This window comes from Bubalus kerabau, chromosome 1 (genome assembly GCF_029407905.1).
Source record: "Bubalus kerabau isolate K-KA32 ecotype Philippines breed swamp buffalo chromosome 1, PCC_UOA_SB_1v2, whole genome shotgun sequence".
In the NCBI taxonomy this organism is placed as follows: Eukaryota; Metazoa; Chordata; class Mammalia; order Artiodactyla; family Bovidae; genus Bubalus; species Bubalus kerabau.
The window spans coordinates 76,407,678-76,479,766 of record NC_073624.1 but is presented as its reverse complement, the minus strand read 5'-3'; the positions used below and the strand labels follow the sequence as shown (position 1 = coordinate 76,479,766).

The window sequence follows — 72,089 nt, the reverse complement described above, 5'->3', positions numbered from 1 at the left end:
TTCATTTAAAAGCGTCCATGGGGTCGCGAAGAGTCAGACATGACTGAGCGACTTCACTTTCACTTTTCACTTTCATGCATTGGAGAAGGAAATGGCAACCCCCTCCAGTGTTCTTGCCTGGAGAATCCCAGGGACGGGGGAGCCTGTTGGGCTGCCATCTATGGGGTCGCACAGAGTCGGACATGACTGAAGTGACTTAGCAGCAGCAATGGTATGATTATGCACTGGATCCAACTTATTACATGAACGGGGATGATCCTAAAGGGACATCTCTTCAGTAGTAATTCAGTGGATCCCCTGGAATTTGGCTCAACTATGAAACAATTTATCCCAGAGAATATATATCTATAGGAAAAAAGAGTTCTAGAAAAACATGGTGATGATTCCACATTCAAAACAAATATAGGAGACCTTGTATGACTTGGATACAGACTGTAATGTATTAGCAGTTCCAGGAAAGGCAGAAGACAGATTTGTAACTGAGCGATGCAAAAATGAAGTCGTGCTATGCCAGGGAAGAAGGGATTGAGTTAATCAACTGCCAAGTGCTTTTCCATTTGGGACAGATAAGGTTTATAGCATGCAGCAGGAACAGCCAAAGACTTGATATACACGAATCTCATAAAATTATCTGAATATATTCTGTGCTGTAATGGGCATCTGCCACTTTTTTGGTTTGTCTGGCATCCTTTACTGCAGAGAACTGCCCCTCTCCAATCCCATATGATTCTTGAGTCTGTCAATCAAGGGGCCCTGCTACCTACACCACAGGGATGGATTGTGACCCACGGTATTTAATAAGAATATTCCATTCCCTCGTGGCTCTGTGGTGAAGAATCCACCTGCTAATCAGGAGATGCATGTTTCATTCCTGGAGAAGAAAATGGCAACCCACTCCAGTATTCCTTGCCTGGGAAATCCCATGGATAGAGGAGCCCAGCGGGCTATAGTCCATGGGGTCACAGAAGAGTTGGACACAACTTAGCAACTAAAAAAAAAAAAAAAATTCCCTACACCACATTGATTGGTCCAGAAGAAGACACGTGTCCTAAGCATCACCAATCAGGGTTTTCTGGAGGGACTGATAAGGATGCTGAGAGTTAAGATTCTCTCCTTTTGGGATTTCTGACAGCCAATACCTCATAAGCCTGGAGCTCTCCTAGAGTCCTGTGTTACCATGTGGAACAATACTAGCAAGCCCAAACCTAGACAAGAATCCTTTTCTCCTTGTCCAGGGAGAGAAACACAGAAACAAAGATTCCTGTTGATACTATTTGATTGTCTGCACCCCTTGATTCAGTCATGCCTGAACCTGCCACTTCTTGGGAGTTTCCAATTATGTGGGCTGGTAGATTACTTTTTTTTTTTTTTTTGCTACTTTTGCTACTTTCAGTTTGAATTGGAATTTACAACCAAAAGAGTCAATTAATAAAAATTTGAAAGAAACTGAATCTAACCAAAAGATAAAAGCAATTTGTGGCAAACTAAATAGAAATACATAATTGAGTCTACCAAAAAAATATAAGTTTAAAGATGTTATGAAAGATCCAGGTAAAGATGTAATTTGGGGTTAAAGTGGCCATAGGACACCATATGCCAAATCAATCCCAGAAAAAGGACAGGAGATAAAACAATGCTCAGTAAGTATATCTGTCTGTAGTTGGAGCAGAATCCTTCTAGAAGTTTGTAACCCTATGACCCATGTCCTGGTCTTGAACATTTGATAAATAAGTAACTATATCACAGCCTCAAGTCTATTAACCCAGTAGCCTTGGTGTACCTGAGATTAAAAAAAAACACCACTCCTCTTCATTGGGAAATGATTTTACAACTATAGGAGGCTTAGAATTAAATATAGATCATGAAATAAATTGGATCTATAAAACTAATACTATTTATTAATAGGCTTAGGAATAGAATTTATAATTTGTGTGTTTAAAATGTTAGTAATGTTTAAGAAAATCTGACATATTAGAGAATCTAAAAATTTAGCTTCATGATTTCAATTTGAATTTATACTTAATTTTATTCTCATTATCTTAAGTTGCAAAGTTCTGATAATTTGATGTTTACAGTCTTTGAATGTTTTGACTCATTCTGTTTTTAAGGGCCAGTTTTTAGATTTACAAGTACTTGTGCTTTGTTGAGGTTTAAATCAGCCTTGTCAGGCATCTGAGTTGCTTGATATATTAAACTGTGCATATTGTTAAAACCTTAGGGGAATTTAATTGAGGGTTTATTAATATGACTAATTGTATAGGGGATTTTAATCTGCTAAAATTGAATGAAATAAATGGAAAGATAGTTTTAAATTTTATAAAACTTACTCAGTTTATAAGTAAAAATCAGAATTGCAAAGTGATCTTAAAGGCCTAAGAATATTATAGTTTCAAATTTGTAGCTTAAATTAATTAAATACTATTCCAATATTCAAATATCTATTTTTCTGTGCACAAAAGCCCTCGCTTCCCTCAAACTAAAAAAAAAAAAAAAAATACCTCAACAAGCATGATAAGGAATATCATTCTAGATGCAAAAGCCATAGATGAAACAGAATTTTCTGTAGAGAATGAAAAATGCAAGGCTTGTATGGGGCTTGAAATAAGGCAAATGATAGAATAATATTTGGAATAAACAATGATGAACCAACTGGATCCATTACCAGGAACTAAAAGAAGATCAAATATCAACAACTCAGGTGGTAGTAATCAAAACGGATTCATTTGTTTGCTTTCGCTCAACAAATATTTAGTGAATGTACACTACACGTCAGGTCGTATTCTAGCAGTTCTAGGATAGCGAGAAAGACAGGAAAATGTGGATTACAAATTGGATGTGAAAAAGACAAAAACAGAGTAAGTGAAGTAATTAGAAATGAAGGAGAGATGCCAGTAGAAGTTTGCCTGGATAAAGGAAAGAGCAGGTTGTCTTGTCTCAGATTTCTTTCTTCGCCTGATGTCAGTAAGCATAGCAAATAAGGAGCAAGAGCATCTCAAGACATCCACAGAAGACAAAAAACAGCAACAGAAAAGAAAATGAGGATAACACATTCTCTAATAATAGACTCCAGACACAAAAGAGAAAAGGCTGGAGGGGAAAGTAATCGAGCCTGAGACAAGTAGAGGAAGCAGCTGGCACAGTCATCAATGAGAAGAATGGGGGAGGTTCAAACCAAGGCTTATGGGACTAATTAAAATGACACAAATATGGTTAAAGCACAGCATAAGGTAGGGACAGGCAGTACAGATAACAGGAAGGAAAAAAACACTCTGAAGGGGTAAGTCTGTGTGATTCTGAGAAGAAAATCTGGAGATGAGCTGAGACACAAGAAACAAGCCTGAACATCAGAATGGCTTGTTCCAAAGGACTGGGGTTGGGTGCTGTACGGGGATCTGGAGAGGAAGAAAGGACACATGGTATAAGAACAGCTCAAGAAGAGAGGGGTGTGACCATGCTGCAAAGCAAGGAGGATGAGCTGGTTCCTGGGCCCCACAGCTCGCGAAAGTGCAAGCCCCTGGAGGGCCAGCTGATGACATCTTGGCCATGCCTTCTAATGACCCAGAGGCAGACAGCCAGAAAAATGGAATAAGTAATATAAATGATGATTTGGGGAGGGGTGTAATTTTGTTCTGATTATTATGAAATATCCCCTAAACATTAGTTAAATATAACCATTTTAGAAAAATGAGAAAATACAGATAACCAAACAATGAGAAAAGAAAAATCACCACCCTAAACAGAAGAGTGATACTTCTGAGGAAGAAAGGGCCACTGACTTTCCTACCGAGTTATTCAAAGTTCTTGCAGGACTTGCCAGTGCATCCTGATCCCATCCTGAAAGTTGATAGTGATGGTTTGTACCCAAGAAAGGTAGTAAACAAGACTACCAAGCCCCAATTGAGAAGAAAGCTTTTATTTAGCTCATCTAAAATGTCCCCTTTAGGTTCCTGCAAAAATATGGTGACAAGATCTATAAATGTTTCCTTCAAGTGTTCATCAGACCAGTGGTTCATACACAATGAGGTAACAATGCAAGACCAGGGAAAGAAACAACCAGAGGATTAGAGAGCACAAATCAAGTGCTCACACATGGTGGGGCATGATGCCTTTTCCCACAAGCCAGACTGGAAAATTTTATATTTCAAGTCCTTGAGAGCTCAGAAAAGCCTTGCCTTAGTAGTGCAGTAAAGTTAGTCCACTTGCTCCTTGGAAGTAAAGCTTTGACAAACCTATACAGCATATTAAAAAGCAGACATTACTTTGCTGACAAAGATCTGTCTAGTCAAAGCTATGGTTTTTCCAGTAGTCATGTATGGATGTGAGAGTTGGACCATAAAGAAAGCTGAGCACCAAAGAATTGATGCTTTTGAACTGCGGTATTGGAGAAGACTGTTGAGAGTCCCTTGGACTGCAAGGAGATTAAACCAGTCAATCCTAAAGGAAATCAGTCCTGAATATTCATTGGAAGGACTGATGCTGACGCTGAAGCTCCAATATTGTGGCCACCTGATGTGAAGAATGGACTCATTGATTTGGGGATACCCTGATGCTTGGAAAGACTGAAAGCAGGAGGAGAAGGGTATGACAGAGGATGAGATGGTTGGATGGAATCACTGACTCAATGGACATGAGTTTGAGCAAGCTCTGGGAGTTGGTGATGGACAGGGAAGCCTGGCGTGCAGCAATCCATGGGGTCACAAAGAGTTGGACACGACTGAGCGACTGAACTGAACTGAAAGTTAGTCCTAACCTCAGTATTGCTGAGGTCCTGCCTAAAAAATCTTAAACGTATGACCTGAAAGAATCAAACTATTTTCAAGTAACTTAACTGCATCCCCAAACAAAGCTTAAGAAGATTTATAGGAATAATAATTTTTTTAAAAACACTGAACAGGGAAAAATACCCAATATGTCAAAATACATATACAGTAAAAACATTACAAGGAAATTAATATAGCAGAAAAATATAACATGAGGAAAAATTGTCAAATGAAACCAAACCAAAACTGAGGCAGATGTTAGAATTAACAGACAAGGATATTAAAACAGCTGTTATAGCTGCATATTGTATGCTTTAAAAGTTAAGACATGGAAGATATTAAAAAGATACCAGTCAAACTTCTAGAAATGCAAAAATATGTTTGAGGTGAAAAATTACATGAGTAGGATTAATGGCAGAATAAACATTTCAGAAGAAAAGATTAGTGAACCTGAAAACTCAGCAATACAAACTATCCAAAATGAAATTTAGAAAAATATTATATGGGGAGTAAAATAACATCTATTGAAGGTAGATGGGTGTGGGTGTGTGTGTGTGTGTGCTCGTATGTGTATGTGCTTAGTCGCACAGTTGTGTCCAACTCTTGGCAACCCCATGGACTGCAGCTCACCAGGCTCCTCTGTCCACGGGGATTTCCTAGGCAATCCTAGGGTATTTCCTAGGCAAAGCCCTAGGAGGGCTGCCATGCCCTCCTCCAAGGGATCTTCCCAACCCAGGGATCAAACCCAGGTCTCCCACACTGCAGGCAGATTCTTTACCATCTGAGCCACCAGGGAAGCCCGTGTACACGTACATATATACACATTTATATAACTTTAAATAAGTTATAGCTTATAAAATAGAATCATAAAAGAATTTAGTCAATCACAAAAGAGGTAGAAAATAGGAAAATTTTAAAAAATGATAGGGGAATAAATAAAACAGCAAGGTGCTAAATGTAAACCTTAGCATATCAATAATCATATTAAATATTATTTAGATATCCTAATTGAGATTGTCAGGGTTGGGTAAAAAAATAAAATCCAACTATGTTCTTTCTATAAGAAATGTACTTTATATACAGAGAAACAAATAGTTAAACATAAATGGTAGAAAAGATACAATGTGCTATTACAAAATGAATTGTGTATCCCCCCAAAACACACACACACACAAATTCCTATGTGAAAACACTGACTCTCAATGTGAATATGCTTGGAAACGGGGCCTTTAAAGAGGTGGTTGATGTTAAATGAGGCCATCAGCGTAGGGCCCTAATCCCAAAGGACTTACAAGAAGAGGAAGAGATACTAGAGATATGTCATCTTCCTGTCTTTTCTGCCCTCAGCACACAGAGCAAAGACCACGCAAGAGCACAGTGAAAAGGCAGCCATCTACACTCCAGAGAAAGTAGTCTCACCAGCCCAACCCTGTTGGTACCTTGATCTTGGACTTCCAGTCTCCAGAACTTGAAAAACTTCTGTCGTGTGAGCCACCAACCAGGCTGTCTTATTTTATTATGGTAAACTGAACAGACATGCTAAGATGAATCAAAATGAAGCTCAAGTGACTATGTTAACGTCAGACAAAGTAAATATTAGAGCAAAGAATAGCACTAGGGGCAAAGGTCATTTCATAATGACTAAGAAGTCAAATCATCAAGAGTACATAACAATCTTAAAATGTTTGTGTACCCGACCAAAGCAACTCAAAATACATGAAGCAAAAACTCATTGAACAGCCAAGAGAAATAAATCTACAACCAAAACAAAAATATCACTACCCCTCTCTTAATAATCGATAGGACAATGGAGAGAAAATCAGAAAAGAGCTAGACGACCTGAACAAAACTATCCACTAATATGACCTAATTGATATTTATAGAATACCTCACCAAACAGCTGTATATACACTCTTCAAGTGCACACATAATATTAACCAAGACAGACCATGCCTCAATAAATGCAAATGAATTCAAGTTCAACTAAGTATAATAGAATTGAATCAAAAACCAATAACAAAAAGATTTCTGGAAAACTCCCACATTTTTGCAAACAAAACAACATACTTCTAAATAACCCATGGATGAAAGGAGAGGGCAGAGGGGAAACAGAAAGTATTTGAGCTAATTGAAAATGAAAAAAAAAGAAAAGAAGAAGAACATAAAGAAGTTGGGAGGATGTCATTAAAGAAGTATTTGTGTGGGGTGGGAGGGATTTGTAACACTAAATGCCTTTATTAAAAGAGAAGAAATATCTCAAATAAGTGATCTCAACATTCCCTTAAGAAGCCAGAAAAAGAATAAATAAACCCAAAATAAGCAGAAGAAAGCAAACAGTAAAGATCAGAGTGGAATTCAATAAAATTGAAGTCAGAAAGATAATTGAGAAAATCACTGAAACTTAAAGGAGATATTAAAGATCAATAAAAATTATAAGCCTCTAGCCAGATTGGTCAGGATAAAAAGAGGGAAGACACAAATTACAAATATCAGGACTGAAAAAGGTGACATCACTACAGATTCTAGATATTAATGGGATAATAAGGGTATATAAACAACTTCATGCCAAAATTATATACAGCTTAGATGAAATAGAACATTTTTTTGAAAGACAGAAACTACCAAAGCTAATCCTAAAATTCACATAGTACAGCAAAAGGCTTCAAAAATTAAAAGCAATCCTAAGAAAGAAGAACAAAGCTGGAAGCACCACAATTTCTGCTTTTAAAACATATTATAATACAGAATACAATATATTACAAAGTTATTACAACAGTATGGTACAGGAATAAAAGCAGACCATTGGAACAGAATAGAGAGCCCAGAAATAAACCAATGCCTATGCAGTCAAAGGTGCTAAGAATATACAATGGGGAAAAGATAGTCTCTTCAACAAAACTGGATATTCACATGTAAAAGAATGAAATTGAGCCCTTATCCTACACCATAGGTGAAAATTAACTTAACATGGATTAAAGACTTAAAGTATAAAACCCGAAACTTAAAAAACTCCTAAAGAAAAACGGGAAAAATCTTCATGACATTGCTGTAGGCAATGATACCCTGGATATGACACTAAAACATAAGCAACAAATCAAAAGGAGACAAGTGGGACCACATCAAACTAAAAAGCTTCTGTGCAGTAAAGGAAACAGTCAGTTGCCTTTCATGCAGTCAACAGAGTGAAAAGGCAATTTACAGAATGGGAGAAAATATTTTCAAACCATGTATTTGATAAGGGGTTAATATCCAAAGTATATAAGGAATTCCTGCAAACCAACAGCAAAAAAAAAAAAAAAAAAAAAAAACCTCTGATTTTAAAATGGGCAAAAGACTTGAGTAGATATTTTCTCAAAGAAGAAATGGGCAAAAGATATGTGAAAAGATGCTCAATATCATTAATCAACATGGTTGCGTGAGTGCTCAGTCACTCAGTTGCGTCCAGCTCTTTGCAACCCCATGGACTGTAGCCCACCAGGCTCCTCTGTCCATGGGATTCTCCAGGCAAGAATACTGGAGTGGGCTGCCATGCCTTCCTCCAGGGGATCTTCCCAAACCAGAGATTGAACTGGTGTCTCTGATGTCTCCTGCATTGGAAGGCAGGTTCTTACCCCTACTGCCTCCTGGGAAGCCCCTAATCAACGTGGAAATGTATATAAATCAAATCCACAATGAAATATTTCACACCTGTCAGAATGGCTATTATCATAAAAATGAAAGCCAACTAGTGAGGATGTGGAGAAACTGGGGTATTTGTGTGTTGGTAGCGATGTAAGCATGTAAAGTGATGCCGCCACCACGTCAGTAGTGCGGAGGTTTCGCAAAAATTAAAACCTGAACTACCATATGATTCAGCAATCCATCTTCTGGGAATACATTCAAGAGAATCCAAACTGAAATATATTCAAACTTGAAATGTACTCAAGAGAGCTGAAATATATTCAAGAAAATCTCAAAGAAATCACTGCATTTCCAAGTTCATCGCAGTATTACTCATAATAGCCAAGGTATGGCAACAGACTACATGTACTGATGGACAAATGGGTAAAGAGAATGTGGTGTTACATACAGTGGAATGTTACTCAGGAAATCCTGCCACACGCAACGATGTGGATGAACCTGGAGGACGTTATGCTAAGGGAAACAAGCCAGTCACAAAAGAAGTACTTCAGGAATCCACTTATATATGTAAAATAGTTATAGAAACAGAGAGTAGAAGGTGATTGTCAGGGGTTTGGTGTTGGTGGAAATAAGGTGTTGCTCTGTTCAATAGTACAGGTTCAGTTATGCAAGATAAATAAGCTCTAGAGATCTACTGCACCACATTATGCCTATATTAATTATACTGTATTGTGCATGTAGAAATTTGTTAGGAGGGTAGATATGATGTTAAGTGTTGTTGCCAAAATAATTTGAAGAAAGATATAACCTGAAAGTCTTATATCTATTAAAGAAAGAATTCTATCAAATTCATACAGATTCTTCCAAAAAAAATGGAAGAGGAGAAAACACCTTCCAACTCATTCTATATAGCCAGCATTATCCTGATAACAAAACTAGACAACGAGATTAAAATAAAACTATAATTTCTCTCATGACAGATGTAAAAATTCAAAACAATGTTTTGAAAAATCAAATACTGTATATGTGAGGCTAAGTCTCTTTGCTGTCCACCTGATTGTTAATCAGCTATACTCTAATACAAAACAAAAAGTTAAAAAAAAATAGAGAGAGGGAAGATGAAGGAGGGAGCTTATAGACCAAAAGCAATTAAAAAAACAATAAAATCAAATCTGACTATAAATAAGAGGGTGCTACTGCTAAGTCGCTTCAGTCGTGTCTGACTCAGTGTGACCCTATAGACGGCAGCCCACCAGGCTCCCCGTCCCTGGGATTCTCCAGGCAAGAACACTGGAGTGAGTTGCCATTTCCTTCTCCAATGCATGAAAGTGAAAAGTGAAAATGAAGTCGCTCAGTCATGTCCGACTCTTTGCGACCATGGACCGCAGCCTACCAGGCTCCTCCATCCATGAGAGTGGGGTACCATCGCCTTCTCCAAAATAAGAGGGTAATACATAGCAATTAAGAAAGGTTTATCCCAAGAATGAAAGATGGGCTTAACATTAAAAAATCAATGTAAGTTATCATATTAACATTTTTAAAACATATGATTATATCAGTAGATTCATATATGAATGCAGTAGCTCTATTTGTAAATGATCAAAAACTGAAGGGAAAAAACAAATTTCTACCAACAGGTGAGTTTGTTCATTGTGGTTTATCCACACAAGGGATGCACTATTGATACCCTCTGTAACTTGGATGAATCTCAAAATAAGTATGCTGAATGAAAGAAGTCATATAAAGAGTACATAGTGTATGATTTCATCTACCTAAGATTTTAGAAAATGCAAACCAAACTGTTCTCACAGAAAATAGAACAGTTGTTGCCTGAGGATGAGGAGTGGAGAGAAGTAGGAAAAAGGAATTGCAAGGATCTGAAGACAGGGAAGCCTGGCGTGCTGCAATTCATTGGGTCACAAAGAGTTGGACATTACTGAGCAACTGAACTGAACTGAAGACACTTCGGGGCACAATGAGTGTGTTCATTATCTTGATTATAGTGATAGTCTCAGAGGTGTGCACTTATGCCCCAAACTTAACCTCTCTACCCTTCTCTTTAAACCTCCATTCCAGAATACTATTAGTTTTACATTTGTTCTGTAATGCTAATTACTTTTGGATCCATTGTCTATAAATTCTTTTTATTTTCATTGAAAACTAAAAAACAGTATCCACAATACTGTCTATAGAAATGTTGTTCACTGCAGAACTGAGAAGTACCGTTAAGGCTGTAGAAGTACCGTTAAGCCTGTAACTCTTGTCAGTAAGACTTTACTGTTGGAAGTAGAAAATAACTTGAAAGTTTGGAGAGGATTAGGATGGCACAGGTTTATAATGATGTAACATGCCTTTGCCTCGTCACCAGATCACCCAACTTCTTAATCACTGTAGAAGAAACCCATATTCTACCAAAAGAGATTCTTCACAGAGCCTCTGACTTCTGGTTCTAATTTGAACTAAAGGCTCTCTAGGTCTGCTTCTAAGTTCTCATTTTGGAATTGCTTTTCACTACAATCCTGGGTTAGATCCACTGCTCCTTGGAATCTATGACTTCCTCTTACTTGGATTCTCTTTGTTTTGCTTGAGTAATTCTTTCAGAAATAGTCTGTGGGTGGTAAATGGTCTGAGCTCTTGCATGTGTGAAAATGTCTCATTCTCGACTGATAGTTTGGCTAGGTACAGAATTCTAGATTCAAAACATTTTTCCCCTCAACATTTACAGACATGCTGTTTGTTTATTGTTTTGTTTTTTCCCTGCCATATAGAGTTGCTGATGATCTATCCACTGTCACCTGGATCTCCATTTCTTTTTGAGTGACCTATTTCATTAGCTTTCAGAACATTCCCTCTGTTCCTAGTGTCTAAAATGTTACGACAATGTGTCTTAGGGTGAGTTTATTCATCCATCATCTGCATTTTCTAAGCCCTTACAATCTGAAGTCCTATGTGTTCATACTTAGAAATTCTTTACTGTGCTTCTCTGTCTCGTGAGTTTTCTCATGCCAAACATCCTTTTGGATATTAGAAGTTTTAGACTGTTCTCTAATCTCTTCATTTTTTCTCCCATATTTTCCATCCTTTAATTTTTTGTCCTACATGCAGAGATAGTTCTTCCATTCTTTCATCTACTGAATTTTTAACTTTGACAATTATTTTTATCATTTTAAGGACACTTTTCAGGTTAAATTGCTCTTTTCCTTAGTAGCCCATTTTGCTTCATAAATGCTTTTTTTTTTTTTTTTTAATTTTCTTCTCTGAGGAAATAGAATTATTTTAAAGATATCTTTCTGAATTATCTATTTCCTCCAGGGTCAGTTTATTGCTACCTGCCTTTCTGTCCTCATTTTTTCTCAGGTGTTTATGATCCTTTGGTTATCAATTAATAGTTGTAACTGAGGCAGGCCAGCTTATTTAATACAGATAGCTCTGCTTGCCTCAGTTGGTCTCACCTTCTGTCCATGTGCTTTAGACCTTGAGGGGAGACAGGAGGTGGAAGATGCCCCTCCCTTTCACCTCCCAGCCTGAAAGAGAATTTTATTCAGAGTGGGCATCACCCCTTCTAGGGCTACATCCTAAGCAGACACTTCTCAACTATTTCAAAGATTAATCCTCTGGTTTTAGCCTAAGCATGTGACGCAGGGAAGGGGAATGCAGGCTATGACTCACAGTTATTCCACAGTTGACTTCTGTCCAACTTTCTCTCATGCTCCAAGTTTTGAGCCTCTCTGTAAGTCTGCTGCCAGGAAAAAATAACTCTGGCCCGGACTGCAGCCCTCTCCTGTAAATGCGATTGAATCTGTTAATAGAGTTCCAAGTAGTTTTTACTTCTGAGCAATGTGTCTCTATCTCTAGTTTCCCAATGCCCCTTCTCCTGTGCCCAGGACTATCTTTCATGTATTATTTTCTGTTCCTCTTGACTGACATCACTATGGGGTTTGAGAGCCAAAAAGAGATGCATGTATGTGCTCTGTCTGCCATCTTGAACAAGAATTCCCATTGTCTCTTTGGATACCTTTGTGATTCCTTCATTTTTGTTGTTCAATTGCTAAGTCAAGTCTGACTCTTTGAGACCCCATGGACTGCAATGCACCAGTCTTCCCTGTCCTTCATAAGATTTCTTTCTTATTTTTGGGCAAAAAACTGCTTATAGCTTCCACTGAGGGTCAGCCATAGGATCACGCAAACAAGGCTGAATTTCTACTTAGGCTCTCCAAACATCTGAAACTAGTTTTATATCCTCCTATCTTCCCCAGGTCAAATATTTTCAGTTTTACTAACTATGCCTCTTTGACTTTTTAGTCTTCCTATCATTCTGCTCATTTTCTTCAGGTCCTCCTCCATCTCTCTAAAGGAATTCAGTGTAGTGCCTAAGGGAATGAGACTGGAAGCTGGTTTGCAGTGTCCCAGCCCTCCCTCCCACAGTATGCATCCACCCTGTCCAGCTGTTTCCCTGCCCGAGACACACACCACCAGCACCTGCTGGAGAGACTCTCTGTAATGGTGCTATATTTAAAAGCCACAACATTATGGGAAGATAGCATGAAGAATTTTCATCCAAGAATTTCCAGGCTCTCTAGTCCAGCTTCTAACTTATACACAATTATTTTATCACTTAAATAAAGGTCATTTTAAAACACAATTTTGGTTATTTTGTTTTTTTTTTAATTTTATTTTATTTTTAAACTTTACATAATTGTATTAGTTTTGCCAAATATCAAAATGAATCCACCACAGAATGGTACTATGGGGTGAAGAAGACATTTGGGGATAAATTGTTCCAAGTTTGACTGAATCATGCAACTGAATACACTATATATATTTTTAAGTATTTCAAAGTGTTAGTCACTCCATTGTGTCCAAATTTTTGCAACCCCATGGACTGTAGCCTGCCAGGCTCCTCTGTCCATGAAATTCTCCAAGCAAGAATACTGGAGTGGGTTGCCATTCCCTTCTCCAGGGGATCATTTCAACTTAGGAAATGACCCGAATCTGGGTCCCTGGGTCTCCTGTATTGCAGGTAGATTCTTTACGACAGACCTGAGCCACCTGGGAAGCCTTAAGTATTTGAAATGTAACTTTAAACCCCAACGTATTTCTCATTAGAAAAAATGAACCCTTTTCTAAGAGCCTCAGATCATTATAAAATTATTACTAGTTAAAATATATATAAAACTTAAAGATCAATAAAAAGAAGATAAAGAAAAGCATTATGCTAAAACATCACAGTTATAGTGACATCCCAATATAGCAGACAGTTTTAAAAGTCAAACAAACTATTGCCATGTTAATGGCAATTGACAAAATGACCTGGTACAGTTATCAGCTAATACAAATATTTTTGTGATATGTATACCTTCCTTGGAATATCCCCTGCCTTTACTTCCTTGAAGAGCACATTTTAAAACTACTGTACAAGAAAAGGTTTCTGAGTATATTAATATATATGGAAAAATTTATAAATCTGATGAAAGACCAAAACATTTTATAGCAATTTTGTAGGAGTTTTCAAATTCTGTTTGTTAAAGAGAGTTGTTTAGGAAACTACTATGTGCTGGGTATTAGTGGTTCAATAATACACTAGCAAGATCTGCAGTCTATTTTCATGGGGTCTATTTATTCAAATTCATTAAATTATTTTCATAGTCAATTTTATCAGATTTATTAAAGTGCCTTTCTTCTACAACTTTGGTTAAGGAAGATGGATTCAGATGTACATGAAATGATGCCACCAGCCTCTAGAAGGCAAGAATCTTTTCCATTCTTTAGCGTCTTTTCCATTCTCTGGGCCAAGTGGACTATGTCAGTAACATTTGTGGAATGTTGACTATGAGGAATCAGAGCTGAAAAGTTGGCAAGAAGCTAAGAAGTCATCTCAGGAAAAATTTGTTATCCCACCCTTGCTTTCTCTGATAAATCAACAGGTACTTTCTTTGGTCACTGGTAATTTGGGGAGAAGTCATTTCAGTTCCTACAGGTGTGTGGCAGCACCTGGCATCACCTGGCATTGGTGGTCCTGTGGGATCCCCTACCTTCACGGCTGGCTCTCCTACAAGCCTCATAAGCACACACTGTGTTCTAGGCCTGGGCAGCTATTTTTAGTTCTCTGTGGCTGTCATACTCTCCCATACCTCCTTTCTTTTGCCTGAAATGCCCTTCCTCTCCTCATTCAACTGGAGTCCCCTTACTCAGGTTCTGGAGGACAGCTCCAACATGACTTCCTCTGAGAAGCCCTCACCTGGCTGGCTCGTCAGCTCAGTGGCAGTGTAGAACAGTGGTGAGAAAGGATAGACCAGGAAATGGATCTGGGGCTCTAGCTTTTACCAGGTGCAGAACTGTGTAAACTTTCTAAACATTAGTTTTTCCCACTGATAAAATACAGAGGCCTTTCAGGGCTGTTTTGAGGTGACAGTAAAGCATCCCAAGCAGAGAGCCTGGCACACAGGCAGCACTCAGTAAATACTGCTTTCCACACCCTCCTCTCTGTCACACCTGGAAATGGCATGAACTTGGCATTTATGCTAGATCAATCATAGTCCTTATTTTGACAACCACTAGGATTATGATAATCTAAAGTATTAAAAACAGTGTTATAAATCAAAGCTCATTAAAGAGTTTCCAATTACTCACAAAGATCCTTTGCGTGAAGAATAAAATAATTAGGGTGATCTTTTACTTGAAGTGTATGCATGCAATACTTTCAAAGATCTTGATCAAAAGCCTCCACACAGTGTGTTCCAGGCCTATAAATTTTACATAGAGGTCATCGCTATATTCTTAGCAATCACGTCTGCTCTTGCACCCATTTTACAAACTCAGAGCTACTCCAAGAACATCAGTACATCGATAGCAAAGGTTTCTAAAAGACAGTAACATTATAAAAGCAATCATTTTGCATGTAATAAGAATTTGCATTTTTTCCCAAGTTTCCACTCATGCCTTAAACACATTACAAAGACTTATAAAGTCTTAAATAGTCTTCTTCATGGCATCTTCTGTGGGAGGTCAGTGGTGCTGGGGGGACTCAGTTGTCCCAATCTCCAGAGTTGTGTGCAGAAGTCCTTCCATATCAGTGTAGCCAAGCAATGCTGGGTGTGTTTTTTGAATAGGAAGAACCCAATGAGGAATATGGAATCCTCCCAAACCAGCCAGAAAGTTTCATTTTCCAGTATAGTTTTCATTCCATTTGAAGATATTTGGGAATCTTTAATACCTTACTTAGCTATTCACTTAGCAACTAGTGGGTAGAAACACAGAATCTGGGTTCAAATTCTAGCTGTACCACTTGTAGCTATGAGGCCTTGGGCGAGTTACTTCCTCTGTGGTTTAGTTTCCCATCTATAAAACTGGGAGAACTACACCACCTACATCCTAAGACTATGGGGAGCAATGCCCAGGACATAATTAATATTCCTGATTACTGGGAACTATTAGCATTAACTTTTATTCCTGTCCTGGGACCTGAGATGCAATGGTAAACAAAGGCACTCAGTAAATATTTACTTGATGAATAATGTAAAACCATAATAGAATGAAGCTTATAAATACACTTTTGGATACTTAGTGGCTTCCACAAATGGTTGATGTCAGAGAACAAAGATTTAATTTAACAGTCATATGATTAAGTCTCAGCAACATGCTCATTTGCCCAAGAGCAGAAATAGAAAGATATAATGAAACTATTCACCTGACATCACAAAAAACAGACCAATGAGAATAAGCCAGGTAGCTCTGTGCACAAGTATTCCTTCTTAACTTGGCTGTATTATGAATTTTTTAATAAGCTTATAAATCTGGTTTAATTTTTAGCCAAATACAGTGACTCTCCAATGAGGTCATGTTTGGAAAAATATGTATCAATATTTAAACAACTCAAAACCATAAGAAAATCTTAAATACTTCAACCAAATTCTGTCTCAATATTGAAATAAGTAAAGTGTGAAAATTAAAGGAAGGCATACTCTTAGGATCATTGTTTTTTGTTACCTTTTATATATGAGTGCTGAGTAAAGGCATTTCAGGATATTATCATTAAAACCGTTTGCAGTTATAAACCAGTTCTAATCATGGCCAAACTTCCAGCACTCTTTAAAAATACTCAAGAGAGCAGAACCACAATATTTTTGTCTGCCTACAAGCACATAATCATCTTCAGTCTCAATTTTAAATACAGATATCTTCTTTTAAAGTTCTTCAAAAGGTATGTTCTGTGGAAAGAATTCTAAAAGCATTACCTAAGGCCGCAGAAGAGCTAGAGGTCTTAAGAAAGGTGTGCAAAGAGTCAGTGCAGGCAACTGATACAAATCAAAAGTGGCGCAGCAGGTCAAAGAACAGAGGGGAATGGAATAAGACAGTCACTTTCTTCCAGCTACTGACAGGAGAATGCATGGCCACCTGACTAGGAGTGCTAGATTTTTATATTTCCCCAGAGATGATGAAATATTAGGAACCAGGCATACCTAGAAAGTTGACCTTTTAGAAGTCAGGACAGATAGAAGGGTTGTTGTTTTTAAACAACTAATGAAAACAGATCACTGACAAGAGGGAATAGAAAACCAGAAAGAAGGGGGAAGCTGTCCTGACCTTCAAAATACAGTCATGGGATGCTGCCTTCAGGAACTGTGCACCCTGAAAATCAGACACACATTCAAAAGTAATGATTGATAAAGGACAGAATTAACTGGCACTCAGAAATACTTCTGCAGGAATTCCCTGGTAGTCCAGTGGTTAAGAATCCACCTGCCAGTACAGGAGACATAGGTTTGATCCCTGGTCTGGGAAGATTCCATACGCTGAGGCGCAAAGAAGCCTGTGCACCACAACTATTAACACTTAACAACAGTTCTGACATCAAAAGTGTGGGGTTTTTCCTGATCTCAAAAAACCAGGTCTTCGATTCTCCAGACACCAAACAGTTGTCCTACCACTGAATTCAATTCCAACACTAACCACTGGAGTCAGTGCAGACTGCGTAGGACTGCACTACGCGGTGCGGTCCCACAAGGACTCAGTCCCACAAGACTTCTCCCGCTCCAGACACCGTCGTAAGTCCCTGGTTGTCACCTGGACTTCTGACCAACCCGCTATAAATTGGGGGTTCCCACTACTCCCTCCCAGGTTCAATTTGCTATAAAGGCTCACAGAATTCAAGGAAACACTTTACCTAAGTTTACCAGTTTATTATAAAGGATAGAATAAAAGCTGAAAAGGCACATAAGGGTGAGATGTAGGAGAGTCCCGAGCACAGAAGCTTCTATTCTTGTGGAGTTAGGAACCAATCTTCCTGCTTATAGATATGAACCACCAACCCAGAACCTCTCCAAACCCTCCAGTTGAGAGATTTTTATGAAGGCTTTGTTACAGACAGGCATGATAGGTTACTAACTCACTCTCCAACCCCTTCCCTCCCCTGAGATCAGAGGGTAGGACTTGGTTTTGCCAGTGACCAACCCTATGCTGACACCACCTAGGGGCCCCCGGTCACCGGTCATCTCATTAGGTTACAAAAAGACATTCTTATCACTATGGAGATTCCAAGGGTCTTAGAAGCTCTTGTGTCAGAAACTAGGGACTCAGATCAAGTACACATTTCTTATTCTACCACAATATCATAGGTTTCAACATATGAATTTGGGAGGGGCAAGCACAGTTCAGTCCATAATATCATGTCATCTAACATATTCAGAGCCTCTGGGAATTAGGACATGGACATGTTTGGTAGAGCCATTGTTCTGCCTGCCACAGGGCAGTCCTTTGAGCAGCAGCCCCACCATAATATGCTCCTGAGGGCAAATGAAGGCACAATGGTGGGCTGATCACAGACAGGACTAGAGGAATGACACTGTATGAGACAATGGTTCTTTGGTTGTCATGGATGCTTGGGCCACTTCCAAACAGAGAGCTGGCTTCCCTTCCTCTCTGGCACCGGTTTAGGGTAAGATCAACTTGAGCATGTGCTCAGAGTAAAAGGAGAATGCGGCACTGGTATAGGGCCCTCCAGACCTTGGGGCTGGGATGGTTACAACACTGAGGTGACTGTTAATCTGAACATGGTTAAATGGTGTGTGCTGAGCAGACCCTGGGGAAGGGCCTGGGGGTCAAACAGTCTGCACTGGGTTTTAAAATCCACATTTCAAGAGTGCATGATGCATGAAAAAGACAAGAAATGAGTGCAGTGCACCGTGTGTCAGAAAGATGTTGCCTCTGTAAAGTCCAAGGGGAAGAAGCTCCTGATTCCCGAAGAAGGCAAACCTCCCATGTGGATATTCCCCTTTTATCATTTATGAAGGTCACTGGGTTAATCAGGCCCATTATTCATCATTTGTGTGTCAGGACACACAGGGATGCGGCCATCTTGATAAAAGGCCTTACTGTTCTCAAGAGGAAGTAATTAGCTCGGGGAGTAAGAAATTTGCAGATTCCAAGGCTCAAAGGAGACAGCAAGTATCTGAAGAATGAAAATCTGCAGTTTCCTCTCTGTCATCTCTACTAGTCCACCTCTTACTGCTGGCCAGATGCTTGGTAATAAACTTTTACCCAGAATTAGCTACCATTCTGATATCACCTGAAAGATCTAACAGTGATAGGAAATACTTTTTTGTCCTCCCATCCCACTGAACACACACACACAAGCCGTACTGATATAAAAAGCATTTATGCCCTTCACGTTCTGTTGATTCCTCAAGAAAAAGAGAAAACCAAACACATATACATTAACTAAGGTCTAGTCTCTGCCATGTCCTGAATACAATGTCCACACATAAAGACAGGACTTGAGGCAACGCTTAGCGGAATATAGAAAAGTCTGTTCGACCACTAAACCTTTCCTATGCCCATGGCAGGCATTGCTAATCAATCATAGCATTAATTTCTATGAACCCAGAGGAAACTTTAAAGTCCCAAGGCAAGATTCTAGGTAGCCACTATTCAGGGCTGACATTAAATATGGTACCTTTCCCTGCCTTCCTGGTATACAATATCTTTAATTTCTCCTTTGCTACTGTCTTTTTCCTCACTTCCTCCAAATATACAATAGACTTTACTCTCAACAGCAAATATTTGTGGAGGACTTATTGTGTGTTGGGCTTCCCAGGTGGTGCCAGTGGTAAAAACCCACCTGCCAATGGAGGAGCCATCAAGAGACATGGATTCTTTTCCTAGGTAGGGAAGATCCCCTGGAGGAGGGCATAGGAACCCACTCAGTATTCTTGCCTGGAGAATCCCATGGACAGAGGAGCCTGGCAGACTACAGTCCATAGGGCAGCAAAGAGCTGGACATGACTGAAGTGACTGAGCACACACACACATATTGTGTGCCAAGCACCATTTGCTGCTGCTGCTGCTGCTAAGTCGCGTCAGTCATGTCCGACTCTGTGTGACCCCATAGATGGCAGCCCACCAGGCTCCCCCATCCCTGGGATTCTCCAGGCAAGAACACTGGAGTGGCTTGCCATTTCCTTTTCCAAAGCATGAAAGTGAAAAGTGAAAGTGAAGTTGCTCAGTCGTGTCTGACTCTTAGTGATCCCATGGACTGCAGCCTACCAGGCTCCTCCATCCATGGGATTTTCCAGGCAAGAGTACTGGAGGGGGGTGTCATTGCCTTCTCCAAGCACCATTTAAGGCAATGGAAATACAGAGATAGCAAGAATTAGCACGATCTCTTGTATGGAGATCAAACCAGTCAATCCTAAAAGAAGTCAACCCTGAATATTCATTGGAAGGATTGATGCTGAAGCTGAAGCTCCAATACCTTGGCCACCTGATGCGAAGAGCCAACTCGTTGGAAAAGACCCTGATGCTGGAAAAGATTGAGGGCAAGAGCAGAAGGGGGTGACAGAGGATGAGAGGGTGGATGGCATCATTGACTAAATGGACATGAGTCTGAATAAACTCCAGGAGATAGTGAAGGACAGGGAAGCCTGGCATGCTGCAGTCCATGGGGTAACAAAGAGTCAGACATGACTGAGCAACTGAACAACTAGTCTAATGTAAGTTACACTTAATGAGGGAGACAGACAATAAACAATCATTAAACTTACAAATAAGATAATTCCAGATACTAATAAATGTTTTTAAAAAAATAAAACAGGGCAGTATGATGGAGAAGGATGGGGGGGGATGGGCATTGGTAGGGTAGTCAGGGAAGTGCTATCTGAGTAGGTGGAATCAGATCTAATGAATGATGAGTCAAGCAGCACACAAGGAGGTGAGGAGTGTCTCAGTGGAGGGAGCAGGAAGTACAAAGGTCCTGAGGCAGAATGAGGCAGACATCCAGGGGACACACAGAAGACATGTATGGCTAGAGCATACTGAGCCGGGGAGAATGAAGTCAAATAAGGTTGGAAAGAGATGGGAAACAGATGGTGGAGGGTTTTGAAGGAATGTCAAGGAAATGGCCCATTTTATCAGTGTGATGAGAGGGCACTGGAGAATTTAAGTAGAAGGCTCAACAGCCTGATTTACTTTCACTACTCGGAAAAACATCTTCACTTGACCCACCTTTGCTGGTCATCTTTCTCTGCATCTATCCACTGTTGGGACTGGATCTGCACCCACTACACCATTTCCTCACACAGCCCTCCTCCTTCACCACTTGAGGAAACACTCCATTTCCTTCACTCTCCTGAAACCTTTTGCATGCATCTCTCTTTGACCCTCCCCAAGCACTTTTACTTACTCAAGAGTTTTTACTGAGGCACCATTTTGTCCCAAACTCTATACTAGTCTCTGGGGATTCCATGGTAAGCAGTCCTGGCCCTCATGAAACTTAAAGGCCAACAGTCAAGCCAGTCCTAACAATGAAGCTGAAGGTCTCTGAAGGCAGGGCTTGTGGGTCATTAATGGGAAAGCACAGTGGAGCAGCTCAGACAGCCTGGGGAGGCCTGAGTGGTGTGGGGGGACAGGGAGGGCAGGGAAAGCATGGCCACCTGCAGCTTAAGGACAGCAAGCATTAGCCAGGCTGCAGAGAACTGGAGAACCACATCCAGGTGGTAGAAACTGGAGGTGAGAAGAGCACAGCAAACATTAGGAGCCGAAATGGTCCAGAAATGTGCCCGAGAGCCGGAGGAGACAGGAAATGAACTGTTTACTCATTACTAAAGTGCTCTGCTCATAGGATCTATAGCACTCTACTTCTCTTTTGTCTTCCTTTACAAATACTTTTTTCTTAAAGTATATTAGATTTAAAAAAATATTAAGATGTGAATGCTTGTTGTGAAAATTGATGGAAACTATCTAAAGAAAATTAAAATTAAAATCAAATCCCTGCTACAACACTGGTCTATTTCTCTTTGTTTTTCCTTTGCCATCTCTCTGCCTCCGCCTCCTTTGGAGGAGAGGGCATTCAGTTTTGAATCTTATTTTTGAAGGGGAAAGTTTTTGGCTTAATATTTTGATGTGAATATTTTCCCCATGAAAATGCATAAATTTCTTATACTTTAAGCAATTCTCTGATGGATACAAGGTTTCTCCTTAGTTTGAAGGCAGGAGGAGAAGGGGACAACAGAGGATGAGATGATTGGATGGCATCACTGACTTGATGGACATGAGTTTGAGCAAGCTCCAGGAGTTGGTGATGGACAGGGAAGCCTGGCATGCTGCAGTCCATGGGGTCACAAAGAGTCTGACACAACTGAGCGACTGAACTGATATATAATTATGATTATGCTTGTACACAAATCTTTGTTTATATCATGGATTATTCTGAGAGATATTTCTGGAAGTAGAATTGCCAGGTAAAAGGATGTGAGATTTTCTGAAGTTGTCATGCAGGTCATCAAGTTACTCTCCAGAAAGGTTCTGCAAATTGTACCCCAGCAGCATCAAATGAATGTTTTGAGCCACCCCACACCCTTACTAGTAGGGAAGATTTTTGTTTTATTAATTGTTGATGTTTTATTTATTATTTTTTTATTTATTTTTATGGGTTAAAATTTTTTCATTGTTCTAATTTACATTAGTTTGGATCATAATTTTAATTTTTTTTGGTCAATTTATATTTCTTATATAAAATTTTCAAACATGTCATTTGTCATGTTTGTGGTTTATTAATGTGTTTTTCTTAGTGATTTAAAAAGTCCTTAATAGATTAATTAAATTGAATTGGTGCACCTTGAGATTTTATAGGAAAGTAGTCCTCTCTCAGATTTGTCAGATAGAAATCTTTTACTTTTCTGTAATTTTTATATAGTCACATTTTATAAAACACACTTTCACCCCAGTCTACACAACTCTAGTTATAACAATAATAACACAAATGGTACCTTTGGCATGGTCTTTTAACCCCCACCTCACCTCACTTCCTAAAGAGAACCTGTGGTGTGGGGCCTTTATTAATCCTATCAGACACTTTGTCCCTAAGTTCTCTCAGGCGGTTAGGGCTCCACTGTCTCACCAAGTCTCACCATTTCCACTTGGCTCCCTTCCAGTGTTTCTCCATAGGAAATCTGAATGACTGTTTAAAAATCTGCTTGAAATGCTTCAATGGCTTCCTGGGGCATTCAGAACTAATTCCCAACTCCTCAACGTCGTCTAAACAGCCTTTTCTGTGGTCTGGCCTCCCTTTTTCCTCCTCCTCATCTTGTGTCATCTTTCCCTTTGACTCCAGTCAGCATTCTTGCCTGGAAAATTCCATGGACAGAGGAGCCTGGTGGGCTACAGTCCATGGGGATCACAAAGAGTCAGATATGATTGAACACACACACATACACACACACACGCACACACACACACACACACACACACACAGTTGATTAACAATGCTGTGATAGTTGGTCACCAAATCCCAAATTCCAGGCTCACAGGCCTTCTGCCATGCCCTGGGATTTCCTTTTTCTCTTTTAACTGATTTTATTTAATTTTTTTAATAATTTTTTTAACTTTTTTATTTTACATTGGAATATAGGTAATTAGAGCTTCCTGGGGTGGGGTGCAGTGGTAAAGTAGCCACCTGCCAATGCAGGAGACACAAGAAACACAGGTTCGATCCCTGGGTCTGGAAGATCCCCTGGCGAAGGGAATGGCAACCCACTCCAGTCAGTATCTTGCCTGGAAAATTTCATAGACAGAGAAGCCCGGTGGGCTACAGTCCATGGGGGTCAGATAAAGTCAGATATGACTGAACACACACACACACACACAGCTGATAACAATGTTTTGACAGTTTCTGGCGTACAGCAAAGTGATTCAGTTATATAAATTCATGTATCTATTCTTTTTCAAATTCTTTCCCCATTTATGTTGTTACATAATATTAAAAAGAGTTTTCTGTGCTACCCAGCAGACCCTTATTGGTTATGTATTTTAAATACAGCAATGTGTACATGTCCTGGGCTTCTGAGCTGCCCTCACCCTTCAGAATACCACACTAACACCGTCATACCAGAGGGGGCTTTGCTGACTGCCCAGTCCACTTTTCTTTCTCACAATATCTAGCTCCTTTTCCCTCATGACACTTCTCATGATTTATACCTGATGTTTTCAGTATTATCTGTTACACATCTGGCCCCCCTCCTCTATTAAAATGGTATCTCCAGACCCCTCTCTGCTCCTGCTCTGTTGGCAGTGAATGCCCAGAGGGTAAGACGGAGGGAAGCAGGGCAAAGGATCTCACATCATTTCCACTCACCTTCTACTCAGCAAAATTTCCTCCCAGGTGCTAAGACTGCCAATGTTAGCTTTTGGAAAGGGCCACCTTGCCCAAGCTCAGGTAAAGGAGGGCTTTGGAGAGGAAGTGATGATATCTGGCCTGAACTGAGGCCCACCAAGAAGCAGAGTTTGGGAAAGGCATTCTTCACAGAGCATGCATTTGTACAGTTGTTGTGACTTGAGAATGTGCCACATTTGAGGAAACCACAAGACAAAAAGGCTTCACCCTTCAAAACAAAGGAATTATCCTTTACTTTCTTATTCTGCAAAAAGCAAACAAACAAAAAAAGCTCAGTCTCTGCCTAGCCCTTACATTAGGCCAAGGAAAAAAATCATATACACAAAGTCCTTAATAAATATTGGATGACCAGAAGAATGTTTTCTACATGCCAGGCCCAGTTGTAGTAAGTCTCTTCTAGAATGCTCTTTTTCTCTCTACCAGTTGGATCACCAAGACCTGGCTGGAGACCCACTCCCTGAAGCTTTCCTTATCTAGCAGCAGCACAAATAACCTTTCCTTGCTCAGAATTTCATCTTTTATTAATGTTTTCTATCTAATCTTATCTTCTCAGTTAACATAAAGTTAACTGGAATCTATCTCCTTCACCTTCTCTTTTTTCTTGGGGTGGGGGTGGTCATTTTGTTTTGTTATATTCAAATGTCTGTACACTAAAAATATGACTTCTATGGAAGGAAGGAGGGAGGGAGGAAGAGACGATGGAAACCTAAAGAAGAGGATAGCTGTTGGGGGGAGATTTGGCTTAGCCGACCTCCACAAGCCCCCTTTTCCATCTTTTTTCTTTCTTTTTTACAAATTCTTTTAAACATACAATTCCTGAAAAAATTTTTAATTCAATTAATAAATGAGATTTGACTCAAAGTCCTCAAATTTCAGCATGAGATAAATAGCTTACTAGTACTTTATAATAACTCTGTATCCAAAGGCATTAATCTTCACCCTTCTCTTTTCTCCAGCAAACCAGAAACTGTATCCCCTTTTGATGCAATGTAGCAAATTAGACACTAAAATAGCAACAGCTACTTTTCAGGCACAAAGAAACACCACTATTATTTCTACCTTAATAATTCTGCATCTTAAAAAGCCCTCCAATCCATCCTCTTTGAAAATCTCCATTCCTGCCCTAGGCTCTCAACTTACATCTTCTGAGAACACTTTGCATTGGTTTTCTTTCCTCTACTCTGACCCCTCTCAGCACATTCTGCTAAAGACAGCCGGGGACAGTCCATCTGCTCAGGGTATTTTCCTCCTTAAAATCCCATGGTTGCTTGCACATAGGATAAAGACCAAAATCTTTGACAGCACTTACAAGGCTTGGCATGGCCTAGGGCCCAGTTAGCTCCCCAGCTTCATGTCACACCAGATTCTCTCATTCTTGTGGTTCTTGCAACTTTGAGCTGCAAGGACCTTCCTTTAATCGCTCACACTCTGAGCACACAAGCTCAGTGCTTCTGTCCATGCCCTCCTTCCTCTGTTCACTAGTGAAGCCATTCTTGATCCATAGAACGCAACCTCCCCACTTTATCCTCCCTACACACCACCACTGTACTTTTTCTTTACAGCTTTTCTTACACTTACGACTATGTATTTATTCATATATTTGCTTGTCTAATAGCTTATTTCCCAGTCTAAACACCTAAAGATAGGAACTGTCTGTTTTGTTCACCAACATATATCATTAGTGCCTAAATAATACCTGACATGTAGTAGGCATTCAATAAATATTTGACAGATGAATGCCATCTACAATAGATATTAATAAGATGGATATCTGGGGGTGGTGGTTTTTGTGTTCTTTTTTAAAATATAAGGCTACTCAAGCCAAAAATTGAAATAAATTGAACTCTAGATAAAAGGTAAATTAGGTTAGGTATCCCTCTTCAGAAAAAAAGGATAAAAATATCAGCCCAAACTTACCCATACACCTTTTCCTGAAAATCTTTATAAACTGCTTGTACGCTAATCGTATTTCCCCCTAAACAACAGAAAACTATTCAATAAGCTCTTAAATAACGCAAGCCTGTTCATGGGTTTTTGTTTTGTAAATAACACACTTCGTTTCTATAAGGGAAGAAATAGTTTAGATACTTAAAACTCCTCAAACTTAGGAGGGGAAATAATTTGGAGGAAAAAGCAAGGAAAGACACAATATTTCTGTTTGTAAAACTGGTTTATTTACAACTTGGTATTTTAAAATTATATTTGGAATTTTAATTTTTATATATTTCTTTGGCAGGCATTCTGTTTCTTAAATAGGGAGGCGAAGGAGAGGAGGAAACCTGAGTAAGTTTGAATTTTAGAGATTTACCTGCTGCTAGTCAGTCAAATTTAACTTTTAATCCCTGAGATTTAGTGAAGAGTCAAAAATATCTTCATACATTCATATGTAAAAGCATATGTTAAGAACAATAAAGAATAAAGCCATTCTAATTAATCTCCCCCCATACGGCAGTATGCGAAGTCCCTCTCTCTTAAAGTAACTAAAGGGTGCGCTGCCAGTGCCTTTAGCTATTAGATACACCAAGGGACTAAGCTACCCTAGGCCTCAGTTCCATTTTGCTTTTTCTTTGTAGTTTCTCCCCTTTTAAAAAATATTCTTGGAAACTGATACACAATTTATTCAAATAATAGAAATGCCCACTGCTAGCTCAAATTTTCTCCCCTTTCTAAATTTTTGGTTGTGATGTACAATTAGGGATTTTCCTTTATTGTCCAAGAGCAAAGTTCTTTATCTGATTGCAACCTGAGGCCGTTTTTTTGCAGTCACTTTGGAGCAAGTCACTTCTATCAAATTAGGGTCATTACAGTTCAGAGGGATGAACAAGGCTGAAGTGATGTTCCTACACCACCATGCAATCTGGGAGGCTTTCTTCATAAACAGCATACAAGAAGCTCTGGAACACATGGGAGTTGTTATATATCTTGTTGCTCCCTTCTATAGATGGCTAGTTAATACTCCTAAAATGTCAGCTTTCCTCAGAGGAATGAATTATTAATTTAGTTTGTTCATTAAATGTCCTTGAGATGCAAAGGAATGGCAATTATGTTTCTTCTTCCCATATATACAATATGTAGCAGATATTAAGGCTGTGACCACAGCAAAACACTAAGTCAAAGACAAACCAAATAAACCAAATCCTTTGCAGTAAGATGCAATTTTCTTATGTATGTGTAATGCGCTGGCAAGTCATTTTTCATTTTGGAAGGTGTTAACCATCACTCATGACAAGTGTTTTTGCCTAATCGCCCAAAGGAAATGCAGCGTAATTCAAACTTTTTTAAAACAGCAATGAAACAAAGTCACAAATACCCTTTTTTCAAATCTCTCTCAACAGTTCTTTTTCCAAAACAGAAAATAAACTAATTTCTCTTGCTCTAAAAGATCAATACCAATGCCAGCTAGGAACACCCTCCAGTGCTAGTTTGAAGACAACTTTGAGGTTCCAAGAATATTTATGTATTTATTCCAAAAGATTACAGAAATTCAAATAAAAAGTAGCATATATCAATTTAAGAAAGAACTTTGAGAAGATCTGATGATAGAGAATGAACAAGAGCTATCATCTGCTCTGTCAAATCTGGACAATATTTTAAACTGTAGCTTTAGCATCAACTTTCATTTTCATACATAATGCACATCTCTTAAAAATTTGTATCAAATATACTGGGTTTCTTGGTTGGTTGGTATTTTTTCACTGGGTAAGAACTCTGAGAAACAAGAGAAGCAATTACGGAAGTCCATGGCCTAGGCTGTGATAAGACCAAGTCTGGGGCTGAGAACTCCTCGCGCATGCCCTTGTTTTCGGCATAGCCCCCTTCTGCTGCAGCAAGCCGCACTAAGTAGTTCCTCTGCTGTTGCTGGCAGGACGGGTGTAAATAAAAACGTGAGGTAGTTCTTTCCACAAGAGGGAAATATTTGTCTACATAATAACCCTGCAATGTCTGACAAATTACCACAGCATCTGCTCACTGTCATCTGTGAGTAAACTCTCCGCTTGGTATTAACTGAACTTGACAAATCACGAGCTAGCTGCAGTTCACAGGCCTTATTTTCTGATCCAGCCATGACTAGAGGAGCCACTAAAAACTCCCAAAAATGTGAACCAAAGAGACCACGAGTACCAGAACTGCAAAAGCATAAGCATTAAAAAAAATATGGAGGAGCTGGTGAGAGCACATTAAGAATAATTTACCAGGACTTTAAGTACAGGGGAGAATGACAACCAGTGGGAAATAATTTCGACTCTGCTCCCAAGGCCCTGAAAATTAAAAAGAAATTAAAACACACACACAAAAGATCTGAAGTTCTACAAGATACTAAATATAAGATAGAGAATATAGCAGAGGCTCACAAAAATACTAAAGGTAAAAGAACAGAATACATTGAGAAAAAGCAAGAGTGATCTAACTAAAACTCTAGCCTTTCTGACTTGGAATTTGTACATTTATATGGAACTAATAAAAAAATAATCGGTGATTGCTGAAAAATATTTGTATTCTAAACTCTCTCCAGGCTACTAGACCAAGACTAACACCAGAAATGGATCAGGAGTAAAATTACAGTTAGAAAAGGGGAGAAAAGTAAGGTAGGACATTAAAATTTTATTCTGAAATTATCTCTGGCCACGACAATAAAATTTAACAAATATTCACTGAACAGTCTTACTCCTGTCATCAGCTGTACAATACATACAGTATCATAGAACTGGCCACTAGGATTAAAATCCACTAGAACATATTTCATGTTAAGTGGCGACAGCAGCATCTCACAGAAATTTTTACATACATATATACACAGTCCACATTCAACCATTTTCACATATTTTCAGTACACACAGTTGCAGCATATTACAGTCACGTGTCTAAGTTGTTGCTCGATAGAAACCCAAGCCACTGCCTAGACATAACTGTAGCAGTTGAGCTGAGTATAATTACAATTAATTTCATCTATGTCCATAGCAGAGATGTACAAGCCCCTAAGAAACAGAGTTCACAAATACTTTTTTTTTAATGCTACCACAGCATTATGTTGGGCAATATTAAAACCTTTACCAACCAAATCAGTTTGTTTTTAAGTCTTCTGCTTACCAGAATATTCTTGATGAAAAAAATTACAAAAATGAATGCTCTCTTGAAAATAATTCACACTTTGAAGATTCCAATATGGCCCAATGCTACTGATGCCTAAAGTGTTTCCTAACATTCTGATGGAGTCCTTCCACATGACTCCAAACCACCTAGTAAGTTTAAAAGTGGCTTAAGTGCCTTGCACCCAAATTGTAAAAATCCCTGGCCATCCTTACTAGAGCCAGGCATATATAAAAGGAATGCACTTTGGTTCATACCAAATGCCCTGGGATTAATCACACTATAAAATTAAATGGTTTGAGGTAAATTTTTACAAATACAGTCGATTTTTGTCTAGTGTTAGCATAACAAAAAAAAAATATCATTTAAAAAATCAGTCTGATGTTAAGATAACAACAAAGACCATCTTTAACCCCTTAAACATAGGAATTCCATGTGTAACTAACCAGTGGTGACCTTTTTTGGTGCTTGACAATGATTTACGCCTTATGGTTTCTATTAAGGCCAGTAAGTATCTGGATGTTTAAGACAGATGTCTCTTTGCAGAGGTGGGTTCCATTCTTACTGCCTAGTATTCAAAGAGTTAAAGAGGCCAAAAAATGCATGCCCTACAACATGGCATTCAGAACAAAAGGCACATTGTTAGCACTAAGGGCACAATTTCTCCTCTACTGTTAAATCTACAGTCTTGCATCACTGTTGTAGCAACACACGTAAGTGGTAATGCACGCTCTGGGGGTGCAAGAAACGGAGCCAGATGAGACCACAACCAAAGACCAGACCACACTGTGCTCTTAAATCTGAAAACAGCTCAGACATCCCTAGACAATGGTAACCTGTGAGACCAAGGACTGTTTCCAAGCCAACTCCTAGTAGCCTATCAGAGCCCTTCACTGATTTATGTTTTAAAATCACAACGATGCAACATTTGTCTTTTTCTTTGACATTATAATTAAGCTAGACTTAAAAAGCAGCTCTATCACTAAACACTGAACGTGGTGGCTCTTTGTGAATGAGGGTAGTTTCACTGTATTTAGGAGGTGCAGTGGGGGGAGCCCCACAGTGCCGCACATTTTAGTTTGGCTTAAAAGCTTCCGGTTACATTTGCGAATAAACAGTCACAAATGCACTGTTGGCATCTGAAGAACCAGTTCTGTGTGGTGGGGGAGGAGGCAAGCAGTATTAGTCTGTTTATAAACTTTTACATGGATAATCATTCTATAGGGAAATTCATATTAATGGCAGGCTCAGGTTCATTTATTTCAGTGAAAATCTTGAGAGTGGATACGGCGGAAGAGGAGCATTGCAAGGGGAAAACAGCCTTTCTGTTTCTGTTTGTTTTAATGACCTAAAGACGCTAACCATCGTTTAGAGGCTTATGGTTTTCTAAAGCCATCACAAGTCTTACACTTCTTATGCCTTTAAGCCAAAATTTTAATAATACACAATCTTTAAATTCTATAAGCCACTGACTGATCACATGAGCATCATTTAAAATGCAACTAACATTATTGCACTTCCACAGATTACACAGAAATGTGTACAACAGGCTAAAGAATTTGACTAGGGGAAAGAAGCTATAATTTCTAAATACAGAAGTATAAATTAATTTACCAGTGACACCCTTAAATAGTAAAGCAAATATCAACACCACTACCTTATTAATAAGCTAATCTTATTACTGATTTTTTGGCAAATATCTGTAATATTTCCTGAGCATTTTTCTCCACCATCAACTGACAAAGCCTCAAGTTAAGTAAAGTGTTTTGTTCAAAACTACTCTTTTTCTTTTTTAAAGCAAGAGAAACTGTAGGATTAATATTAAAAGAACTTAACCGGAAACTTTCTTGGCCTCACTGGGGACCATGCTTTAAGTACTTGTAAATCAATTTACAGGCAATCCATACAATAATATCTGTGCATATAAAAGAGTATTTATCCTATTTTATACTACCCAAACCTATTGTCCAAACAGGCAGAAATCTTTCTATATTAAATTGCACATAACTAAATTTTTTTCCACGTGCCTTGAAATTGATATGTATCACTGCTCATACATTAGTGATAAAATACTGAAACTTTCACTGTGAAAATAATTATTATTCAGAGGAGAAAATATTCTTTTACCTAACTCTCAAGAGTTACTTTTACAGGTAAAGTGTCATTCCCATGAAAACAATCAAGTGCAATCCAAACAAAAGTAAAACAAAACAGAGGAATGCAATGTCTATGGTTCTTCTAATGATGCATAGAGTAAGTCAAACCATTTAACTTGAGGCTGAAATTTTCCTCCTTAGAATTTGTTAAAATTGGCCTTGCTGGACAAGGACAATTGACGTCTGTTGAAGAAGAGGATTTTCAACCCTCTTTCTTTTTAAAGAGGTGATGCTTTCCCAGGCTAAAAGAACCTTACTGTGGCACCTGAAGTGTGAACTCACTCGAGTCTGCTAAACTGTCTTTGGAACTATGGAAATCCCCACTTTAAGTAGCTAGGCTGTTCTTTTTTAAATTGGAATATGAAAAAGATGGTCATAATCACAGCTAAAAAATGTCTCTTTTCTGTATTAACAGTCTGGGATATGTATTTGAAGGAAGGAAAAGAAATTAGATGCAAGCAACAGATGTGTGGTGAAAGAGGAACAGCGGGGAGAAAAGCAAAGAGAAGGGAAGAACAGTTAGTTCACGGAATACATTTCTAACTTTAGGCGCAAAACCAAATTCTGTTAAACGAGACTTCTTTGCAAAACGGCTCGCTGATCACATTGGAGAATTTGGAGGGACACACGCGTTTCCATTCATCCACCAGGTTTGCTTGGCTGGCCTTTAGAACGTCAAAATGCTAACTGGGCATTTCAACTGTGGGGATTTTGTCTCTGAGCACTATTTCAGGGGAAAAAACCTCTAAGGTGCAGTTTTTCTTACAATACCATTTTCGTCCTGACCATCCTCCTCCCACCATCACTACCACCCAGGTAACTTATGGAAAACAAAGCAGGACATGCTGCACCTGTGCATGACCCTGGAGTGTGGAGAGAGAAGGGCTTGGGGGGGGGTGGGGGCCTTCAGAGGCAATCACCTTGGGGAGAATACACTATGAACCATGAAGACATAGTGAATGTCTCTGACACCAATCTGTAGATGCGCGGCAGTCATGACGTGATCAATGGCCTGCCACTGATGTTTATTACTCTGCCACACTAATTACAGTAAGGCTCATCGTACTTTTAGAACACAAAAACAGTTTCAGAAAGTATAAAAACTTAAAGCATTGTCCCCATGTATTTTATAAAACAAAACAAACTTTCTTACATTAAAACAAGTGCCGAAAAGATACAAATGAGTCGAGTTATTGAGCAAATAAAAACAGGTCTGAGCTACTCTTTTTCAACCCAATAAGGCTCAGCAATGTCGTATCTTTCAGAATTACCAGCATCGGGGGGCTCAGCTCAGCTAACCAGTTTTGGCAATACTGTCCTCTGCTGAATATTCCCATTGGCATCTGTCATCTGTGCCAGATTAGTCCTCAGTTTGGAAGCTGAGCTGGAAGGTGGAGGTAACTTGGAAATGGATGTGATAGCACCAGTGCTCTCAGTGATCCTCTTCACAGACGTCTTCTCCCCCGTCGGAGGCTTTGGCAGCCGCCTCCTCAGCCAGGGGTGCCGTAAAGCCTGGCCAGGGGTCATGCGAACTGCAGGATCCCATTCTAAACACTGTTTTAAGAAGTCAAGGAAGAGGGGATCGTCACACCCCTTCAGTGCATTCCCCCACTCTCTGCTCTCTGGTGGGCCCCTCAGTTTCCCCCTCCGGGAACGGCCACCATTGAGGACCACGGAGCCGTCTGAGAGAGTCGTGACAGTGCAGTAACGAGGATAACCCTTGGAGCTCACAAAATTTTTGGCTCGTTTGGATGCATCCAGCAGTTTCTGGGAGGGCATGCCCAGCAGTTCAATCATACAGGCCAGCTGGTCCCCTTCATCCTCCCCAGGCAAGAGGGGGTAACCGGTCAGGAGCTCTGCGAGGATGCAGCCCAGGCTCCACATGTCGATAGGCATGCCATACCTGGCGCCAAGGATCACTTCCGGGGCCCGGTAGAAACGGGACTGGATGTATGTGTAGACCCGCTGGTGCTCATAACAACTGGAGCCAAAATCAATCACTTTAATCCCGCTTCTACCCTGCTGCTTCAATAAAATGTTCTCGGGCTTCAAGTCACAGTGAATTATCCTGTTTTTGTGCAAAGCGTCCAGGCACTGCAGGATGGAGTGGGCGAACTTGCGAACCAGAGGCAGACTAAAGCCCTGGAACTTGTTCTTCTTGATGAGCTCATAGAGGTTCATGCTGAGCAGCTCGAATGTCATGCAGATGTGGTTGCGGAAGGTGAAGTTCTCCAGCATGTGGATGACGTTCATGGTGTTGTCCTTGTCCTGCTTGCGCAGATGCTCCAGGATGCGGATCTCCTCGGCCGCCTGCCGGTGGAAGCGCTTCTCGTTCCGCACCATCTTCAGGGCCACGTGCTGGTGGACTTTGTGGTCGTAGGCCTTGACCACCTGCCCAAAGCTCCCCTTCCCAATGACCTTGAGGACCTCGTACCTGTAAGCCACGTGATCGTGGGGCACCTGCACATAGGATCCCTGGTCGTCATCGTAGCCACCGTTGTTGGGCCCGCCTGTCATGCCCTGGCGCTTCTTTGCATTTGGACCCAAGAAGTATATTTCAGGGTAGCTGAAAATCTCATGGTGTTCAAAGCTGGTTAGTTTTTGCATGTATTGCTTCATCGCTTGCTCGGGAGTCATGGGGGTGGCTTTCACCTTCCCCATGCCTTCCAGAGACTTCAGAGAGGTGGAACTCCCCTGCCGTCTGTGGATGCTCTCCAACTGCCGCTCCGGCACCACTGGCAACCCCGTTTTGCCCACCGTGGTAAGCCCATTTGGTTGTGTCGTGAGCACTGTCCGCTTGTTACTGTTATCCTCAAACAGCTGCTGAACCTGGATCTGTCCGTGGCTGCTGACGTGTAGGTGGTCATTCATTGTGTGCTTACTGCCGCCAATCTGGAATTCAGAGAGGGAACATCAATGGAACAGAAGCGGTTCGTTCAAAAGGGCTATTTTATAAGTTGGCTCCCACCCCCACCTTTACGAAATCCAACTTGGTTTGAATGTACAGTCGGTATCAGGTTTCTTCAAAGGAAAGAGCTGTGCACGCAGCAGGGACCTCACCAACACTGCCACAGGGAGAGTGGACGTCGTGATGCAGATAGCCTCAGACAAAGGCAGAAGAGGCTGAGGGGCTGGGGATGGCTATGAAACTAGGGATCTGGAAAAAAAGAAAAGACCCCAGAACTGCTGCACCTAACAAAGAGTTTGCTGTACATGTTTGCAGGGTCCTTAGAGTAAGTTCTCAGTGGAGGCAGAGATCAGGTTTCTTGGTCATCATTCTCTACCTAACATTTAGCACAGGCACTGTGGTATCATAGACATTCCATTCAACCCATACTTGATATCACGATGAAAGGATACAGAAAGAGCATGAACACATGGGCACTCTACTGGCTCTCCCGCCCCTGGATTACAACATTTTTCAAACTTCACTCAGTAGCTTCTTTATTACCACGAGGGCAGGGACCAGGTCGGTCTTGGTTACTACTCCGTCTCTGGCATTTAGCTCTATTCTGAGAGCTGCTGTCTTCATTCTTGGTCTTCTCCACTACTCACAAATCAAACTAATTACACCTAGGAAAGTACTTGATCCAGAAGCAGAGAATTGTACTTTTAGGCTGGAAAAGATTCCCATGTAGATATGCACCGTAGTATCTTGTAAACCCCAAACCTATTTTTAAGTCTCTGGGCTGTACTAACTATGATGACCATTTAAGGCCATCCAGCACAACAGTCCAACCGCCTCACTCGGCGGGCCTTCCTTTGGTCAATGGCTTGGCTCTCTCAAAACATGTATTTCTCCCTGCTGCTGGGATACTCAGCTTTCCAACAAGGAATACAATGTAGCGATTTCTATTTCAGGCACACAAGCCATCTCTGAACATTCCTGCATGAACAAAAGTGAAGGCATAAGCCAGGGGGCCCCAGCCTTCTTACAGAGAATCTACTTGGTATTTCTCTCAAGCATTATTATGGCCAAGAGGTGAGGGGTGGAAGACAACTAACAGCCAGGATCCTCTCCCAGTTAGGAATTCTTGCCAGCCTCAGACAATAACTCACAAGTCTTAAAAGCATCCCAGCAGGTGATTTTTTTTATATGAAAGCTTAAAGATGAACTTGCTGTTTGCGATCCATCTCATTCATTCAGTGTTCTCTGAGGTCTGGCCACATAGCCCTTCAGGAGTATACAGTCAATTAGCTGAAGTCCTAAACTTTCAGTATTTTTCCCATCATCTCCTAAACCCTATCTCTTGGGCTTTACATATCACTAAATGCATAGAAGTGTCTATGTAATATTATAATTCAAGAAATGGTTTGGGACTACCTAGATTATAAAATGAAATTCCAAGTCCATCTTACTAGGAGTCCAAGACCTTCAAATTTTCTTTAACTGATGCACTATCTGAGGCATGTGCTTTCTCTCTGCAATCTTCTAAAACAAAGGAGAATACAGTTCAGTACTTGGGCCTGTCTGAAGTGTGATTTCATTGACTGAGGGATTTTACTTCTTAGATTTCTGCAAGACTTCTAGTTGAACCCTTCTACTAAACTCACAGATGGTATTCTATGCTAAATGAACTTATCTTCTGTCAGTGTAGCCAGACAAGTTATTTTATCCTCATTCTTTGCCAAAAGCAAAGCAGTTCATAAAAATGAATTAGGGAAGTCCTAGATGTATATATAAAAGTAGTACAATCTTGTCCAATGCTTTTTGTCCAAGGCTCACTCTCTGTACCTCTCCTCCTCCCCACTGTGGTCTTTCAAGTACCAGGAATGAAAGGACCTGAAATTAGAAATCTATGAATCCTAGAGAACCGTTCTCTTCAGGGCAGCCTGGAGAGATTTCAGAAGAAAAACCAACATTACCAGTATACACAGTACAAAAGCATGAGGCTTCACTGGGGACAAAATTGACCTTGGAGCCATAGGAAGTTCTAAAAAGAGGGCAAAGTAAAACATTCTGAGCTTCAGAAACCAACTTCAATTTTTATAATAGCAATTTTAATGTTATGCATAATTTAAATTACCATCACAAAAGCTGAGTGACTAGAACTAGTTTGCCAATTAACTGGATGACCTTCTGTCTCTCCCAACTACCTACTCTTGGTCTCTTCCACAGCAGCAATCAAGGAGGGTTCCAGGGTTCCCCCAGGGTTCAAGCCTCAAGTTGCTCATGGCTTTTACTTCCAGAACACCTCCAGCTTAGACAAGCCACTCCATGACTCCTGAACTCAAGACTCGCTGTGTCCAACTACAGATCAGCTGCCTTCCTCGTGGGCAACTCAAACTCAACTCGCACTTTTCCCACTCAAACCACTTCTTCCTCCCATAACCCTGAATTTCTGACCAAGAAAATGCTGTGCTGCTGTGCTCAGTTGTGGCCAACTCTTTGTGACCCCATGGACTGTAGCCCAACAGGCATCAATGTCCATGGGATTTTTCAGGCAAGAATACTGGAGTGGGTGGCCATTCCCTTCTCCAGGGAATCTTCCCCACCCAGGGATCAAACCTGGGTTTCCTACATTGCAGGCAGATTCTTTACCGTATGAGCCACCCTCCCGAATAGTCACTCAGTCCATCTCCATATCTCGTGTACCTTTCCAAGTCACCATGGAGCCCCACCATCATTTCTAACCGACACACTCCCCTCCAGCCTCGCTATCCCACCTGGAGTTCTTGTGTCTTTTACTGGGACAACAGAAGCAGCCTCCTCACGTGTTCTTTTGCTTCTAAGCCTAGAATTCACCGTCTCTTCTCTCTGTGATGTTTCTGGAGTTACCACTGAAAATGTCACTCACACTGCCCTTGACTTTGCTTAAGGCTCATGTGGGCACTCCATTTCCACAAAGAACTCAAGAACTTACAGGCAAGAACATGAGGTTCTAAAATGCTGAGCCTAAATGACCTGAGTCTTTCCAGTGTCACCTACCACTGTCATCATCTCTCTGAGAATAATAAGCTGGATTCCCTACGACCCATGGAAACACCACTCTCTTCTATATTCCTCTCTTTTTGGTGAGGTCATGTTTCATAATGGTTAGGTGTTCAGGGATTTTCAATTAGACACAAGGGAAATGAATCTAAGCTCCACCACTTCAAACTATATGACCTTGGGTAATTAATCTCTCTGAACCTCAGGGCCCTTATCGGTATAACGAGGGTAACAAGGCTGCCTCATTAGGGGCATTAGGCGGGTTAAACAAGGTAAAAGGCATAGTGTGCTTAGTATAGTAGTGAGTAAGCAGAGACATTACTTTGTCAATAAAGGTCCGTCTAGTCAGGCTATGGTTTTTCCAGTGGTCATGTATGGATGTGAGAGTTGGACTCTGAAGCAAGCTGAGTACCAAAGAATTGATGCTTTTGAACTGTGGTGTTGGGAGAAGACTCTTGAGAGTCCCTTGCACTGCAAGGAGATCCAACCAGTCCATCTTAAAGAAGATCAGTCCTGAATATTCATTGCAAGGACCAATGTTGAAGCTGAAACTCCAATACTTTGGCCACCTGATGTGAAGAACTGACTCATTTGAAAAGACTCTGATGCTGGTAAAGATTGAGGGCAGGAGGAGAAGGGGACGACAGAGGATGAGATGGTTGGATGGCAATACCGACTCAATGGACATGGGTTTGGGCGGACTCCGGGAGTTGGTGATAGACAGGCCTGGAGTGCTGCGGTTCATGGGGTTGCAAAGAGTCGGACACGACTGAGCGACTGAACTGAACTGAAAGGAGAGCTAGAACTGTTATCCTTTCCAAGTGCTGCTTGAAATCTTGCTAACGTGGGCTATGTGGAAAACTCCTACTCACCCTTCAATGGCCAGTTCAACTCTCACCTCCTCTTTGAAAAGGTCCCCTTCCCTTCCAGGGTGCTTACAGAGCACTGATATATTAAAATACTTATTTCATTTCACACCTGTTTTCAAACCTGATATACCAACCAGGATGTGAGCAGTTCCAGGGTGGGGTCACCTCTTATCTTTTTAAATCCTTATTGACATAAATCCAAACATACAGTAAGCACTCAGTCAATTTCTGCTGAATGGAAGAACGTATGTCAGTAACTCCTTTTAAACTCTCACCTCTTTAAGTTATTCTTGACAACTACCTTTGTACCTTCATAACAAAACATGAAGTTAACACCCAGGGAATCAAGACTTGTCCCTGGTGACTCAAGTCACAAAATGTTAGGATTGCAATACATAAGCAGAGACATGGAGGCAAGGACAGCCCGTTAAAAGATTAATAGCATCAACTAAATACCTAAAAGTGACATGTGGAATCTTATAAACTTTCCAGATGTTAAGGAAATTCATTTGAGGGGCTCCAGTAAAGGAGGCGGAGAAGGCAATGGCAACCTACTCCAGTACCCTTGCCTGGAAAATCCCATGGATGGAGGAGCCTGGTAGACTGCAGTACACGGGGTCACGAAGAGTCAGACACGACTGAGCGACTTCACTTTCACTTTTCACTTTCATTCACTGGAGAAGGAAATGACAACCGACTCCAGTGTTCTTGCCTGGAGAATCCCAGGGACGGGGGAGCCTGGTGGGCTGCCGTCTATGGGGTCGCACAGAGTCGGACACGACTGAAGCGACTTAGCAGCAGCAGTAAAGGAGGATATTGTCTTACACACTATAGGAATCTACAATCACAACCTGGGTCAGAAGCTCAATTAACTGTTCTATAAAAGGCGAGGGAGTTGGGGGGGAAACCCTAGAAATGCCAAAACATTTCCAGAATACATAGGCCAGGACTATACCATAAACTTAAGGATGTTTAAAACTTCTTACTTGCTTTTTCCTTTTTGGCCAATGCCTATCTAGCACAGTGCCTGTTGAATTTAAAAATAACACAGTGAATGGATGTAATTGTTAGATACCTAAAATGTATGGATTAAAGCAGAGATACCTAAAAAAGCCCTTGTTGACCATGAAATATTTTTGCACTAAAAATTATATAAGAACAATAGTCTAGCCAATTTGGTAGTTTTAATCTCTTCCAAAAATAAAAGGGAAAATCGCACATACTTCCCTGTGTTAACATTTCTGGGAGTTTTAAAATTTCACTGGAGTCATCTTAGAAATGCTATATAGTGTTATGGGACTAGAACTGAGTCCAAAATGATCGGAATTTTAGCTGCTCCTCAAACACTGATGGTCTGTGTGGCTCTGAGTCAAATGTCTACTTTTCTTCTACCAAACTCTATTTTTTAAAATGGGAATATTCATTCTTCAACTCCAATTATTTTACAACAGTAAAATTGGTAACTGGAGAGTGCTTTAAACATTAGGCTGTTATAAAAGTGATACAATACTAATATTTCAGAATTTTAAAAATAAGCAAATTAATATCCCCCATAAAACATTAAAAAGAAAAAACTATTAAGAATCAGAATAGTTACTAGGTATGTATGCTTTTAGGACCAAAAGAGATACACAAAATGACTAATGTACAAGATATCCATGGAGACAAGGAACAAGAGAGCAATGCACTAGATAAATTCCAAAGTTTGTAATTCTCAGTCATGTATTTATCTACCTACTATATCACTCACAAGGGAAAACATAGGCAAACACTAGTTTCTTCTTCATAATGCTTCCCCTACTCAATCATTAATAGCTACTCCTAGTTGTAACTCCTGTGGAATTAAAAACTAAAAACTTTTAAAAATCTCAAAGACATATAGAAACATGGATTTTTAAGGTTTGTGCATTTATAAAGAAACCAGTTCAATTTCCTAAAATTAGCAGTCAAGCAGTATGTAAAGCTGAACTCAGGAGGGCCTGGGCTTTAGCTCCAGCTTTCATAGAAACTAGCTCAGGCGTCTCGACCAAACCAGTTAACTTGTCTGCTCTCCTCATCCAAAAAATGAAGGAGCAGAACCAGATAAAACCCCGTGGTCCTTTTACTCACCCATTTGAGGAAGTCTGTGATATTCTGTAAATATTTAAAATCAAAACTAAACAACAACCAGAACCAAAATTCATACTTTAAAAACCAAGCTTCTAATCAATGGCACACTTAAGTTTTAGGTGAATCAAATAGATACCACAGTAAAATATAAGCACTATCATTAAGAGAGCTGAGAAGCACCCACATATCTTTTCATTTCTGGTCTCCCACAGACTACTCCTCTAGTAGTCACCTTTCATTTTCCATCATCTTATACACATTTCATTTGCAAAGAGGTTCTGATCAAGCAAAGCCCACTCTTATAAAACCAGAATCCAGATGCAAACCCAGTAGTATTTCGTTTCCAGGTCACACCAAGTCATGTGATCACATTCGGACATGGAAAAAAACTGGGTGTTATACTTTCCAAGTTGTCAGATGATTCCAAACCAAACAAACAAACTGAAACACCTAAAACCCAATGGCAATTTCTCAACTAAAACATCACCGTGACAAGAACACGCAGAATCAGCAGTCTACTGATTCGCTTCCATCAACCACAGCCCCAACAGATGGGTTAACTTCTGTGCAGTGAATTCTTAGCCCCTGGGTCTAGATGTGTCATGAGAGACAGAAAGAGAAAGAGAGAGAGAAAGAAGATTTAACAAGAAAACATTTTCCTGTGGAACTGTACACAGATGTTCAGGTCTAACAGAAAACATTCCACTTTGGCCATTCCCTCACAAATTCTCCCCTGATAAACAAGTTTCCGCATAGCACATGACCTTCAGAGCTACCCCTCTGTAGGCTAGAAATGGCCTATTCTACAAGAACTTAACTTTCACTTGGCAAACAAAGCCATATACCTATCAAGCGCCCCTCATTTAGAACCATCTTAGGCGTTTCCTCTGAAAGATCCAGAGGAATATGTAAACAAGACCCTGGAAACCATCACCTCCTCCGATGCACAGCTCTGCTAGGCTGTCAGCCACCATCCAAGGGCTCTCTCTGGGACTGAGAAAAGAGGTACACGCTTAAGTCAAGTCCAGCTTGCTGATCTCTGCAGCCACCGGTCTGGTGCTGGGCTCTCACCTCCCTCTTGGCCCTGTCAAGTGCCCTGCCCTTCCCACCTCCCTGGGAAGCAAAGCTGGCCCTTTCCTTCTGAATAATACCCAACTGCAGAAACGTACAGGGGTGGCTTGTTTTGACTGCTGCTGAGGCTCTTATTTTTGTTAATGTTAATTACAATTTCTGCTATGCTTAAACCTGTAGCACTCATAAAACATGCTTCCACACGCGGGGGACAACTGGCGGTGCTCCCTGCTGGCTGAGGCCAGGCCTGCGAGGCTCTTTGGGGGATCTATTTTCCGGGCAGGACAGCCGGGCTGACCCTAACACAGATCTATTTCTATAAATATCCACTACCAAACGTGGTGGCGGAGGGGGAGGGATGTTTATCCGGTCAGGGAAAGGAGCTCGAGGAAGCAAAGACGGAGGGAAAAAAAGAGGGGAAAAGAGCCGGAGGAAGTTCGAAGGAAGGGGAGCGCAGGGGTGGGCGGGCTCCAGAGGGGAAGTGAGGGGCCCATGCCACGAATCCTCCTTTGTGGCTGCAGCTTTGGGTTCGCCCAAGTTCCAGAGGGCGGCGTCCCGGAGAGGCCACTGGCCAGGGGCGTGGAGACACTCGCACTTCGACCTCTCTCCCCTCTCCCGGCTGCAGACGCCCCCAAGTACGGGTGCTGGTGCCCCGGGCCCCTCTCCCGCCGTCGTCCCCCTCCCAACCGCCCACGGGCTGGGTCTCACCGTGTGGGCTGCGGTGGCAGCGTTGCTGGCTCGGAGAGGCGGCAGGGCGATGGGGGAGGGCGGGCCGGTCCCCACTCCGCTCCGGGGAGCCCCCGCACCAAGCCCCGGGGAAGCCTGAAGCTGGCGAACTGCGCTGTCCCCTCCTCGGCCTGGCAGCCACGCGCGGGAGGAGACAAAAGAGGGTCAAGGGGGGAGAAAGTCACTGGGACCCCGTGGCCCCGCCCCACCCCACCCCTCCAGACTGCGGAGCCCGCTCTCCCCCGGGCCGAGCCAGGGACCTTGAGTGCGAGCGCCCGGGGAGCGGCGGGAGGCCTGGGACGCAGAAACCCGGCGCGCCCGCGGGCGGGGCTCCGGCGGCTGCAAAGTTAAGTAGGGTTCCCCCGCTCGAGCGAGTTCGCGACCCCGCCAGGGAGCCGGGCTGGGCCGGGCCGGCGGTCCACTCTGCGGACGTCAGTAGGCCCGGAGCGGAACTGGACTGCCGACCCGGGCGCCACCGCATCGCCGAACCCCAGACTGGGGAGGTCAGGAACGGCTCCTGTCCGGCCGGAGGGCTCCGCTCCGAGGAGCCTCGGGGCCCGCGTGTTAACAATGAGCCAAGGCGAGGGCGCGCCGTCCACCCGGGGAATCCCGCGCCGCCCAGCCGCGGCGCAGACTTTGTTCGAGGTCCTGCTGGCAGCGGGCGCCGGCGCCACGAGGGCTGGCCCGGGGGCCGGCGCGGGCAGCGGGGCCCCGGCCTCCTTACCGGTCGGGTAGGCGGCGGGAGCGGCGGCCGAAGGTTTCCTGGTTAACATGGCCGCTGGAGAAGAAAATGCATCTCAAGGCTGCCGTCTCCGCCGCCGCCGCCGCCCGTCCTGCTGCTACTTCTCGCGGCCGCCACCGCGGCCGGCCCCTGGTTGCCCCTTTGGCGGATCTCCGGCGCCTCCTCGCCGCCTCGCGTCAGCTACAGCCAGACACACACAGTCCGCTGCATCCCCTCGGCCCGGGCCCGCCGCCGCGAGCCCCCCGCTCTCCTCGCCGCCGCCGCCGTCCTCCTCTTCCTCGGGCGGCCTCAGCTCCCTCCGGCCCGTGCACATGCCTCGCCCTCCCCGGTGCGCCGCGGGCCTCCCCGATTCCCTCACATAGGGCGCGGGGGAGCGGCGGGCTGCGCCGCCTGGGCCGACTCGCTCGGGAGCCTCCTCCCGGGCCCGCGCAGGCGCGCCCCCGCGCACACTCGCCGGGAGCCCGCGCGCCGCTGGGCCCAGGAGGGCAGCCCCGCCCCCGCTCCCTCCGCCGCCGGGCAGGCCCCGCCCCCGGGCTCCCCCTCCGCCGCCGCGCCACTCACTCCCGCGCCCACCCCTCCCCCATCCAGCCGCCCACCGAAGTCCCTCCCTGCTCGCCCCCGCCTCCAGTCGTCGGCGTAGACACCCCTCCACTCCCCGGAAAACTCTGCAGCCTCCGCTCGCCCTTCGCCTCCCCCTCCGGCCATCTGCACTGCTCCCCTCGGCGCCTCAGCTAACGACCTTCTGCCCTCCCCGGCCTCGTCCTCTCCCCGCCCAGCGCAACCCACCACCGCTTCCCTCCCACCGAAATCGCTGCAGAAAACCCCCCTCCCCTTCCGAGCGCTTTCCCCAAACACGTATGCATTTTCAGCTTTCCGAACCTAATGGCTGCTCACAGACAATACTGCCCGCCCCCCTCCCCGCCTTCCGGGTCCCAGTGCCTTAACCACCCCATCGCCCCATCTTATCATGGAAATAACTTAGTTGTGCGAGGGTCACCTGGCTAAGGTAAGTCTAGCCCCGTTGGAGGACCGAGCCTTAGCCTGGTGACCCAGAACGTGGGCCAAGGAGGGGGCTCCCCTCCCGCTTCCATCTCCACCTCCACCACATATACTCCCTCCCCGGTTTACTGACACCAAATGACCGCTCTCCAGTCGCTAGGACGAGGGGAGGCAGCGAGGCGCGTGTGGACGGCTGCCTGGGAAGCAGCTGGCTGTGGGTTGCTAGGCAAAAATAAACATCAGAGACACCTCCCATTTCCTTAACAACTCCGAGCCTTTCCCTGCGCGGCCACTGGGAGAGACACACCTTCCTAAGCGATACCTTCAATTCCTCTCCTCCAGAGACACAAAGTCTCTTTCCCTTTCCCATCCAAAACACGTGGAGAATTTCCCTTTTTATTTTGCCATATACAGCCTCTCTTTCCCTTGCAGACGGAAAAACTGCTTGCCCTTCTCACACCCGCCTCGTGTCGTCTGTGGCACAGGCCTTTGTGCAAAGGTCACGGGTTTTGTTACTTCAGCGGGAGGGGAGACGAGAAGCGGGAAGCTTGACTTGCGCTTTCTTCCTAAGATTTGCCTGGTTTCTGAACTTCTCCTGGCGGCCTGGGTCCGTTAAGTCTGTCCTGGGACTCTGCGGCCGCTGGCCACATCAAGTGTGCAGGCCTGAGCTAGTGCAGACTCAAATCAGAATCCCATCCCCTCTACTGTTTGCAAATTGTCATGGCAACCTGCCAGCAACATCACTCTCAGCTTTGTACAAATGCCCCCAAATGTGTATTTCAAAGTTACAGCGTGACCGACCCTCTCAGAGTCTCCAGGGATCCTACACAGGGCATCAAGGATTGAGGGCACTGGCAGAGAGAACAGGTGGCAAAGCATAGAATTGTGACTGGTAATATGTACCTCAAACGGGTCCTCTCTGTGCCTTCTCTTAATAAAGTAGAACCACAGTGAAACAGTCAATCCAATAATAAGCCTTTACAAAAGAATCTGGTCCTGATCTGGTCCCAGAAGAGGATAGTCCCCTTTGCTTGTCATCACAGGCCATCACATTCAGATTCACCTGGGGAAACATATTCAGTATTCTCAATGAAAAGAGATTCCTTAGTAGCAGAGTTGAAGCTAGAACTCATTTTCTGAGTCCCTCTAATCTAACTCTGCTCTGTTACACTACCTTGGCTTTTTAACAAACCTCACACCTCTTTTCCTTCCTTCCCTTCCAAAACAATTGTTTTCATACGGTTTTCCTTTTCTTAGTGAGCCTTCCATACAACTGATGTTCAAATGAAAAATGTGAAGCCAAAAATTCAATTTTGATATAATGTGACAGTTATTTTACTCAAATAATTATTATATTACTTCAACAGAAGCTAAATATTCTCCTGCTTTTTCATGAATAAGAAAAACAATAACTGCTAGAGGTCATAGTTTGTGAAATCCATATTAATAATATTAATTTCCACATTAAACATGAGGAAAAGGAACACTGACTTTTTTTTCCAGGGAAGGGACACAATGAATCATTAACTTTGATTAAAGAAAAACTGTATGTTTAGAGAACTTTTCCTAGTATATTGCTTTATGACATGACAAGTGCAATTTCCATTTTTTAATTTTTTGCTTTCTTAAGGAAAATTTGCAATTAGTCTAATATCTTTCACTATTTTAATTATAAATGCTATACCTTTCAAATCAAAGACTTAAAAATCTTATTCTTACTGACCTCTGAATTAGTATTTACAATTGCTTGGACTTCTCTCATTCTATTTATTATTGATGGCTCCAACCTGTGTTAATGGCAAATATAGAAAGATGAACAAAAGCACTACCCGAGCTTTCGAGGAGAATGAACTAGGTGAATTCTAGGAGTTACCCTCAAACCTTATTATTCTAATGCATCATTACAAAATTACATTGCATTAATCTCTGTATAGAACCCTTTCACAAATACTATCGTATTTAATCGTCACAACTCATGACCAGACCAGAGTTGTATTGATGTTAATAGTAACCACATCAGGGGCTCCACTCAGTTAGTAAGACTCTGCTCTTTGGTTCTTGCCCATTGTAAAAATGTCATCTGCTCTGAATGTTTACAAAATCCAGATTGAAATAACAGGTAGGCAGGGTGAGCAAGAAAGAAACTTTGGGGAATTCAGCCTGGTGTCTTGTAGAAGGGAGTTGATTCTTCACTAGGAAAAGTGCTGATCATAGAGAAAATTGGAAATGTACAAGAACATCACTGGTTTCAAAACTTATTCACTCACTTAATATCTTTATCCCAGAAACATTTACAAAGAATTTAGTATGTGCTGGGCCTAGAGGACAGGATGAATCATCAGATGCAGTGGGAAAGGCTTCAGTCAGGCAGTCTGTTAGGACCTCATTCTTTTATTCAATGAAGCAATGAGCAGTAAGCACCTAACATATTTTTGACACTATTGATACTGGAGCTGTACATTTAAATAAAGAATCTTTGGCTCTGGCCATGGATATTAATAATCACAATCCAGTAGGGGAGATGAGATACTTAATAATGCGATGGGACAGAAATCAAGGCAGGCAGGAGGCACAGTGGTGGTCCATGGGAAGGAATCATGACTTCAGCTTAAGTGGTGACTGGCCTCAAAAGTGCTGTGATGTTAAAGATACGTGGGAGGTTGGCACTCAGACAAGCCAGGCTAGGACATTCTAGGCAGAAGAATAGGATGTGCAGTGGCACCAAATAGAAGAAAACATAGTGTCCTTTGGGAGAAGCATAAGCAATTCAGAACAGAGGAAGCTGGAAGTGGCAGGGAGAGAGAGTACTGCTATGTTCATAAGGTTAGGGATACTGATGATACATTTGGGGTAAGAATGATCTGAAACTTTACTAGCTATGGAAATGTGAAAACAAAGTACAGTCTTTTAAAGCAACTAAGGTAATTCCTAAGAAACTGACTCATTTTGGATAATCTAGACCTGTCAGTTAGGCCTAACGCCCCTTAGAAGGGTACCATTTACTGACGGTATCATCCCTGTGTCCATCACCAAGGTCCAGAACCATCTAGAGAAGAATATCAAGACCATATGGCCTGAAGTTCAGGGATGTTACCTCCTCAGATGTAGGGGGCATGGATGTCATAACCAAATGGTCACTGGTATTTGCATTTGCCTCTGTGGCCACTGCTGGTATGGAAATCTGGAAGAAATGTCTGTACCACTAGAGAGCTGGTGATCTGAAGTGTCTAAGCAGGTTGGTGGTGTTCTGGTCAGGGTACTTACAGAACCAGTTTCCTTAGTCCTGGGAAAGGGGGATGCATTTGTCCCCTAGGTGAACTAGGTGTCTGGAAAGGCTAGGCATATCATCCAGCATTTCTTAGGGCTGGTTCATCTGCTTTTTTTCCAACTGCATCCTAAGGCCAGAGTTAATGTTAAAAAGAAGTAAGAAGAGAAAAGAGAAAGCTATATCCTGGATGTGGAAAGTGCTGTGCGGGGCCTCTACCTTTGATGCCACCAGGACAAGTGCCAGCAGAGTGGTGCCCAGTGTGTCCAGGAGCTTCAGAGGGATAGGAGGGCCATCACTAGGTAGGGCCCCCAGCAGCAGGCCCCTAGGCCAGGCATCCCCTGCCACTGGCTCAACTCACAGAGCACTTGCTAGTAGAGTTAGTCACCAGGAGACAGGATCACCAGGCCACACTGGGAGCTACCAGCCAGAAACAAGCTGATTCCAGGACGTCAGCAACCATGCAGGTCCTTGTACCTGGTAAGGAATGAGTAAATAAGAATAGTACAGCAACTCCAAGAGTGACTCTCTCCTGGGAAGTCTGCTGTGAAAGAAACAGTGGTACAATTCTGCAAGCCAGAGAAGAGTAGGGGACAGGACCTGTAGTTCCAGCTCTTGGGATCTTTGGTGACACTCTAACCAAAAGTAATGCTATCTAGAAGCTGCTGCTGCTGCTAAGTCACTTCAGTCGCGTCCAACTCTGAACTACCATAGACGGTAGTCCACCAAAAGTAATGCTATCTAGAAGCTGCTGCTGCTGCTAAGTCACTTCAGTCATGTCCAACTCTGAACTACCATAGACGGTAGTCCACCAGGCTCCTCTGTCCCTGGGATTCTCCAGGCAAGAATACTGGAGTGGGTTGCCATTTCCTTCTCCAGGAATCTGAAGCTAGGAAGGGGCTAGTGGGAGGGAGTGGGTGCCCAGGGCTGCAATGGGCACTGCTCCTGGCTTGCCTTAGCACAGACTCAATAAAAACATTTAAATGGTGCAGTTTAGCTTAGCCTAGGATGGGCTAAGGGTGAGCATCCACATTCAAACTTATAAACAATGAAAAGGGATTCCACTCCACTTTACTTCTACAAAAGATCTATAAGAGTACCCGCTTTCCCTAACAGAAAGAAATCCAAACATAATTTTCATTTTTACAAAAAAAAAAAAAAAAAAACAAAGAAAGCAAAAACAACACCCTTCAACATTTGTTTTGCAATGAGTTTTTAAAGGCATCACACATCTCAAGGAACCAGAGTGATGCCACAAAATTCTTTCCCCTGAAACTGCATTTCAGCACAAAGCCACCATCGCTTTGAACTTGTCTGCTTTATCTGGACTTATTCTGCTCCTTTGTTAGTAGGGTATGTCCTAAGGTCACTATTTCTCCACTTGATGCCATTTTGGCTTATGAAAGGTTTCAAAGGAATGCTGTACTTTGAATAGTAGGGGGGGGGAAACTATATATGTATGTATATAATCAATTATCAGCTCCTACTGCATGACAGGCATTGATCTTGGTATTTGGAACAAAGCAAAATAAGATCCTTGCTCCATGGGTCTTGTCTTCTGTTGCAAGGAGGATAACAAGTAATGGACAATACATATATCACATGTCAGAGAGTGGTAAATACTGTATAGAACATGATGTGAGGTAAGAGGGGACAGAGAAATGGGAGATGGTACTGTTTTACTGAGGCTCATCAGTGAAGGCCTCTCTGATAAGACAACATTATAGCAGACTTGAAAGAAGTACAAAGCATGTGGAAATCTGCAGGCAAAGGGCCCAGCAGATGCACAGGCCCTGAAATGGAAATATACTTGGGGCATAGCTAGAGGGCATATGGCTAGAGTAGTGGCAGGGGCAAGAGCTAGGAAGTCACAGGGTTGAGGTCAGAGGGACAGCTAAAGCCACATTAAGGAAACTGGATTTTACTTTGAGTTGGGAAAGTAAGGCTTAGATGCTTCAAAAGATAGCAAACCAAAAGTGGGAAATAGGGAGAAGGAGGTTCAAGAGAGAAGGGAGATTGCATATATATGTACGCATGTGTGCTAAGTCACTTAAGTTATGTCCGACTCCTTGCAACTCTATGGACTGTAACCCACAAAGCTCCTATATCCATGGGATTCTCCAGGCAAGAACACTGGAGTGGGTTGCCATGCCCTCCTCTAAGGGACTTTCCCAACCCAGAGATCAAACCTGAACTTCTTACGTCTCCTGCACTGGAAGGTGGCTTCTTTACTACTAGCACCACCTATAATTCTGTTGTGTTGTTGTGTGGCAGATACCAACACAACATTGCAAAGCAATTATCCTCCAATTAAAAAAAGAAAAAGGTGCGGGAGGTTAGAATCAGCCCTCTCCCCCTTTATTTTTCATACAATCTCAATGTATATGCATTTTGACACTTTTCCTATTTCACACTGAGCTAAGCACTGTGGAAGACAAAGACCAAACACAAGTCATGGTCTCTACCCTTTAACTCTAGTTTGGGAGAAAACCTATACTCCAGGAAACTTTTCAACCGCACATAAAGACCACATGTTGCGTGTTTTCCTTTTGCCCCTCAGATCCCCTCTTCGCACCCTACTCTGTGCCACGGGGGGCTTTACAGACAGCATCCGTGGGCTCTCATATCCACTGGCTTTCAGCTGGATTTAGCTGATGGAAAGTTCTGGCAAGAGACCCAAGGCTCAGGACAATGAGGTCAAGCTCTTGATCTTCCTGTCTTCCTGCCATGACAGCTTGCCACAGACCGGCCAGGTTCCTTGGCCTCAGCTCTTATCCGGTAGCCCTTTCCTACAGCTACAGCTTGGAGTTCTCAAAACCATTCAGTTCCCTTGCCCTTTCAAGCCTACAGGTGGTTAAGAGTTTCCTGAAGTTGCTAGCTCCATGCTGCTTCATTTTCCCTTGCTTATTTCTCTTTACCCAACCCATACTTTCGCACACAGTCTTTTAGCTAAACTCTGTGTCATGTTTTTTTCCACTGGGTCCTAAGTGATAATCGAGCTTCCCCAGCAAGTAAAGAAGGTAAGCAACAGGCTCAGCAGGTAAAGAATCTGCCAACAAATCAAGAGACACAGGAGACGCGGATTTGATCCCTGGGTCAGGAAGATCCCCTGGAGGAGGAAATGGCAAACCACTCCAGTATTCTGGAGAATTCCATGGACAGAAGAGCCTGCAGACTACCAGTCTAAAGGATCACAAAGAGTCAGACATGACGGAGCAACTAAGCACACTTAAGTGATACAGAGGATAACATATATATAAGTCCTATATAGTATAGGTTGTGGGATCTAGATATCATAGAACCTGAAAGGGCCAGAAGGATCTGGGCTTGTTGGAAAAGTCAGTATAGGAATCTTGGAAAAGATAGAATTTGATCTTTGTATTCTAAATGGGCCTCATAAAATGGGCTGCTGCTGCTGCTGCTAAGTCACTTCAGTCGTGTCTGACTCTGTGCGACCCCATAGACGGCAGCCCACCAGGGTCCCTCGTCCCTGGGATTCTCCAGGCAAGAACACTGGAGTGGGTTGCCATTTCCTTCTCCAATGCAGGAAAGTGAAAAGTGAAAGTGAAGTCTCTCAGTCGTGTCCGACTCTCAGCAACCCCATGGACTGCAGCCCACCAGGCTCCTCCGTCCATGGGATTTTCCAGGCAAGAGTACTGGAGTGGGGTGCCATAATGGGCAGACTTCTCTTAAGCAGAAGTAAAAGCACTCTGGATCAGGGGAACCATGTTGGGGTAGGCAGAGAAGTGGGAATCAGCACTGGAGAAGCAAGAGCCCCTAGAGTAGAGAAGAGGACAGAAAACAAGATGGCGGACGGGAGAGTGCGTGTGCCCAGGTCCCAGACTACAGTGGAAGCTGGACGCGAGAGTTTCTACTCGGTGTAGATGGAAACACGGAGCCACTGGAGATTTCCATGTTAAGCAAGAAATGCAGATCAATTTGGCTGGAGGGGGCTTCCCTGGTGGCTCATACGGTAAAGAATCTGCCTGCAATGCAGGAAACCCAGGTTTCATCCCTGGGTGGGGAAGATTCCCTGGAGAAGAGAATGGCAACCCACTCCAGTATTCTTGCCTGATGAATTCGATGGACAAGAGGAGTCTGGTGGGTTATGGGATGGCAAAGAGTCAGACACAGCTGAGTGACTAATGCTTTTCACTTTCACTAGAGCTCAAGAGAGAGGTCTTTGAAATGGGGAGAGGCCAGAAGTAATGGAGGGGGCAGATGGTTTCCTTGCTACATCTGGGTTTCAGAAGCAGACACAATTCTTAAAACTACTTATCTAGGAATTTTACAATAAAGCTCATTAAATGATCTGGTAAAAGTGAGACATAACATAAAAAATATTTGAATCCAAAAAGATTCTCCCATCATGCCATTTCTCAGTGGTCTGTAGAGAAGATTTACCAATCACTCAAGGAGAAAATAAGGTATTATAAATAAGAATAAATGGTGCCATCACTTCATGGCAAATAGATGGAGGAAAAGTAGAAACAGTGATAGATTTTATTTTGGGTGGGCTCCAAAATCACTGAGGATGGTGACTGCACTCATGAAATTAAAAGCAGCTTGCTCCTTGGAAGAAAAGCTATGACAAACCTAGAGAACGTATTAAAAAGCAGAGATGTCACTTTGCCAGAAAAGATCTGTATAGTCGAAGCTATGGTCTTTCCAGTAATCATATACGGATGTGAGAGTCGGACCATAAAAAAGGCTGAGCACCGAAGAATTGATGCTTTCGAACTTTGGTGCTAGGGAAGACTCTTGAGAGTCCCTTGGACTGTCAGGAGATCAAACCAATCCATCCTAAAGTAAATCAACCATGAATACTCATTAGAAGGACTGATGCTAAAGCTGAAGCTCCAACACTTTGGCCACTTGATTGCGAATAGCCAACTCACTGGAAAAGACCCTAATGCTGTAAAAGATTGAAGACAGAAGGAGAAGAGGGTGACAGAGGATGAGATGGTTGGATGGCATCACCAATCCAATGGACATGAACTTGGACAAACTCCTGGAGATGGTGAGGGACAGGAAGGCATGGCATGCTGCAGTCCATGGAATTGCAGAGTTGGACACAACTTGACTGAACAACAACAACAAGAGATTTGATAAGATCACCACCATGATGACCTCAACCTCATTATTACCAACAATAGCATTAGCACACAATGAACTTTTGGGGGAACCCTCTCATGTTTATACAGTCATTCAGATCTCTGGTTATACTCTGGTTATACAATAGCTCAAGGCAAGCATATGTAATAGATGAGTAGAGTGAGAATTCCTTGGACAGAGGATTCTGGCGGGCTGTGGACCATGGGGTTGCAAAGAACTGGACATGACTGAGTGACTAACACTTTCACACTTTCACTTTCAGAGTGAGATGAAAACAGCCAAGTGACATACCATGCCCAGAACCACCGGTAGGAGTAGAGGAGGTCCTACGGTCAGAATTCAGTTTGGCTGATTATAATACAGTTGTTTTCTCCCACACCAAGTTATTATAAAATTTCCTCCATTTCAGAGATGAAGGGATATATACTCCTTAAAGGGATGTGTGCATGCCACATAAAGGACAAGTCTTAAAACATTGGGACTTTGGGGACAAATTTTTTATTGTGGCTTCCCCCAAGAATGATTTCAGTCTGGCCTTAATTAAAAAAAATTAAAGACTTAACTTCACCAGAGTCACAAAGTGTCCAAAGACAAGTAACTCATTTCTTCTTTATATTATTTGTAGCAAACCAGCCCTTTGCCTCAGGCAAATGGAAAAGAGGAGTCTATATTAGTTGAAGTCGGTCCTCTCAACCAGCATGGCCTTCCCATGGTGGAATCTAGACCATGTAAAGTTCTTGGGGAATTTGCTCTTCATTTAATCATACATTTACATACATCTACACTTTCATTCAGGTTAAAGTCTGACTTAACAATGCTCATGCTCATTAAGGTAGTATAAACAATCAGTGAATCAGCTAAGCCAGACCCACTGTCGTCTTCAATTACCTTGGCAAAAGCAAGACAAGTCATTTTTGGTGAGTAATTTGGGTAGTTGTTGTTAAATAGTCCTGGACAATTTTTTAACACTTTTATATTCCAAAATATCTTTGTTTGAAGAAAAGCCACTCTAAATATCACTATGGACAATTACACTGTGCTTGCTAGTTATCTCTAAGAACATGATAATGGACAAGGCCCTTTGTTCACATAGCAATGTTCTCTAACAAAGGTTTTGAAATACAGAAAATCTGAAGACCAGTAAGCAACCACCTGCATTTAGCACATGTGCAGGTGAATGGTTCTTGATCATCTCCAGGTGGCATAAATAACAAAAATTAGCCAAGAGAAGATGAGCGACCAGTGGGCGGATAATAATGGATAAGAAGAAGAGAGGAGTTTGTGAAGTAAAAAGAGGATTGCTTTTGGAGAAAGAAAAAATAGTTTTCTCATGATCTGGAAGGAAGAAAAAAGAAGGTAGCGGGTAGGGTAGAGGGAGTAATGCTTTACAAGAACAGCAAAAGAGAACTAAATCATAATGAAAGTACCAGTAAGAATTAAGAGGGAAAAAATGGGTGCAGGAAGAGAGCAAGAATGAGAGAGGAGAAGGGGGAGGAACCTTACAGAAAACTTTGTAAGGAAGAAGAGGGGCATGGTGAAACGTGTGAGGTGAGGCTGAACACAAGATGAAAGTGAGAAAACAAAACACAGGACTGCAGGAGAGCCAGAATGCTCAAAGAGAATGATTTTCTAAAAATACGCACGGTTGTGCCTGTGGCTTACTTTACCTAAGGGTTCTTTCTGTCGCTTTGTCTGTCCCTTTCCATGTAGAGTTATCCGTGGTCCCCTCTCGCTGGAGTTTTTCCATTCCAGTGCTCTGATTTTCCTTCTTTCTCCTCTCCCACCAATGCTTTATCATCTTTCCTCTTTGCCTAATCCACAGCAAGTGAGGAACCTGCCAAATGTTTCATGTAATACATACACACTTATAGCAAAAAAAAAAAAAAAAAAATTCTCGATGGCTTTCTCCTGGAGCTATGTGTCAAGTTCTGTGCATGTGCACTGTTTTGTCTGAACCATCTCCTTCAATTATCCTACAATTCAGTGGAGCAGGTCTAGTATTATCCTGATTTTAGAGATGAGACTCGGGTCTCAGTGAGTTGTTAGTAATGGGCAGTGGACAGATTAGGATTCAGGGAAATCCAGAGCTCACTCTTCTCCATCCAGAACCGATTAAGAGGGAGATGGCATATAGTTCTCAGACTGCATACTGCTTGGGGCACGAAGGATGCCCACGGAGCTCCATCTGACCTAACAGCGTCACCTTCACTTCCCCGCTGGTATTTCTGTACTTCCCCTCAATAGCCGAGTAGTGGAAAAACAGAGAATTCCCCTCCATAGACGTCCCGCCATTAGTGTGCTCAACCTAAGCAGAAGCCAGGGCCGCTTCCTCTTTTGCTGTAGGTCTGTTTCCATGGTGCTGTTTCCCAGCTTGGCCTGGATTTTGTCTTCCCTTCCCTCATCTGAACAGAATTGCTTCCTCTAACTACTGAGCTCTTAAGACAGCATGTGGGAAATGATGAAGCAAGACAGAGGGGATTTAGGTAAAGAAATGAAGTGTCAACTATAGGAACTAGTAGACAATTACCCATTTCTGATGTGATTCAGTCAAGTATCATGCTATTTGTAAATGAAAATGTTAAATAATAATCTCACTTAGAGAAAGATTATCTAACACTAAGAACCTACTATCTTCTATTTCAGATCTTTGAAACACAGAAGTGTTTACTAACATGGTATTTGGTGAGTTTTTCTTCATTGAGAAATAAAAAGTCAACATAATCTTTTACTGTAAGCACCCCTTTATCTAAAACTGTTGTGGACTGAGAACATAGATCTCATGAGATGACTAACATCCATAACCCAAGTATTTAATCAGAATAAAATAATATGCTGACCCTCTAAAAAGAAATAATATGCTCTAACCTGATAAGGCAAGGGAAAAGAGAAAAGACACTTCCCTTTCTTCCCTTTTTTGATAAAAGGAGTTTCGAATGAAGCTAACTGGTAGTAAAGGGTATCTAAAAGGTCCGTTTATGAAGAGTAAGTCAGGAGGAAGCACTAATATCCTGAAATCCTACAGGGTTTTACAAAGTGCCAAAGACATCACTGAACAAACACATGGCTAGCAGGCATTTGCACCAGAGCCTACAGCAGAGAACTTCCTTATTTGTGAGCAGGGTCTCATTTTCAACAGCAGCTTCTGACCTCAGGCTTACCCCTCCTTAGCCCTATGTCAGCAAATCTCTCCAAAGTTTGCCTAGGAAGACCTGCTCCATTTACAGGTAACTGACCAAGATAGATTTGTCAACTCAGAGCCAAGCTCTTCCACTTTGCTTTTTTTCTCCACAGTTTTCCACACATCTTTTCCATAGTCAGGAAAGTTTTCCTGAAGGCATCAGAGATTATACACAAAATTGGGGTTGGGTGAAATAAACTAAAATGATCCTTCCTCTCTCTAAATTCTAAGCTCTTTTCTATTTTCATCTGGAGCAACAGATACTTAAAAAAAATCCCCCCAAAAACCCCAGAGCATTTTGATTTGTCACTGCATGGAGATTTGAAGTCTCTATCTGCACCCTCGCTCTCCTGGGAATTAGAGTTAGTGCTAGGCAGAATTAAGTGACACCTCACACCTCCAGTTCATATCCTTTCCAGACTTCTGGAGCCTCTGTTGTTTCTTCTTGCTCTTGCTGTCTCAGCTCCCTGCCCCTGTTGAGAACAGAAAAGAATTAAGTCATTCTCTCACATAACGTGTTAGCTAATAAGTGTTTTAAGACATCACCCTGCTCTGGGGTATCTGCTTTCTCAATTATTTTAGTAAAAAGAATGAAGACTGCTGCCTGCCACCCCATCTATCTGTATGAGTAGAAATGAAGCCACCATAGGGCAAGCGTCCCTAAAGAAAGTTTCCTGGAAGACAGAACTGTGCCCAGATCTTTTTCAAATCACAGGGCCAGAATCCTGGTCTAGATGTCTGCTTGGGTTAACCCAGCTTAGAGGACATCTGGATCCAAACCAAAGGAATTCAAGCATTCCTCTAAAGCTATTCACTCATCCAGTATGCTTGCTTTTTAATGGAAATTTCTATATTGAATGATGGAGAAAATGAGTTATAGGAAAGACTATGTAGACTGATCTTAATCATAATGAAAACTGCTCCCTCCCTTTGTTCATTCCAGTTAGATCCAGTCCTTTCCCACCAGCTTATATAATTTCTGAAGCTGAGCATCCTCAAAAAATTATTTCAAGAGAAGTTTGCAAAATGTCAACCTATTTTGGAAGCAGCAGGGCATGGATGCCTCATTCTGCATTATACTTAATTTAATGTAGACTTTAATTTGAGGAGATTTATGCAAGAATAGTAACAAAAGTCAGTAACTTTTATTTTTAAAAACCCCCAAAAGGAATTATTTTTATTATATGATTACCTTATATTTATTCTTTGTATTAGGACTTCATAGTGAAACAGAAACTCCAGGTCCTACACAAAAAAGAATGGGTTCTCCTGTGTAGGAGAAATAATTGTCATAACTATGTTGGAATTTAATGACTCAATTTAGTCAATAGTTAAAACTATTTGTATGCAAATAGCAGTGTTAGAAGTTGTGAAGTGGGGGTCTAAAGACTGAAAGCAGCTTGCAGATACTGTTTTGTTTGGTTTACATAGTGCCCTTTTGGAAATGTGAACTAAATGACAATATTTACAAATCAGGAGATTTCACATAAATATCTAGATGTCTGGCTTTTCTTAAAATCAGGTAAGATCTGACTGCTCTGTGCTCCCAGTCTTGTATGACAACAAAGAGCCTTCGCCCCAACCCTCGCACCCCGACAAGCTCCCTTTTGGAGGAAACCTGTGCCCAGCTGATGGATCACCTCAGTCCCCACCACTTCCTGTTATTGTGTATGAGTGCGCATGAGCGCAGGAGGCTGGCTTTACCCATTGACACTACCTGCCTTTCTCCAGAAGGCATTTGGTTTTTTAACCTCTACTTTAAGTTTTGTATTTCCTGAAATTTCCTCACTGCCATTCCCTGTTGCTCCGAATTTCTCTCTTCTTTTTCCATTTCTCACGCTCCATGTCTTGGTGCTGTTGCCACCCCTGACAGAGGTCAGTCGCAATTGGAGTGTTCATGCTGAGAGCTTTCGAACTATTTTGTGCAAAAATACGTATCTGGCACAGGAAACATTGTTTGCCCGTGTGCTTGAAAAATCAAACCAATCTATACTTAGTACCAAAGAGCGTGGAAACACTTAAAACCACGGCCTATTTGAGATTGAACTGCAGTTAAACCTGCTCTCTTTTACCCTTTGGTGCCTGTTGCAGCTGCTGTTGGTAGAATTAGCTCTATCTGGGACTCTTTCTTGGAGAAGGCAATAGCACCCGACTCCAGTACTCTTCCCTGGAAAATCCCATGGACGGAGGAGCCTGGTAGGTTGCAGTCCATGGGGTCGCTGAGGGTCGGACACGACTGAATGACTTCACTTTCACTTTTCACTTTCATGCATTGGAGAAGGAAATGGCAACCCACTCCAGTGTTCTTGCCTGGAGAATCCCGGGAACAGGGGACCCTGGCGGGCTGCCATCTATGGGGTCGCACAGAGTCGGACATGACTGAAGTGATTTAGCAGCAGGGACTCTTTCTACTCATAAACATACAAATTATATTCTTCCTGTTAGTATTTTGCTTTCTCTGAAGGCAGCGTTGAGGTTCCAAATTTCTTCTAGAAGTTCACAAACATGTTTTATATCAAGTGGCAATTCATGTATGTCTCAGTAGTATAGAAACACGTAGCTGGAAGGACTATATTCAGGACGCAGAAAAATCAGAAAGCCAACTGCATATTCCACACTGCTGCTTAGATAGCTAATAAATAGACATATCAAACTTATTGTGTCTAATAGCATATGTCTAATTTCATCTCTCCAAACCTGTATATCCCAGTGGGATTCCTATTCAGCAAATGGCAACTCCAGCCTTTCAGTTGTTCAGGCTAAAAGCCTTGGAGTCATTCTTGATTTCTCTCTTGTTCTTATACCTCACATTTCATCCATTTGCAAATCCTGTTGGTTGCACATCCAAAAATGTCCAGAATCCATCCATTTCTCACTTCTGCCATTAATATCAGCATAACCAAAGGTACTGTTATCTCTCACCTGCTTTACAGAAGCAGGCTGTTACCTGGTCTCTCTTGTCCCCTTTAGTTCATTCTCTAAACAATAGCCATACCACTCTTCTTAAACATAAGATCGTGACACTCCTCAGAACTCCCCAAATTTCCCATTTTCCAGATGAAAAGCCAAAATCCTTAGAGTAGCCCAGGTTACCATATGATTTCCGTGCTGTCCCCTCATCCTTATGTCTCTAAACTTACATCCTATTCTTGTACCCGGCCTTGCTTAATTTGCTCCAGTCAGACTGATCCTGTTCCCATTCCTCAAATACACATGCCCCACCTCAGAGCTTTAGCGTCTCTGGGTCCTTTGCCTAGAATGCTCTTCCCTTAGAAAAACTCAACTCCTTGAGCTCAGTCATGTCTGACTCTCTGCGACCCCATGGACTGTAGCCCACAAGGCACCTCTGTCCATGGGATTCTCCAGGCAAAATACTGGAGTGGGTTGCCATTTCCTTCTCCAGGGGATCTTCCTGAACCACAGATTGAATTGTCTCCAACATTGCAGGGGAGATTCTTTACCATCTAAGCCACTAGGGAAGCCTCATCTCCTTGAGGTCTTTGCTAAATGTTTTCCTCATGGTGAGGTCTTCCCTGACCACTCTATTTAATGAATTTTCTGTCGCATAACATATTGCCCTCACTTGTTTTTTCTTTGTCTGCCTCTGCAACATATACACTCCATTATGTGTACACTGTGCAGTGTATACACTCCACAATGAGTGCTTTATGAGGGCAAGGACTTTTCCATTGCTCTTTTCAGTATCCAGGACAGTGCCTGAGACATAATAGTTCCTCAATAAATATTTGATGAATGGATTAGGTAGAAATGCCATCTACTTTGTAATTATTCTATTTTCATCACTGAAGTCTACAAAGAGGAATGCATGCTTCCAATCATGAGCATATTTCTGTGATCTTTAAATAAATGGAAACCAAAATAAAAAAGCTTTATTTCTTATATGTTCTAGATATGAGCAGCAATTCTTGATTTATCAAAGTTAATCCCTCCTGCTGAATTCTAAACATGTGGAACCTTAAATATCTGATGACAGGAAAATTTGCCATTTCAAGTGAAGTCAAGCTAAGGGGTTAAAGATTCCGGTTTTGATATTATTTTGACTCTTGTCAACTGCACTGAGGATCCCAGTGCTTTTTAAGTAAGGCCCTTTGGGGAGACATGCTTAGGCTATTATGTGGGGCATGGTTCCGGGTCTAAGGTCCACTCTGTTAACTCAGTGGCATCATTGATTGCTGTATTTGTTTTGCTCAATTAATTAAACAAGGAGACCATTATACCGAGTTTGTTCTAATGCCTCAGTAGCCCCCATGCATAAAGAAACCAAAACCTTAGCCTGTCTATCCCTCAAGGTGAAGGTCTTGAAACCTGAGGACAACTCACCACAAACAGGAAACTAGGCTTTCCCAAATAATGCAAATAGGTAACCTACTGCCAATCAAATAAAGTACTTGCATACTTCGCCTCAAAAAGCCTGTTCCCCCGCTCCTGTGGTCAGAGGGCTCCTAACAATTTTCAGTTGGGTACTGCCTGATTCAAATTGATTTTCACTCACATCAACTCTTAAAATTTTTCATAGGCTTCCATTTATCTTTTAACAGTTCTAACACCTTAATGTGTGTTAAGACCTTACAGCCATTGACAGTGAAAGTTGCTCAGTCATGTCTGACTCTTTGCGATCCATGGACTATACAGTCCATGGAATTCTCCAGGCCAGAATACTGGAGTGGGTAGTCTTTCCCTTCTTCAGGGGATCGTCCCACCCTGGGATTGAAACCAGGTCTCCCGCACTGCAGGTGGATTCTTTACCAGCTGAGCCACAGTTCAGTTCAGTTCAGTTCAGTCGCTCAGTCGTGTCCAACTCTTTGCGACCCCATGAATCGCAGCACACCAGGCCTCCCTGTCCATCACCAACTCCCGGAGTTCACTCAAACTCACGTCCATTGAGTCGGTGATGCCATCCAGCCATCTCATCCTCTGTCATCCCCTTTTCCTCCTGCCCCCAATCCCTCCCAGCATCAGAGTCTTTTCCAATGAGTCAACTCTTTGCATGAGCTGAGCCACAAGGGAAGCCCAAATACTGGAGTGGGTAGCCTATCCCTTCTCCAGTGGATCTTCCCGACCCAGGAATCGAACCAGGGTCTCCTGCATTGCAGGCAGATTCCTTATCAACTGAGCTATCAGGGAAGCCCGTTAGGCTATATTATTTAAATGCATCATGCTTCCTCTGAACTTGAAAAAAATATAACTGCAGGAGAAAGACAAAAACAAAACACAACAGAGAAGTAGGAACAATTACAAAACAAAACAAAATGGACACAGATTGACCATCTTCAAGTTTCTGACTTTTGTTTGTCAGGGTTAATTTCCCATGGCTGTGATCCTTGTTCATTGCGTATGCCACTAAATAAGTTAAACCATGATGTGACTGACTATCCAATGCACCTATTAATTCTGGAATTGCCGTTAACCTGTTACAGGGGATTCTTTAATGCTGATTTTTATTCAAAGCACTGTGGGACAACCTAAGACTTGACAGATAATCATAGCTAATATTTACAAAACTCTCACATTGTACGGGCACTGTTCCCTGGGCTTAAGCATATTCACTAATCGCAATGCTATGAAGTAAAGACTGTCATACAGGAGGAAAATGTTGTCCCCGACCTTCTTCTGGGTCAGAAAATTTAACTGACAAAGATTAATAGGTGAAAAGCATATTAAGTGTGACTGTATTTTTACATTATACATGGAAACCTTCACAAGATGTGAGGAAGTAATCAGAGCAGGAAGCTTTTAAACATTTTAGACAAAGAAACAATAAATTTGTGAAGAACTGATAAGATAAAAGGCTTGGACTAGGGATAATAAGCAATGAAGAAATAACTAGGAAGAATGAGTCTAGTTTAACAAAGTTTGCTTGTACCTGTTTCTTAGCCCCTATTCCCTATCTCTGGTAATAAGAATGTCTTCCTTCCTCTTGGTACATGGAGGACATCTCTCATGTGGGAGTTTTACAATCAGTTTCAGGGAAGAAGGGCAAGAGTGAGGAGGTCAGAGTGACCTTCCTGCTTCTGCTGTGTTTTAAATTCCTTCAGTGTAAGAAATTTAACATGTCAAGGTGGCATATTTTGTATAGTGTCTCTTAAAACCCCACTGCTATTATCGCCATTTTACAGATGAGGAGACTGAGTCAAAAAGAGGTTAAGTAATTTGACCTAAGGTCACAAATCTAGTTAGTTGCAACACTTGGTTTGGACTCACGTAGTCTGGTTCTAGAGCTCATTCTCTTACCCATGGCTATAAAAAAAGGAAATAATACTGTAGTATAATAAAAGGCTTCCCAGGTGGCACAGTGGTAAAAAATCCACCTGCCAATGCAGAAGACACAAGAGACGGGGGTTCAATCCCTGGGTCAGGAAGATCCCCTGGAGTGGGAAATGGCAACCTGCTCCAATATTCTTGCCTGGAGAATCCCATGGACAGAGCAGCCTGGCAGGCTACAGTCCATAGGGTCACAGAGTCGGACACAACTGAACACATACACATAATAAAAAATATATCTGGTCTTTGTCCCCAGTTTCTGGCAGATCTCCTAAAATCCTTGAAATTTTCTGAGACATAGGAGTGTCTTTTACTATTCACGAGGAACCCCTTTGGAGCACATCTGAGTACATATTAGTGAAGCGGCTTAAACTTAGTCTTCTAGATAGTCTCAGAAAAGGGCTGTCACTGGAAAGAACAAATGATCGGAGGGTTGGAACTTTCAGTACCACCCACCGACGTCTGAGAATTAGGAGAGAGGGGGCTGAAGATTAAACTCTTAATCTGTGGGATTTGAGTTAAATTGGTAGGACACCCAGAATCTGCTGAGAATTGGAGAACTAACTTGGTGGAAAACATGCCAGAAATACGAAACCAGAACTCAAATATTGACAATGAGATAAGAATCCTCACTGAGAGTTATTCAAAGTCTTATTCATAAGTTCTGATGGAGGTACCTGATAAAATGTCTTTCTTGCAGAATCACTAGCACTGTTTTGAGTTTGACAAAATTTGAACACATATATTTAATCAAGAATGTAAAACTCTAACCTCAATCAATATAACCTCTTCTGGAAATGCTTTTTACCTCCCCACAATCCTCAACTCTCTGATATGAAATCATGAAAGTGATTAGAGATCATTTAACATCAGAAAGGTTGAATAAGGTTATAGAAGGATATTCTGCCCCAGAGATTCTTTTTATTGAGGCCCCTACTGGGAGTCTCAGGACACCATTGGCTATTTGGAGAGTGTAGCAGGGAAGGGTAACCCTTGACACTTCAGCTATACTCATGGTAGGGTATAACATCAATGACAGGATGGTTAGCCTTCCCAGGCAGATAAGGCCAGGAGCTTATAGAGAATGTAACTTTGCCTCTTTGTAAATTCTAGTCACGTGTATCAAACATACTTTCAGAACACATGTCAGCTTGCTTCTGTTGACATTTCTGAAGCAACAACAAAGTTTTCTGACATTGAAAGTTGTAAATGTAGTCCTTCTCAGTCAGCTTTTTGAACATTTAGTTTTTAATTTTAGGACATAAAGAAAACTGAATTTAACTTATTTAATAATAGTAAAATTAATTAAAAGGAAAATAATTCATTTAAACTAAAAATTTTTTTATATCTTTTCCATATTGTAATTAACTTTGGAAAAACAAAGCTTTTTCAATACCTCTTATTCTTATGCTTAAGACATGGTTTACCAATATAGTTTAAAATTTCTTTCCTTAGGCATACCTTTTAATTTCCCCCCAAGCACAAAGAAAAAGCATTTCGATTATTGTAAGCGTTTGATAAAATGCTTGGTTAACACACTTTGAGAATCAGAGGACAGTGTGCTCTTTCTAAGAGGTAAATCTGGTCATGTTACACTCTGTTTCAATGTTTCCATGACTCCCTACCACTCTCAGGATAAAGTCCAAATACTGTGGCATAGAACTGATGGTAGGTAGGAGCCATATCATGCCGGACCTTTGAACATCCTGCCTCCTTCATCTGGAATGCCTTCTGCACACTATGCCCTTCATCCAGCCTCCTCCTGCCTCAGCTCTCAGTCTGATGATCTGTCTTCCTGAACACCCCCCGCCCCCGGTTGGACCGGGTTGGGTGCCCTTGCCATGTGCTGCTAGTCTGCACATTCACTGATGATACAGATTATATTTTCTCTTCTTGGATTGCTGGGACCTAGGACAGTGCCAATACATAGTCTGACAGATGACTATTTGTCGAATCAACAAGTCAACAACATTAATCTATATCATCAAAAAGTTGATATGAGACTAAGGTAGATCATGGATACCCAGACAAATGCTGTCCACAGCATATTCTCTGTACTTTCCTTTAAAAATGTTTTTAATTCATTCCACAAATAATATTTGAATGCCAATTTCCAGGTACTACTCTAGGTCCTTGGGATATACATTGGTGAACAAAACAAGGATCTCTACCCAGCTGGAACTTAATATTCTAACAAGGAGAGTGACACCAGACGTAACAAATAAGTTAGGTGATAATTTTTATGGAGAGAAAATGTACAGCAGGGCAAGGGGGTTCAGATATGTGAGGACAGGGTACAGCTTGTACCTTTAAATAAGGGAGTTACATAGGCCTCGTCAAGAGGCAGTCATCTGAGTAAGTATTAGAGTAAGCAAGTATTTGCACATGGATGTTGAGGGGAATGGAGTCGCTAAGAGTCAGACACGACTGAATGACTTCACTTGCACGTTTCACTTTCATGCATTGGAGAAGGAAATGGCAACCCACTTTAGTGTTCTTGCCTGGAGAATCCCAGGGACGGCGGAGCCTGGTGGGCTGCCGTCTATGGGGTTGCACAGAGTCGGACATAACTGAAGCAACTTAGCAGCAGCAGTTGAGGGGAAGAAAATTTAGACACAGAACAGCTGATGCAAAGGCCAGATCTGGAGTAGGAGTTTGCTCAGCTTATTCCAGGAACAGCCCGGAGGCCAGAAGGGTTGGAGCAGAGTGAATGAAAGGGATGAAAGGGAAGGGCGAGGCAGAGAGGAGGGGGCAGAGGTAGGCACTAGGTGTATAGGACCTGAGATCTGTTCTGAATCAAACGGAGGGCCTGGAGGAGTGGCACGCTTTGCCTTACATTTTGAGTCCATAAGCCCTATGTGGGAAATGAGCTCTATTTTTATAAATAAGAAAATTATCTTTCTTAATTGATAGTTTCCGCTTTCATTTTCTTGTGCAGCCAATTCTGTACCAAAGAAAAGCTTCCTCCTGTATGTCTGAGTCTTATCCAGTATTTCTCAGCCAAGTGATCTTGGTGCACAGGAATGTTATGACCTGTGGCTAGAGTTTTTTCAGAATTCACAGCCAAGTTGATTTTTAGGATGTTTTAAGATGGAATATAAAAATGTGATTTTAATTCTGATTTTTAAATATTATTTCAAAATAAGGAGTGGTCAGTCAGTTAGTTCAGTCGCTAAGTCGTGTCTGACTCTTTGCGACCCCATGAATTGCAGCACACCAGGCCTCCCTGTCCATCACCAACTCCCGGAGTTCACTCAAACTCATGTCCATTGAGTTGGTGATGCCATCCAGCCATCTCATCCACTGTCATCCCCTTCTCCTCTTGCCCCCAATCCCTCCCAGCATCAGGGTCTTTTCCAATGAGTCAACTCTTCGCATGAGGTGGCCAAAGTACTGGAATTTCAGCTTTAGCATCATTCTTTCCAATGAACACCCAGGACTGATCTCCTTCAGAATGGACTGGTTGGATCTCCTCGCAGTCCAAGGGACTCTATTATATGAAGGAGCAGGGGATTAATGATGTGGTATGAGAACTGATCATTATAGCCACATAATTGTCCTGCAGAATGTTACAGTATCATTGAATCAAAGGCTCTGTGTGAACCTTAGGAACAAAGCCAACATTAGAGAAACCTCACTTCCAGATTCTAGTGTTTTTACTACATCAAAAGAAAATGTATTTTCTAGGAACTGGTCCTAGACATGTTTTGTTATCAGTCCAAAGGAAAAGCCACATAAAGAATATTTCCAAAATGCACTAGAGAAGGTATTTTACAGAAGATAAGTAGATAATAAATCTGACAAAAACTGTTTAGCTACAAAAAAATGCAAAATCTTTAGCTGCAAAAAAAAAAAAAAAAAGCAAAAAATGAGGTACTTAAATGACTTTTGAGGGGAAAAAAAGAGAATATTAGAACATTCAGATGAGAATATAGAAAGTTAGTGAAACACATTCTCAGACTGTTTGGGAGTGAGAACATCTCTGTTCTCGCTGCTGGTGAACAGAAAGCAATGTGATACTGTGGATTATAAATCTGAAAAGGTATCACATTTTTTGGCCTTGTACTCCTGGGAAAGTTTGTTTAGGAAATAATGCAACAAAAAAGTCAAATTGCAGTTTTAGAGGGAAATTATATATATATATGAAGTGAAGTGAAGTGAAGTCACTCAGTCGTGTCTGACTCTTTGCAACCCCGTGGACTGTAGCCCACCAGGCTCCTCCATCCATGGGATTCTCCAGGCAAGAATACTGGAGTGGGTTGCCATTTCCTTCTCTAGGGGATCTTCCCGACCCAGGGATCAAACCCAGGTCTCCCACATTGCAGACGGATGCTTTAACCTCTGAGCCACCAGGGAAGCCCTATATATATATATATATATATATTCCAAAGAAAAGAGAGTTAAATAACACTTTATTCGTATTAAGAAGTGTTATACAATTTTAAATATTTTATGAAAAATTAATGATATGTATAATGATAAGTTTGCAGGATGAAATAAAGTTCAGACACATGGCCTGAGCATATAATAAAGTATGATAGCAATAAAACCTTAGTGGAAATACATTAAACTATTAATAGTCATTATTTTTAAATGGTGATGTCATGGAGGGGTATTTTTTCTTATATTTCTGTTCACAGCATTGATAATAAATATTTATGTATAATATTTCTAACACTTTTCTGTTTTACTATAAATTATATATTTTAATGTACAAATCTGTTTAATTTTTTGCACATAAACCTTTAAGAGTATTTTAGAATAAGATAAAACTATTTTCAAAGTGTGCTTGCTCAGTTGCTTCAGCCATGTCTGACTCTTTGTGACACTATGGACTGTATAGCCCACCAGGCTCCTCTGTCCATGGGGATTCTCCAGGCAAGAATACTGGAGTGGGTTGCCATGCCCTCTTCCAGGAAAACTTTTCAACCTGGGGATTGAACACATGTCTCCTGTAATGCAGGTGTTTTCTTTACCACTGAGCCACTTTTTTTAATTAAAAAAAAATTAAAATCTTTTGATCTAGTCAGTGGTATAACATGAATACAAGCATATAGGATATATCAGAAGATCTTCATTGAAGACTCTTATAAATTTTCTAGTGTCAAACCATTAACTTGCTATCAATCTGAGTAAAATGAATTAATGACAGTCTATTTGATGCTAACTAGGATATGTTGGGCTTCCCTGGTGACTCAGACAGTAGGGTATGTTAACATTTACCAAATTATTAATGAAACTGGCTTTATGGAGATTTTGATAGGTCAAACCTTAAAAGTACTACCATAGATGCACAGGGTAAATATTTCATATAAATGTATGTAAATATTTCATGTAAAAATCAACAAGACAAGGAATGTTTGTGTAAGAATGTAAATTCTATATATCTACAGTGTCCTTGTAGGAAGTGTGGAAGAAATTTGCAACTGATGCAAATTTGCAACTCTTGATGAATGCGTTAAAACCTCTATACAGACATTACAGACAGAAGAGCATCATTGTTTGCTAGTTTGATATTTCACTCTGCTAGTTCTGTTCAGTGACAGCTCACATTAATGTCAGGCTTGATAAAGAAATCATTGCCTTTCTTTTTGGCGAACGAGGCTTGTTAGTTTTTCAAAGGCAAGCCATTTAACTTTCTTACTAGTAAGAATAGGTATCAATTATTTTAAAAACATGTTTTTTGTTTTTTTTTTAATGAAGTCTTTGCTCTTGAAATGCTGGGAAAATCAGCATTTTTAGAGCGACGTTCCATTGTAAGGCAGTTGGGCTTAATGAATTCAAACTTTGAGATGTTTTCTTTCTTCTGGAAGTCCTCATGGCATAGTTGGCTCACTTTTCTACACCTTTGTGGTCTCAGTTGTCCCAAACCTCCCTCCAAAACAAGTTAAGCATGTGGGCATTCAAACCAGTTTTCCAACAAAGTGTATTTTCCCTCCAGATTCAAGGCCTGGTGATTACAATGGTGGGAATTCTGAATATTGTCCTGACACAAAGCCACCCTAACACTTCCGGGACTTAACTCTTAGTTCCCCAGAAAGGCAGTTTCCTAGAATAGCTCACCGAGTTCATCCAGGTGAGCTGCTCTTTGCTCCAAAGCTTGCTTCTCACTGTGCTTCACCCTTTTGGTGCTTTTAAATATTTTGTTGGAAATCCTTCTCCCAAGAGTTGGAACCCTTGATACAAACTTGTTATGGTAGTCCCCAGGTTTCAGTTTAGTGGGAGTGCACATTAGGTTTTTTACCCATGGTCACATAGATATTTCTGCTCCTTCATTTGAGCAATGAAAGCCATGGTATGAACCTCACACCAGCTCTAGCAAAACACTGCATTTTATGACCCCTCAATCATAAAAAGACACAGTACCATCACAATTTAATACCCAAAATTAGGGGGAGGCTGGGAGGTCTTCATCCTCCCATCCTTACTTAAATTCCTTACTTAGCTTGGCAATCACTTACTTTCCTAGATTTCTTTCGAGTCAGTCTGTAACAGACTTAGTAGAACATGAGCCAGCTGCCCTGTGGGTGAGTTTGGAAGCTGATCCTTTAGCCTCGGTTAAGCCTCAGATCTGCAGCCCCAGCTGACAGGGGGATTGCTTTAGTGACATGCTAACATTCTAAACTGCCTTTTAGAATTGCCAGGTCTGCATTCAAGGGGCAACTTGGTGTCACCGTGGCCACCTTGATCTCCCATAGAGAACAGCTCGTCATGAGAAACCATTATGGAAATATTCCAGAAAAACTTACTTCTCCATTTGCCCACAGGTAAGAGTGGGAAGAAGATCTGAGCTTTAACCTTAAACATTTAGGATGGGAGGAGCTAGTCTCAATATTACTTCTAAATTTCCTCAAACAGTGGGTGTTCTATGCCAGGAAAGTGTCTGCCATTCACTGGATCATCATCTTGGAACACCTCTCTTTTTCGATCTCTGTTTTAGTCCATTTTTTATTTGGTAAAAAATCAAGATACTCAGTGGAATCATTACTCAGTCTCCTGAAATGTATGGTTTTGATTCCTAGTCACAGGTGTTCTGCTACCTGATGTTCCCCTCCAGCTAATCCAGAGATACAGTCATTTTTATATTATTTATACATGTGACAAGCATACTTTGGAGATTTTCATACTGAGTATATAAACCTTTTAAATTTTTAAATCTTGTAATTTATGGCAGTTTTACAGAAATCTGACAGTTAATGCTGGATAAAGAACCACAATGGTGTGGGTGAGTAAAGAAGTTATTTAGGGGAAAGAGATGACCTTGAGCAATATTGTGAGATAGACCCAGGGTTCCTTCTGAGGACTGACAATTTACCATCCGTCCCCCATTCTTGCCTCTTCCTCTGTGCATCTGTGATGAATCATTACCCAAATAAACCGGACTAGCTACTTCATCGCAAAGCTCTGGGTGTTCGGTTATTAATAAACTCCTTTATACAGTAGATAAGAACTGAGGCTTAAAATAAGATGCCTAGCTTAAAGTTATACAACTCATAATGGCAAACACAGAGCTTAAAAACAGGTTTTCTGGTTTAAGATTCTATACTTTTCCATATGCCAGTGATGCCTAAACTAACATTGGTTTTTATCTTTGTAAAATGATCTGTAATTAAGGAATAATTTGCTTTGTATCTTTTTAAAATTGAGAATGTTTCTAGCTATTATTAGCAACATCTGCATAGAGGGTCTGCTAACCTCTCTTCGAGAGTCACTGTGAAGGTAGAATGTGATGAGGTCTATAAGTCCCCAGCATGGTATCTGGGCAGTACGAGCTCCCTGCCCATGCAGTTCTTACCCTTCTGAGCTTACCTGCATGAGGAGGCACCTGATGACCACCCCTGGGATCTCAGGACAAAATTTCATTACACTGTTATTTCAATGCAAAGCTAAGCAAAACTAAGCTTTTCCCCCCTAAAACCTTTCCCAACGAATGTAGAATTTCTGTTTTAATATCAGAACTAGTTTTATTAACCTCTTCTCAGTTACTATTTTCCTAGTTGCCTTACAATCTGAGTTATGAACCCACAGAGCATGTCTTTCCTTTTCTAGTAATCTGGAATCCTCTGGGTCAAAGGGTATGTAAATTAACTGACTGTTAAGACTTTGGTCTTAATCATTAATATGCCATCCTTTTCTTGGGTATATTTTCCTTTCAAAAAGAAGAACCAAAAGAAAGAAATATTTAACACAAAGGACTCCCCTGTGGCTCAGCTGCTAAAGAACCCTCCTGCCAATGCAGGAGATGCAAGAGTCTGGGGTTCAATCCCTGGATCGAGAAGATTCCTTGGAGAAGGAAAGCCACCCACTCCAGAGTTCTTGTCTGGAAAATTCCATGGATAGAGGAGCCTGGAGGACTACAGTCCACAGGGTCGCAGAGAGTTAAACACAACTGAGCACGCATGCAATGGGATAAGTACTGGTGGGATTTCCAATAATGTATGAAATAGCAGTTGTAGAGATTGGAGGAAAGGAAAATGTTTTAAGCCCTCAAAAGATCCTAAGACGAGTCAACTTTCTTCTTTTTTATATATAGGTGATCTTTTTAATAATAATTGCAACAGGTTCAGAGAATGAGATAAAATGTTACCTTTTCTCCTCAGCTTGAAATGTTGCCCCAGAGTCAACAATATAAAAGCATCATGATGGGAAGCCAAGGCTGTGGGCTCAGACAAATCTAGATTCAAATTCTTAGCCACATACAAGCCATGTGTCCTTTGGCACGTTGCAAATTGATCGATCCTCAATTTCTCCCTCTGAAAATACAGGTAGCTCTTTGGCAGAGTGGTTGCAGGATTTAATGAACCAATACAGGTAATACATAAGCCCTACCTAGCACTTTGCCTTCTGTATATCATTTCTACTCCATCCCTGTAGTATTAAAGTGTCCTTACAAATCCCTTTCTTTCTCCTCTCCAGATAAATGCTGTGGTTTCTTGGATTTATTTCTTAAAACCAGAGAAATTTCTAGGAATTGGCAGCAGTTACGAACATGGGGAATGATTTAGAAGCTCCCCTAAGAAGTCAGAGAAAGCAATTCCATGGTAGAGATATTCTTCTGCATCCACAAAAGTTTATTTACTATTCAAAAGACTACACGGGTTAAAAAAAAGAAGATTCATTAGATCTGAATCCCCACTCTCTTTTCCAGGATCTAAATTAGATGTCCTCACAGTTACCTGCGTGCTGCCCAAGCTGCCAAAACTTGAAATTTACAACCCCCTTGACTTTGTGTTTCAGGAAATTTGATTTTGCAATTTAATTTTAGAATAACAAATAGTCCTCCACAGAGAGTCTCAAATGTTCCTGTTTCTCAAGGAATTACAATTTCTGAGTTTCTCTATGAAAATCTAAATATATAATCTTCTATTTCTGTTTTTTGTTTTTTTGCAGAAAAGGGGATAAATCACTCAATATATAAATTCTATGAGAATCAACACTAGAATCTTGTGCAGAACCATAATTTATTGAATAATTCTCCAATAAGGCAAAATATACTAAAGTACTCTGTAAAGCCTCAGTGATATTTACAAAGGCCAAAATAAATCTGTAAAACGTATGTACATAGACATATTTTTACTTTTAACTGGTCTAAAATAAAACTGTCTTCCTTATCTGAACTTTTCACAGAAGCCATACTGATCGTCTAAGGCTAAAAACCACCTGAATGATCATTTCATCAACAACTCAGTGCTTGGCCCTGCCCTCTGCTCAGAAAACAGCATCGAGCTCAGCTTTGGACACGGTTAAGCCTGTCTACATGCTTTTGTATAGTTTCATCTTTTCCTTGCTCTCAATTCAAAAGTGAGATCTTTCTCCCTGGTTTCAACATCATCTATCCTTTATTTTGGAATTAAAAAAAATACAAGTTAAGCAATAAGTGATTTCCTATGCCACAAAGTCAAAGACCCACATATTTTTCCTGGTAGAACTCCTGACATTCAAGATATTTAGAAACCTTCAGATTTATTGATAAATTTTTTTAATTGGAGGATAATTGCTTTACATTGTGGTGGTGGTCTCTGCCATATATTTATATCTATATCCCCTGCATCTTGTGCTTTCCTTCCCACACCCTCAGTTGTCACACAGGCCAGGCTGGGTACTGATAGAATTTAAATTCCGTTTTCTCCAGGTTTCTCATAGAACTTACATTCTGTGCTGGGGATTTAAGTTCTCTACTGTGTTGTTTTTCTGGTGTGACTCACTCATTTCACAAGTAACCCTCTTGTCTCTGCAACAACCTTCAACTTCCCGACTGAGGAATCGACAATGTTTTAAAGGGTTCTTAAACCTCCCACTATGTCTACCACTGAGTTTGATGATTAAAATACCATCAGTAAAGTTTAGATGGGTTAAAGTGAATACCTGATAGTTGAAGATGTTGGTTGAAAGACTCAATTTGAGCAAATACATTGTTTAAAACTTTATTTTAATGGAAAATTTGGAGAGAAGATATATAACGAACCTCATGCTCCCATCACCTGCTTCAATAATTCTCAACTCATGAACTAA

General features: G+C 41.6%; 1 protein-coding gene across 2 annotated transcripts; it reads right to left on the bottom strand.

Annotated features, from left to right (window-relative positions):
* Nucleotides 1-31,459: 31,459 nt before the first annotated feature.
* Nucleotides 31,460-43,198, bottom strand: DYRK2 (dual specificity tyrosine phosphorylation regulated kinase 2). 2 transcript variants are annotated; one of them, XM_055579924.1, is made up of 3 exons: nucleotides 42,721-43,198; nucleotides 41,979-42,127; nucleotides 31,460-34,181 (listed from the first exon to the last, which is right to left on the bottom strand). In XM_055579924.1, the coding sequence occupies exons 1-3, from the start codon at nucleotides 42,767-42,769 to the stop codon at nucleotides 32,580-32,582; spliced, it is 1,800 nt and encodes a 599-aa protein (XP_055435899.1). In that variant the 5' UTR covers nucleotides 42,770-43,198; the 3' UTR covers nucleotides 31,460-32,579. The 2 variants fall into 2 exon arrangements, with proteins under 2 accessions (XP_055435899.1, XP_055435906.1); XM_055579931.1 differs by lacking the exon at nucleotides 41,979-42,127.
* Between the last annotated feature and the right edge of the window lie 28,891 nt (nucleotides 43,199-72,089).

What these genes read in the sequence shown, in the direction of transcription:
- DYRK2 (XM_055579924.1), bottom strand. Translation starts at nt 42,769, where the DNA reads ATGTTAACCAGGAAACCTTCGGCCGCCGCTCCCGCCGCCTACCCGACC. An exon ending in TCCCGCCGCCTACCCGACCG is followed by an intron (nt 42,128 to 42,720) that starts GTAAGGAGGCCG and finishes CGTGGCTGCCAG; the next exon opens with GCCGAGGAGGGGACAGCGCA. An exon ending in CTGCCACCGCAGCCCACACG is followed by an intron (nt 34,182 to 41,978) that starts GTGAGACCCAGC and finishes TCTGAATTCCAG; the next exon opens with ATTGGCGGCAGTAAGCACAC.